Source organism: Chlorocebus sabaeus, chromosome 26, assembly GCF_047675955.1.
Source record: "Chlorocebus sabaeus isolate Y175 chromosome 26, mChlSab1.0.hap1, whole genome shotgun sequence".
Classification (NCBI taxonomy): domain Eukaryota; kingdom Metazoa; phylum Chordata; class Mammalia; order Primates; family Cercopithecidae; genus Chlorocebus; species Chlorocebus sabaeus.
The window spans coordinates 3,205,873-3,277,961 of NC_132929.1; the positions used below are offsets into that span (position 1 = coordinate 3,205,873).

Consider the following 72,089-nt stretch of genomic DNA (forward strand, 5'->3'; position numbering starts at 1 on the left):
TGGGGTCGGTGGAGGGACAGTGATGGTGAAGGGACAGTGATGGTGGAGGGACAGTGATGGAGGAGGGACAGTGCAGGTGGAGTCGCTGGAGGGACAGTGATGGAGGAGGGACAGTGCAGGTGGAGGGGGTGGAGTCGGTGGAGGGACAGTGATGGTGGAGGGACAGTGATGGTGGAGGTGGTGGAGTCGGTGGAGAGACAGTGATGGTGGAGGGACAGTGATGGTGGAGGGACAGTGATGGTGGAGGGGGTGGAGTCGGTGGAGGGACAGTGATGGAGGAGGGACAGTGATGGTGGAGGGGTGGGGTCGGTGGAGGGACAGTGATGGAGGAGGGACAGTGATGGTGGAGGGACAGTGATGGTGGAGGGACAGTGATGGTGGAGGTGGTAGAGTCGGTGGAGGGACAGTGATGGTGTATGGACAGTGATGGTGGAGGGACGGTGATGGTGGAGGGGGTGGAGTCGGTGGAGGGACAGTGATGGTGGAGGGACAGTGCAGGTGGAGGTGGTGGAGTCGGTGGAGGGACAGTGATGGTGGAGGGGGTGGGGTCGGTGGAGGGACAGCGATGGTGGAGGGACAGTGATGGTGGAGGGACAGTGATGGTGGAGGGGGTGGAGTCGGTGGAGGGACAGTGATGGAGGAGGGACAGTGATGGTGAAGGAGGTGGGGTCGGTGGAGGGACAGTGATGGTGGAGGGACAGTGATGGAGGAGGGACAGTGATGGAGGAGGGACAGTGCAGGTGGAGGTGGTGGAGTCGGTGGAGGGACAGTGATGGTGGAGGGACAGTGATGGTGGAGGGACAGTGATGGTGGAGGGGGTGGGGTCGGTGGAGGGACAGTGATGGTGGAGGGACAGTGATGGAGGAGGGACAATGATGGTGGAGGGGGTGGGGTCGGTGGAGGGACAGTGATGGTGGAGGGACAGTGATGGTGGAGGGACAGTGATGGAGGAGGGGCAGTGCAGGTGGAGTCGCTGGAGGGACAGTGATGGAGGAGGGACAGTGCAAGTGGAGGGGGTGGAGTCGGTGGAGGGACAGTGATGGTGGAGGGACAGTGATGGTGGAGGTGGTGGAGTCGGTGGAGGGACAGTGATGGTGGAGGGACAGTGATGGTGGAGGGACAGTGATGGTGGAGGGGGTGGGGTCGGTGGAGGGACAGTGATGGTGGAGGGACAGTGATGGAGGAGGGACAATGATGGTGGAGGGGGTGGGGTCGGTGGAGGGACAGTGATGGTGGAGGGACAGTGATGGTGGAGGGACAGTGATGGAGGAGGGGCAGTGCAGGTGGAGTCGCTGGAGGGACAGTGATGGAGGAGGGACAGTGCAGGTGGAGGGGGTGGAGTCGGTGGAGGGACAGTGATGGTGGAGGGACAGTGATGGTGGAGGTGGTGGAGTCGGTGGAGGGACAGTGATGGTGGAGGGACAGTGATGGTGGAGGGACAGTGATGGTGGAGGGGGTGGAGTCGGTGGAGGGACAGTGATGGAGGAGGGACAATGATGGTGGAGGGGTGGGGTCGGTGGAGGGACAGTGATGGAGGAGGGACAGTGATGGTGGAGGGACAGTGATGGTGGAGGGACAGTGATGGTGGAGGTGGTGGAGTCGGTGGAGGGACAGTGATGGTGTATGGACAGTGATGGTGGAGGGACGGTGATGGTGGAGGGGGTGGAGTCGGTGGAGGGACAGTGATGGTGGAGGGACAGTGATGGAGGAGGAGGGGTTGGAGTCGGTGGAGGGACAGTGATGGAGGAGGTGGTGGGGTCGGTGGAGGGACACTGATGGTGGAGGGACAGTGATGGAGGAGGAGGGGTTGGAGTTGGTGGAGGGACAGTGATGGAGGAGGGACAGTGATAGTGGAGGGGTTAGAGTCGGTGGAGGGACAGTGATGGTGGAGGGACGGTGATGGAGGAGGTGGTGGGGTCGGTGGAGGGACAGTGATGGTGGAGGGGGTGGGGTCGGTGGAGGGACAGTGATGGTGGAGGGACAGTGATGGTGGAGGGGGTGGGGTCGGTGGAGGGACAGTGATGGTGGAGGGACAGTGATGGTGGAGGGACAGTGATGGTGGAGGGGGTGGGGTCGGTGGAGGGACAGTGATGGTGGAGGGACAGTGATTGTGGAGGGACAGTGATGGTGGAGGGACAGTGATGGAGGAGGTGGTGGGGTCGGTGGAGGAACAGTGATGGTGGAGGGACAGTGATGGTGGTGGGACAGTGATGGTGGAGGGACAGTGATGGTGGAGGGGGTGGGGTCGTTGGAGGGACAGTGATTGTGGAGGGACAGTGATGGTGGAGGGGGTGGGGTCGGTGGAGGGACAGTGATGGTGGAGGGACAGTGATGGTGCAGGGACAGTTATGGTGGAAGGACAGTGATGGTGGAGGGGGTGGGGTCGGTGGTGGGACAGTGATGGTGGAGGGACAGTGATGGTGGAGGGACAGTGATGGTGGAAGGTGTGGGGTCAGTGGAGGGACAGTGATGGTGGAGGGACAGTGATGGTGGAGGGACAGTGATGGTGGAGTCGTTGGAGGGACAGTGATGGTGGAGGGACAGTGATGGTGGAGGGACAGTGATGGTAGAGGGGGTGGGGTCGGTGGAGGGACAGTGATGGTGGAGGGACAGTGATGGTGGAGGGACAGTGATGGGTGGAGTCGTTGGAGGGACAGTGATGGTGGAGGGACAGTGATTGTGGAGGGACAGTGATGGTGGAGGGACAGTGATGGTGGAGGGGGTGGGGTCGGTGGAGGGACAGTGATGGTGGAGGGACAGTGATGGTGGAGGGACAGTGATGGTGGAGTCGTTGGAGGGACAGTGATGGTGGAGGGACAGTGATGGTGGAGGGACTGTGATGGTGGAGTCGTTGGAGGGACAGTGATGGTGGAGGGACAGTGATGGTGGAGGGACAGTGATGGTGGAGAGGGTGGGGTCGGTGGTGGGACAGTGATGGTGGAGGGACAGTGATGGTGGAGGGGGTGGAGTCGGTGGAGGGACAGTGATGGTGGAGGGACAGTGATGGTGGAGGGACAGTGATGGTGGAGAGGGTGGGGTCGGTGGTGGGACAGTGATGGTGGAGGGACAGTGATGGTGGAGGGGGTGGAGTCGGTGGAGGGACAGTGATGGTGGAGGGTCAGTGATGGTGGAGCGACAGTGATGGTGGAGGGGGTGGGGTCGGTGGAGGGTCAGTGATGGTGGAGGGACAGTTATGGTGGAGGGACAGTGATGGTGGAGGGGGTGGAGTCGGTGGAGGGACAGTGATGGTGGAGGGACAGTGATGGAGGAGGGACAGTGATGGTGGAGGGGGTGGGGTCCGTGGAGGGACAGTGATGGTGGAAGGACGGTGATGGAGGAGGTGGTGGGGTCGGTGGAGGGACAGTGATGGTGGAGGGACAGTGATGGAGGAGGTGGTGGAGTCGGTGGAGGGACAGTGATGGAGGAGGGGGTGGAGTCAGTGGAGGGACAGCGATGGTGGATTCGGTGCGTGGCCAGCAGGGGTAGCAGTGTGGTTGGTGGAGGTGAAACCTGTGAACCTGTGACAGAGCAGACCCAAGGCCCTCCTCTGCATTCCCTGCGCTCCAGAGTGTGGATGTTCACAGAACACAGCCTCCACTGAAGACGAGCTCCCAGGGAAAACAACTGTGAGCAGAAAACACAAAAGGGAGTTTGCATCCAAAGGCCCAGACTGAAGATCTGAAAGAGACCTTGGACAGAGAGGAGAGAGATCATCTAGAGAAACATCCCAAAAATAATGCATACCATCCCTCTGATGGTTGAAACACACTTAGTTCTGTCCCTCCACTGACCCCACCCCCTCCTCCATCACTGTCCCTCCACCGACCCCACCCCCTCCTCCATCACTGTCCCTCCACCGACCCCACCCCCTCCTCCATCACTGTCCCTCCACCGACCCTACCCCCTCCACCATCACTGTCCCTCCACCGACTCCACCACCTCCACCTCCACAATGTCCACCTCCACAACCCCTACCACCACCACCACCTCCAATACCAGCACTTTCACCAACCTCTCGACCACCAGTACTATCACCTCCACTGTCACCACCATTCAAATATTTCCACTTGTGCAATTGCAAAGAAAACCTGAAATTCGGCAAGTTGTGTGATGCAGGAAACCTCTTCATACCTGTTGGGAAGGGGTGTCACCACCAAGGTGGTACGAGGTTAGAAGCAGATGGAAATCAGATGACAACAGGGGGAAGGCCACAGTCCGAAGCAGTGACAACACAAACATCAGCGAGGCCAGGGGCAAAGCAGGGTGCCCTCTAGGGGCTTTTGTTTCAGGGGTGAGGCTCGGGGGTGCAAGGCCAGCAATACTTGATATACTCTCGATTGCACAAAAAGAAAAATGGATGAAGATACATGTTTCCACAAGGTTTTGAAATAGGGCGTTCAAGGGTTATGCTGTTGTCATAGTTTCAGCTAAAGAAAATGGAATAGATGCCAAACGCCCCTGTAAGCTACAGTGAAATGTAAAGCACCAAGGCTAGGTTTACTGAGTGATTTTGAAACCAGTTCTGCCAGCAGGAATCCTCTACCCTTCTCTAAGCCATGAATCATGGCAACAGAAATGTGTAGGCAGTGAAATGTTCAGGCCTAATCAGCATCAGACTCGAGAATCGTGAGCCCAGTAGTCGGTCACCACAGGCAACAGTCAAAACAAAATGTCTGTCTCTTAGAAACACACTCGGTGAGGATCACAAACCAGGTGGGCTGCTTTTTCCTTTTTGATGAGAATTGCACAAACTAGTATTGATCAGAATTCTTAGATGTGTAGGCTTCTTCCAATCAATACTGCAAATGGGGGTACATGTCTATGTAGAGTTGCATGTTTTATGCATCCCAACTATCAATAATAAATAAAAATGTAAATCAATCAGAAGAAAGACAGGAGGATCTTCCGAACCTCTCTATGCAAATGGCCTGCAACATTGATCAACGAGTACACGGTCAAAAATTACAAGAAGCGAGTATGATGAAATGTGACAGGGAGTTAATAAAAACAGGATGTCGCTTTCCTGGATTTTGGTTTTGTTTTTTTTTCAGCTTCTAAACATTTGTAATTTGTTGAGATTTGTTTTCTCATTCTAAAAAATATTCTCCAGTGTACTTAATTTTGTATTTGTAGCCTTCTATTCTTTTGTTAATGAGGATCACAAAAACTGTGGGAGCTTCACGCTTCCCAAAACTTGGATCCGCCCTACATAAAACACTATAGCGACATGTGGTATTAAATTATACATTTTCAAATAAAGGAAGGAAGTTACCGCTCAAAGGAGGATTATGCTGAGTGAGACCTCGGCCAAAACACTGCCAGCCTTCTGGGCCGATAGGTAGACACTGGCCTTTAGCCTGCAGCAGAAAAAACCTGCGTCCCAGGTATTGCTGTGTGGTAGGATACATCTTTCATATTACACAGCCATCAGGGCAGTTGCATATGGGATACGTTATTGTTATATTAATTCTTCGCACCCAGCCATGCACACACCAAGCTATGGTACAGTTCTACTGAATGTTTTAATTAGAAATGGACAGTTAGCTTATTTTCCTGGAAAATCAGCACTTTTTAAAAAGGAAGACTTTTTAAAAAGGAAGTTACATTTAAATGGATAAAATGATTTAACATATAAAAGGTGGGGGGTACACAGACATTTTTCAATTTCTCTTCATTTATTAATTTCTCTTAACAAACATTCTTTTCCATATTGCCGCCAGAGCTAGAACCACTTAACAATCTCCTGTATCAATTTTCCATGTACGCAATGGTGAGCAGACCTGTGACAGTCCTACTTAAAAAGGACAAAAGCGATGATGAGTTAGCCCCAACCTAATCAACGTAGGATCAAAACTGGAACTCCAAGGAACCACAGGAGCCCCCACAGTGAACGCACTTCCTTTTCCATAAAGACACTCCAGTGCCTTTCCCACATCTAATTCCACAAAGGAAGTACTTTTTGAGCCCTTACTCAGTGCCAGGCACTGAGCTGTCAGTAGGTAATCAGGAGTGAGCAAGGAGTCCAGCCTCAGGAAGAGCTGGGTCCAGGCGGAAGCAATGTTGCCCCTGAGTCATGCAGAAGCAGCTTCCGACAGCACTGCTTGGCCGAGATGGCGCAGCCCTCACACACATCATATGAAAAAGGACTGAATTAAACCAGATTATCTTTAAGGATCCTGTTAAGAGCCAATGGTCTATTACTTTTTCCTAACATAAGTTTTGGCTGTATGTTGTCTGTTTAAATAGCTGTATATGTATATCACAATTTGTTGGAAAAATATAGCTAGCACATCAAACCAATGAATTCAAAGGTAGTATATACTCCTTTTTGAAAGAAATTCAACGATTTAAATGAAAGACTTCAGTAATAATGGGTGGACATTGTGTGGCACACAGGTCCGGCAGTCACACAGGTGGGATAGGAATGGCTGAGTCATGGGAAATAAAACTGAAGTTGGCCTGGGTCTACTGGGGTGATTTTTTTTTTTAATCTTTTAAGTTTACACACAAGAAAATCCATGTTTGGGGGTTCCAGTTCAATGAGTTTCTGAAAGTGCATAGATAATTGTAGCTACCACTGAAGATATTTTTTTAATTCTTTTTTTTTTTTTTTTTTTTGAGATAGAGTTTTGCTCTATTGCCCAAGTTGTGGGCTCACTGCAACCTCTGCCTCCCGGGTTCAAGTGATTCTCCTGCCTCAGCCTCCTGAGTAGCTGGGATTACAGGCACTTACCACCACACCCAGCTAATTTTTGTGAGAAGAGATGGGGTTTCACCATGTTGGCCAGGCTGGTCTCAAATTCCTGACCTCAAGTGATCTGCCCTCCTCTGCCTCCCAAAATGCTGGGATTACAGGTGTGAGCCACCGTGCCTGACAAGATACAGAAAAATTCTCATACCTCAAAGATTCTCCTCAATATGTAAACTGACCCTCATGTTTAAACTGACCAAATATTGCACTGACCCTCAATATTTAAACCCTCATCTTACCTCTAACTCCTGAAACCACTAATCTGTTCTCTATTTCTGTATTTTTCCCTTTCTCAACATCATATAAATAAAATAGTATAGTTTGTAGCATTTTGAAACTGCCTTTTTAGTTAGCATAATGCATTTTAAGACTCATCTGTGTTATTCAAAGTATCAGGAGTTCACTCCTTTTTTATTGGTGAATAATATTCCATTGTCTGGATGTACCACAGTTTGTTCAGTCAGCAACACATTGAAAGACATTTAAATTGCTTCCACTTAGGGGTGATTATGGATAAGATAGCTACAAATATCCACAAACAAGTTTTTCTATAAACACAACTTTTTATTTCTCTAGGATAAATATCTAGAGGTAGGATTTCTGGAGTCATTAAGTGTATGTTTAACTTAAAACACTTATTGGACTTTATTTTTCAGAGCAGTTTCAGGTTCACAGCAAAATTGAGCAGAAGGTACAGAGATCCCATAGAGCCCCTGCCTGAACACACACACACAGCCTCCCCCATCATCAACATCCCCTACCAGACCAGCACATTTGTTACAATTGATGAACCTACATTGACATATCACAGTCACCCAAAGTCCATAGTTCACATAAGGGTATATTCTTGATGTTGCATGTGTTTAAATGTTTAAGAAAATTCCAAAATCTTTTCCAGACTATACCATTTTGCATTCTCACCAGCAGGTTACTGTGGTACCATATCCTCACCAGCACTTGGTGTTGTCAGTATTTTTAATCCAGTCTAACAGGTACTTGATACCTTATTGCAGTTTCATCTGCAACTCCTAATGACCAATGATTTTGAGCATTTTTCATGTGTTTAAAAATTTTTTGACTTTGTCTTTTTGTTCCAGAATTCTATCCAGGATCCCACATTGTATTGATTTGTTATTTCATCTGTTCTATTATAGTCTGTAGCAGTTCCTCAGTTCTTTCTGGTTTACCTTAATCATTTGGTTAAGTTGGTGCCTGCTATTTTTTTCCACTGTAAAGTTACTATCTTTCCTTTTATAACTGGTAAGTGTATTGAGGGAGATACTTTGAGACTATACAGATCTTCAAAGTTTCTTCTCAATGTATGTGACTAATTTTAGCATTTATTGGTGGATCTTGCATACATTTAATTTTATGGTGTTTGCCTAACAGTGATTCTCTATTTCCCTTCTTCTGTCTACATTAATTATTTGCAAATTCTACTGTGAGGAAGAGCTACCTCTTCTCTCTGATTTATTTATTTGACTATATATAACGGCATGGACTCATGAATATTTATCTTATTCTATGGCTCAGTTCACAAAAAAGAATATTAGTAATTTTTATGAATAAATATTTTATTTTTTCACTATTATAATCAATAGTTTTTGGGGTACAGGTGGTTTTTGGTTACATGGATGAGTTCTTTAGTGGTGAATTCTGAAATTTTAGTGCACCTGTCACCTGAGCAGTGTACACTGTACCCAATATGTTGTCTTTTATGCCTCACCGTCTTCCCTACCTCTTCCCACCTCGGAATTCCCAGAGTCCATTATATCGCTTTGTATGTTTCTGCATCCTCATAGCTTAGCTCCCACTTATAAGTAAGAACATAACGGTATTTGGTTTTCCATTCCTGAGTTACTTCATTTAGAACAATGGCCTCCAGCTCCATCCAAGTTGCTGCAAAAGACATTATTTTGTTCCTTTTTATGGCTGAGTTGTGTTCCATGGTGTATATATACCACATTTTCTTTATCCATTCTTTGATCAATGGGCACTTAAATTGGTCCTATATCCTTGCACTTGTGAATTGTTCTGCTATAAGGATACGGTCCCATATCTGCAATTGTCAATTGTTCTGCTTTTTTGACTTTTTAATTGTGGCCATTCTTGAAGGAGTAAGGTGGTTTCTCATTGTGGTTTTAATTTGCATTTCTCTAATGATTAGTGCTGTTGAGTATTTCTTCATATGTTCGTTGGCTGTTTGTATATCTTCTTTTGAGAAACGTCTGTTCATGTCCTTTGCCCACTTTTTGATGCAATTATTTGTTTTTTCCTGCTGATTTGCTTCAGTTCCTCCTAGATTCTGGACACTAGTTCTTTGTCAGATGCATAATCTGAATATTTTCTTGGATGACAACACTATACTATATAATACAACAATAATACTACACTGCATAATACAATAATTACAATACAATGCAATACATCTACACATCACAATATAATAAAAGGAAAATTTAGTAAAAACAAACAAATAATAGAAAGAATTTTCTACTTGGAAATTTAAAAAGCCAGGAGTCAACTTGAAGGAGTCTCCAGTTGTCCATACTGGAACAATCTACACAATTACATAAATAATGGTAACACTGGATTTTAACTCATAGAATAAAATAAATAGTCATGAGCATATACTGATGTAAATAAGTAATCAAAGAAGTAGATGGGGAAGAAGAGACCATTCTTCTTCATAATTGTATTCTAATTAATAAATGTAGACATAAGGAGGGAAATGAAGAATCCTGAACCTTTTTTCACTAAGTTTTTAAGAAATATTGCTCCATTATTGCCTTGCCTTGTGCACTGGTTTTGCTGCTGGTCTAACTCTTTCATTTTATAGAATTATTTGTACTTTCACCCTGTAGATTATAAGAAAAAAAAAAAAGAATTTCATCTTCATCTTTGAAATCTAATAGTTTTATTAGGAACTGCCTCAGAGTTGATCATTCTTGGTTAATTTTCCCAGGTAGCCAGTCAGTCCTTTCAATATGTAGATTTGGGTCTTTTTCTAATTTGGGAAACATTTCTTGGATTATAATTTTAAATATTAGTTCTGCTGTGTTGACATGTTTTTCTTCTTCAGGGACTTCAGTAATAGAAATATTATTCCTTCTTAGCCTATCTTACATTTCCCCTACTTTTTCTCCCACTCTTTCCTTCCTTCCTTCCTTCTTTCCCTTTCTTTCTTCTTTCTCTCTTTCTCTTTTCTTTCTTTCTTTTTCTTCCTTCCTTCCTTCCCTCCCTCCCTTTCTTTCTCTCTTTCTTTCTTTCTTCCTTCCTTCCATTCTTTTTCCCTTCCTTCCTTCCTTCCTTCCTTCCTTTCTTCTTTCCCTTTCTTTCTTCTTTCTCTCTTTCTCTTTTCTTTCTTTCTTTTTCTTTCCTCCTTCCTTCCTTCCCTCCCTCCCTTTCTTTCTTTCTCTCTCTTTCTTTCTTCCTTCCTTCCTTCCATTCTTTTTCCTTCCTTCCTTCCTTCCTTTCTTTCTTTCTTTCTTTCTTTCTTTCTTTCTTTCTTTCTTTCTTTCTTTCTTTCTTTCTTTCTTTCTTTCTTTCTTTCTTTCTCTTTCCTTCCTTCCTTCCCTCCTTCCTTCCTTCCTTCCTTCCTTCCTTCCTTCCTTCCTTCCTTCCTTCCTTCCTTCTTTCTTTCTTTTCTTTCTTCCTCTAGCTCTGTCACCCAGGGTGGAGTGCAGCGGCACAATCTCAGCTCACTGCAACCTCCACCTCCTGGGTTCAAGTGATTCTCCCACCTCAGCCTCCTGAGTAGCTGGGATTACATGCTCCTGCCACCATGCTCGGCTAATTTTTGTATTTTCAGTAGAGACAGTGTTTCGCAATGTTGGCCAGGCTGGTCTTGAACTCGTGACCTCAAATGATCCACCCACCTCAGCCTCCCAAAGTGCTGGGATTACAGGTGTGAGCCACTGTGGCTGGCCCTCTTTATACCATTTTCATTCTGCTAGCTGCCTTCCTGCCTTTCTCTGATGCCCCTTTTTAAAATCTGCATTTGATTCTATTCTCCTTTAGGCATTCTGTAATTTAATTTTTATTTATGAGACAATTTTGTCTTTTTCTTCCATTTCCTTCTGAATTCAATCAACTTTTATAAACTTTCTCCTTGTTTATTATCCATTTCTGTTTCTAGTTTTTGAGTTTCTATTCCAAAGTGTTTTATCATATCCTAAAATACTTGAGTACACACAATTCTGTTTGAAATGTAGATTTACAGTTTTCTTCTTCTTTATGATTATTTTTTGAGGACAGATTTGTGTAAAAGTTCATTTCATGACTTTCTGCAAATCAAGTTCTCTGTGGATTTAATTTTTTTCTTGTTCATTTCAACGATCTTGAGGTGTTTTAAATGATTCCTGGTTTAATGGTACTTTTTCTGTCTAGCAAAGGTCAGATGATTTATAATAGGGTTTTGTTTTTGTTTCTTTGTTTCAGTGATGGTGGAGGGTTTGTGGTGCTTCTGTCTGGAAGAACCTAACTCTTCCCCTTTACTTCTTTTCCTCATCACTGCCCAACTGATGGAAGATGCTTTTTCCTTCTCTTTTTCCTTTACTCTCCCTCCAGATGTTGTGCTTTTGGAAGGCTGTCTCCTAAATCATGCATGCTCCATTAAATGGAGTCTATCCCTTTTAATCAAGAGTCTGGTCCATTAAATGGTGGATACGTTGGAACTTCTTTCCTGCAGTCGGCTCTGATCTGTCCAGTTTCTTTTTTATGTATTTTTGGATTTAGAGTGATTTTAATTCCCCTGGTATCTCTCCACCTCTGGAGCACCCCCTGCTTGCAACCCTCCTTTGTCTCCCTAGCTTACTTTGTCCATCTGACCAAATTCCACATGGTTCCTGATACTAAAATGTAGAGACTGTGGCTGTTTGTTTCTCCTCCAGCAGCTCATGCAGTTTTATGCCGAAAGTTCAGTAGAGGGCTTTTAAAAAGTCTCTTTTTAATGGAGGTGGCCTCTAAAATTTCTTGGTTCCAAAACAATAGGCATTCCTTCCATATCTCTACTAGTTCTATCATAAGAAAATTATAAACAGCTGAAAACATTGTCCCTTTAGAGCTTACAGAAACATGCGGTGTCATGCGTCTGGTGACTCTAAAGGAACAATGTTTTCTAAAGGGAAAAAGTAAATGAGAAACTACGTTGGGTTCTGGAGAGTTCTGTCTCAATAGAAAGTGAAGAAGATTATTTCACCTTCTGTTTGGCCTAGACCTTAAGTTGGAAGAGTCACTAAGAATATCAGAGACCATTCATTTGCACAGAAATTTAAAAAATCTTCACTAGACTTTTCTAAGAACTGAGATCCTGGTAGTTTCCTGTCCAATGTCCTAAGTCTCGGCTTATGCAGAGTTGAAAAGACTGAAGTGGGAGAAAAATATTTGTTATGACTGAAAGTTTTTAGTAACATCCTCCAGTCCTTCCTTTGGGGTCCCCTGGCCATAATACAACACTGAAATGCGATAGAATGAAAGGTAAGTTTTTGCTTCAAACTCATTTCCTACCAAACCTTCTACTTTGAATTGTCATGAACAAGTCCCACCTCTTTATTCATTCCATTTTTTAAAAACACTTAAATCTATACTTCTAAAATAAGATTTAGGACAAAAATAAACTAGGAAGCAACTCAGGAATAGAGAGTTTTAAAAGCTATTACTGGCCCAAGTAGATGGAATTGAATCTTTCACAGTCTGAAAAGCTGTTAGAATCACAGATAATTTCATCAACTTTATCCTGGGAGATGAAGCTGGCAGCTTCCTACCATCCTCTGTAGCTATTTTCTGGAACTTCTTGATTTCTTGAAGAACAAGGAGACAAAGAAAGGAAACGTGGTTAAAGACACTGGCATTTTAGACGTAGGCCAGAACTCATTGAAATTTGATGGAAAGTGTAGGTGGAAAGATACATGACATGACCAGCGACTAGAAGAGCTGTCTGTGATTGTAAAATTTTTTTGAAAGATGGAAACTAAATTTTATTCAGGAGTCACCATGTTCCAGGCACTGTGTAAGCCTTTACCTGTGAAGCCTTGACTCTTTCCTCCCCCTGAAGAAACAAACTCACAGAAATATCTTGACATATGGAATGGCTGGTGGACCATTTCCCACGTGTCTATTGAATTTTGGCATTGTTTTCAAGCAGAGGGACCAACTTTCTTTGTTGGGAACAATCCATCCTTTCAAGGGAAGTTTAGCCTTGTAAGGCAGAGATAGGGCAATTGGGTTTATTGTCCAATATAATAAAAATACCTCCAGGCGAAGGTCATGCAAGCTTACTGCCTGATATCAATGTTTTGAGTTCCCTAAGCTACTCTACTGTAACTTGAACACTGAAGGTAGAGTCACTGCCTTGCCCTCCTGCGGTTCCCGGGGGGAAGGGGGGCTTAGAGAACTGAGTGACTCCTGCTCCTGTGGGTCCTGCTGTGTTCTGGCCCAGGAATCATGGGTCTTCTTCCTAGCATTCGTGAAACTGCAGCAGACTAATCTGTTAGTTTGCAACTATGGTAAATTGTTAGACCCCTTAACAATCCTTTACACTAGTATCATTCCCATTTTATTGATAAGAAAACAGAGGCCAACAAAGCTAAACCATGGTGAGGTTAAAAAATGACACCAAAGATTTTTACCTCCAAAGCCACCAAATGCTGCCTCCTCTTAGTAGTGGGATTAAGGGTGATTTTTATTTTCATTTTTACAATTTTCATTACTGTCTAATTTTGGCAATAAGCATATCGCTTTTTTATTAATTTCTGATTTTGAGATCATTGTAAACTCACATTAACTTGTTAAGAAGTAATACAGAGAGATCCTATGTACCACTACCCCAATGCCCCACAATGGTAGTAGCATTTTGCAAAGCTACACTACAACCACTTCATACCCATTAGGATGCCAATTATCAAAAAAAACAAAGGCAGATGTTGGTGAGGATGCGGAGATATTGGGACATTTGTGCACTGCTAGTGAGAGTGAAAAATAGTGCTGCTGCTGTGAAGCAAAGCATGACAGTTCCTCAAAACTACAGTGCAATATCATGACCAGAATACTGGCATCAATACGGCCAAGATACAGAATATTTCTGTCACCACAAGGTTCCTTCATGGTGACTTTTACCTGCAACCAACACTTTCCCCTCACCTATACCTCTCCTTAACTCCTGGCAAACACTCATGTCGTCTCAATTTCTGTACTTTTTCAAGAATATTATACATATATAACATATGATATGTATTCTTTTGGGATTGGCCTTTCTTGCTCTGCATACTTTTCTAGAGATTCAGCTAGGCTTTTCAGCAGAGCAACAGTCTATTCCTTCTTACTGCAGAGTAGCATTCCATGGCAGGGATGTACCAGTTTGTTGAACCGTTCACCTGTTGAAGGACATCTGAGCTGTTTCATTTTATTTGACTGCTACAAAGAAAGCTGCTGTAAACATTGGGGCACAGGTTTTTATATAGAACATGTTTTCATTCCACATGCGTAAATGCTCAGGAGTGTAATTGCTGAGTGTCATGGTAGCTACAGGTTTGGTTTTTGAAGAAACTGCCCAAATGTTTTCTTTAGAGGCTGTGCTATTTCACGTCACCATCAGCTAAATGTAAGAGATCGGGTTGCTGCATCCTGACATCCTTACCAGCATTCGGCACTTTCCTTCTTTCTAACAGCCCTTCTGTTAAGTGTGTGGCAATATTTCACTGTGGTTTTAGTTTGCATTTTCCTAATGGCTAACGATGCTGAACACCTTTCATAGGCTGTTTGCCATTTGAATATACTCCCCGATGAAATGTTTGTCTCTTCCCTATTTTCATATTTAATTCTTGTTGTTTTCTGTTGAGTTCAGAGTTCTTTATATATTTTACATAGGAGTCCTTTGTCAGATATGTGGTTTGAAAATGTTTTCTTTAGGTCTGTAGCTTGTTTTTCCATTTTCTTCACAAAGTGTGTTGTAGAAAAGAAAAAGTTTTCAAATTTAATAAAGCCCAGTTTACAAACTTTTTAAAAAATAGATCTTGCTTTTGGTGTCTAGTCTAAGAACTCTTGCCTAGTCTTAGATCACAAACATTTTCCCCTGTTCTAAAAAAGTTGTGTAGATTTATGTCTATGCTCCATTTTGAATTTGTTTTTAGATAATGTACAAGACTTAGGCTAAGGTTCATTTTTGCCTATGAATGTTAAATTTAGCCTTTATAATTGTTTTATAATTGTCTTGTCAAGAATTGATTCAAAGGAGTCTGAAAAATTAAGAACAACGCTATAAGCAAAAGGTCAAGAATTGGGAGCAAAGAGACTGAGATCATATAAAAATGCATAGAGGTGGCCGGACATGGTGGCTCACGCCTGTAATCCCAGCAGTGTAGGGAGGCCGAGGTGGGTGGATCACCTGAGGTCGGGAGTTTGAGACCAGGCTAACCAACGTGCAGAAACCCAGTCTCTACCAAAAATACAAAATTAGCCGGGCGTGGTGGCGCATGCCTGTAATCCCAGCTACTCGGGAGACTGAGGCAGGAGAATCACTTGAACCTCGGAGGCAGAGGTTGTGGTGAGCTGAGATCGTGCCATTGCACTCCAGCCTGGGCAACGAGAGTGAAACTCCATCTCAAAAACAAACAAAAACAAAAATGTATAGAGGGTAGACCTGTAGCATTACTAGAGATAGTTCTGAGTTTCCCATAAACTCAATGTAAAAACAGAACTGTGATCTTTGTCTCCAACATAATGACAAAATTGTTAATAAGAAGTGGCACAAACATCCTTGGTCTTGAGGATTAAGAAAATGAGAAAAGTCCTCATGAAAAGAACTCTGTACAATGAAGTAAACCACATCTTCATCAACATGCTACAACTAGGGTAACCCTATGATCTAAAAATCAGCCAAAACTGAGTACCTTTGAGGGTGAACAAGGCACTATCAATAAAAATGCTGGGACAAAGGTATAAACTCAAACTGTCCCCAGAAAGCTAGGGCTGGATTCACTTTTTAACAGTAACAGTAACTCCAACATAGGGCTGTTACACATCCTAAACCTCAGAGTAGGCCTCCCTCAAAACCTAAACGCAGCTGGGCGTGAGCGTTCAGTGGCAGGGGAATGCTGTATGCACTGCATGCCATTCTCATGCTGGAAATCAATTTCAGAATAGAAAATTAGAGAATATTTTTCTTTTGTGCATGATATTCCTACCTCTGACTTGAAGTTCAGCCACTACCTTATAAAACACATACTTGGGACAAAGTTCTTGTCTGTGCTGAATGACCCATTGTCCATTAGCAGGTACCGTGGGTGAAGCCCATTAATTACAATCCCTGAGAGTCAACTCATCCATTTGGGGTATGACATGAGTCCTTATAAGTCAAAGTGATGTGTTCTCAATTTCTAATCCAATAACTCACTATGTCTTACAATGTATAGGGTCTTAATACATTAAATGTGAAGGGTGGACTCAGACAGTGTTGGTGAATTTCAATGAAAAAATATCAAGAGTGACACATCTGAGCTAGTTTCTGAATGCCAGGTCCTCATTCAGAAGGTTGGCGGGCAACAACATCACCTAACCATCTACTCTATTTTAATTATTTCAAGAGATCGCACAGAACTCTTGATATTGAAGAGTCAACCATGTTCAAGGAAGAAGAGATCACCCCATGAAAACCTTCCAGCTTGTGTTACAATCGGATGCCTCTAAGATGGAAAAAAAAGGCACACAGAGATCTTCCCTACTCAGGCTCTGGTCAAATCTTTCTCCACTTAATGGAGCATGGCTTCCAACTGCACCTGGAGGTGAGCAAGGGTAGGGGGCAGAGGGGAAACGGATAAATGTGGTTGAAGGGAGCATGGAATTACATCAATGGGGCTTCTAGAGTGTTAGGCGCTAGGCCATGTGAAAGAGAAGTTATTCTGACACTCGTTAAAATAGCGAGGAAGACTTCATTTAAGTCTATTGTCAATGGGAGAGAGCTTGAACTCATCGACTCTGCGTACAGCAGGGGCAGGTAGGGACAATGAGCAGAGGGAAGGAGCAGATGGAAAATTCATACCAGAAACTTAGTTAGGCATCAAGGGTACAGGGATTCTCGTTAAACTGACAACAGGATTTCTGGTCAGCACTGGGCTAGGCAGATCAAAGATAGGACCAAGGATAAGGTTCATTCAAAAAAATAAATAAATAAAAGTGGGGGTGCAGCGTGCTCAGAGGAGCCTCGCCAAAGTTTGGTTAAGGTTAAGGTCCTTGCTCGCCTTAAGCAAGTATTCAAACAATTCAAAAGTACTACCGAGACAGTATATTTTCCCATTGACTGGCATGTCGTGGATGGCTCTCCACCCTCCTGCATGACCTCACAGGCAGAACGTGTAACCTGTAGCAAACCAGTGACTTCCATCACCCTCCCCACTCACAGGCAAACTGCCCTATCCAGGCCATCCTCAGGCACAACTCCCTCCCCGTGCTGAGCGCCATCTCCCAGGCTCTGCTGCTGAAGTTTCCCCATGTCACAGTGCACACATGTGCTGTCCCTGGCCAGCCGGACATCACAGCTCCCTTATGTCACCCCAAGGCAGCTTCTGGCCAGGTCTCCCTGCTTTTTCAGCAGATTCACCTCCCCTGAGGGATTTTTTGTTATTGTTTTTTGAGTTTTTTGTTTTTTAGAAAGTCTTTCTCTGTGGAGAGAGGCAAAACTAAGAAATGTCTAGTTAAGTCCTATGCCCATGTTTTAACCAGATGATTTGTTTTCTTGCTATTGAGTCTTAGGAGTTGCTTAGATATTTTGGAAATTAACTGCTTGTCAGGTATATGGTTTGCAAATATTTTCTTCTATGCTGCAGGTTGCCTTTACACTCTGTTGTCTCCCTTGCTGTGCAGAAGATTTTCAGTTTGATATACCTAATTACAAGGAGCCATGTCCTGGTCCTGTGTCTCCTAGGTCGGGTCTCCCACACGTGTTTCACTCTCTGGCTTCCTTTCTCCATTGCTACCAAACACGAGGCTAGGCCAGTTACTCATCCTTCCAGGGTCCCAGGCATGGAGGGAGAGCAACGATACTGTGAGGATGACGGCAAGCTTGGAGTATGAGGAAGAAGGTGGGACAGGGCATACTGGTTTCTCCTTATAAATCTTTTCCTCATATAAAGTCCTTAAGGAAAACTACCATTTGTACTCAAAAGAAAGAACCACTCACCCCCTAAGCACTCTTCACTTTCCCATCCTATAAGATGTATCAGAGCTAATGCATCACATGAAGAAAAGAAATCTAATGAGCTTCGTAGGCATTTACTGAGCCAAAGTCACTATCATGACTGTCACCTGCCAGAGCAGGGCAGAGCCGTCCACAAGAGGCAGAAAAGCATGTGCAGGCCCTGAGCTCGAGCACCATGATGGCACGTGGGGACAGCCTCAGTGAGGGAGGGGAGCAGAGCCCTTGGTCCCCTCGGATCACACAGGAGACAAATGGCATGCATGGGGGGAGCGCACAGGGAGGACACTGGCTAGAGTACCCAGTCGATCTGGATTCCACACTTTCCAAGACAGGTTTCATCCACTCTTACAGGAACAAAGATGCATTTTGACAACATGCTAGCATTAATAAGGTGGGAATCTGAAGGTGGACTGCAAGTCAACTTCCTCTATTGTCATCTAAGGCTCTGAATAAAATATGTACTGCAGACATCTGATTCCAATTTAATTATCTTTTCCAACAAAGGCAGCTTGGGTTTGACAGGCAACAGGAAAGGCAAGTTAATCGCAGGCATCTGCTGATTAGCATACTCTTCCCACAATTACCTCGCGGCTGCCATTCGCAGCTGTGCCCGCCTCACAGGCGCGGCAACAAGGGCTCAGGAGGGGGCTCAGCTCCAGGGTGGGAGCAGTGAGAATGGCCCACTCCACTGTCATCTTGAGGTCCATGGCAATGCGTAGGTGCCCACATACCTCTGTCTGGCAACAGTCCTCCAAGAGAAGGCTGTTCCCACGTGCCAGTGTAGCCAGAGGGTGAGAACTTGTCTTCATCTCCACCCTATTTGCAGTACCCTAGGAACAAAGAAAGCCAGTAGCACCAGCCACCTCTGCACTACGTACGATCTTTCACTTAGAAATAGATCACCCCACAGCTCTTCAACCCTCTTCTTGCTAGATCTTTTGGTGAAAACACACACACACACACACACACACACACACCACCCTCCCACCTTGGGCCTTTGCTTACACTGTGCTCCTGAAGCTACTTTCTTCTCACATGCAAATGTCTGCTTCTACCTACCCACCAATGCCAATTCAAGCAGGTCCTCTGTGATCTCTGGCTTTCATCCTGCAAGCTGGAAGTAATCTGTCAGTCTTACAAACTCCATCCCCTTGGCGACTCTTCTTTCTTCTCCTACAATCGCTTTCTAATGTGCATGTTTAATTGTCGGTTGTGGAGTGTGTTTCCAAAGATTTCCACAATGATATCTCCCATCCCCCAGGCTCTTTCGCAAGGGCCTTGACCCTCCCTCCACAAGAGGCAGAGGTGTTTGTTTCCTCTCCCCTTGAATCAGACCTGACCTTGTGATTGCTTTCACCGATCAAGGCAGCAGAAGTGATGTCCTTAAATTTCCAGGTTTGGAAAGTAAGAAAGAATGCAGCTTCTGCTTGTATGCTCCTGGAGAAGTCAGCTGCTATGTAAGAAGGCCAATACCTAAGACCACCATACTGTAAGAAAGCCCATGTTGGTCTCACGGGGAGGCCACATGGAGACTGAAATGCCGGATCAGACCCTGTGTACCAGCCACCCAGCAGAAGCACCAGGTTCATGAGTAAAATGATCCTTCTTGGACATTCCAGTGCAGGCAGATACTACTTGGAATGAAGATGAGTGGTTTTCACCAAGCACTGCCCAAATGGCAGAATCATGAGCAAATAAATGATTGCTGTTGTATTAAGCTGCTGAGTTTGGGAGTGGCTTGCAATGCAGCCATGGATAGCCAAAGTATTTGCCTTGATTAGCTAAGAGTGTGGGCGGTCTTGGGTGTCAGCTGGCCAGGGTCAATGTCCTGGATCAGCCACTTACTAGCACTGAGACCTCGAGTAAGGGCCCAAATAAACACAATGGCAGTGTGTTGTTTGATTTCTTCGTTCAGCCAGCGTGTTTCAGAGCCTTCTCTGGTCCTGGGCTGTGCGCAATGGTTTGCATTTGACACAGATGAATATGACCACTCAGAAGATCCCAGACTTCTCCCACAATCTTAGGGTTCCTGGGCAGAACCCAAACCTCTTCATGAATCACACTGCCTTTTAAGAGCAATGACAGTAGTTTGCCGTGACTTAGGGAAATAAAAGTATTTTATCATCTTATAAGTGCAGTTTAAAGGCATAGTGTCCTTGTCAAAGGAAAAGCATATCTCATTTTCCTTAATAAGTAATCAGTTTAGACTGATTAAATTATGATATATCCATACAATTGTTGAAAAATAATGAGGAATTACCTATATACAAATACAGAAAGATCTCCCAAAATATACTTTTAAGTGAACAAAACATGAACTGTGTGGTATGAATAAATGATTCAGTTTGTATAAAAATAAGGAGCAGTAAGTATATTTGTATTCATCATAGTTGAAAGAAGAGTACACAGAAACAGAGGACTGACCTTTGGGACTCAGGAGTGGAGGGTGCACTGAATTTTAGACTTTGCCATATACTCTTTGGCTTCTTTGTTCTGCCATGACTGTGTTTTACTTTCATAATTTTTTTTTTTTGCTTTTTGAGACGGAGTCTCGCTCTGTCGCCCAGGCTGGAGTGCAGTGGCCGGATCTCAGCTCACTGCAAGCTCCACCTCCCGGGTTCCCACCATTCTCCTGGCTCAGCCTCCCGAGTAGCTGGGACTACAGGTGCCCGCCACCTCGCCTGGCTAATTTTTTGTATTTTTTAGTAAGATGGGGTTTCACCGTGTTAGCCAGGATGGTCTCGTACTTTCATAATTTTAAAAACTATTTTAAAAAATTCCCACCACCTTCATAACATCGCCCCGGTAATACCTGTGTGGGACAAAAACATCTCCTGCTCCTTATTCTGAAATTTGAATTTGGTTACTTCAAAGTGGAATTTGGTTATTTGGACTTTGGTTCAGGAGGAGATGGTTGTTTTCTGTATTTGTTTCCTGTGGTTGCTCAACAAACTACCACACATCGGTGCCTTACAACACCAAAATCTATTCTTCAAAGTTCTGGAGGCCAGAAGTACACAATCAACTTCGCTGGGCTGAAACCAAGGTGTCCACAGGCCATACTCCCTCCAGAGGGGAGAATCCAGGCCTTGGCTCTTCCAGCGGCTGGCAGCTTTGGCAATTGTGGCTCTTGGCTGCACCACGATTTGCAAAGGCTGAACCTTTGCAAATCTCTGTGTCTTAGTGCGTTTGGGCTGCTGTAAGAAAATACTATAGACTGAGTAGCTAATAAACAGCAGAAATTTATTTCTCACAGTTCTGGAGGCTGGGAAATCTTAGATCAAAAACGCCAGTAGATTCAGTCTCTGCTGAGGGCCTGTTTCCTGGTTCATAGATGGTCATCCTCACACGGTGGAAGGGGCAAGGGAGCTCTCTGGGGCCTCTTGAAAAAGGCACTCGTCCCATTCATGAGGACCCTGCCCTCATAACCTAATCACTTCCCACTTCCCAAAAGCCCCACCTCCTAAAACCATCACATTAGGGTTAGGTTTCAACATATGAACTTGTGTGTGTTGGTGGGGGGGTAGGGGGGCACAAACATTCAGTCTGTAGGACTCTGCCTCTACCTTTACATCACCTTCTCCTCTTCTGTAGGTAGTTAAATATCTGTTTCTTTCTTGTAGGGATACATGCGATTGTCTTTAGGGTCTACCAGATAATGCAGCATGATCTCCCCATCTCAAGACCCTTGACTTAATCACATCTGTGAAGACTCTTTTTCCAAATCAAGTAGTATGCACAGGTTCCAGGGATTGGGACAGAAACGTCTTTGTGGGGGGAGGTGGTATTTGTCTACCTACCGTAGGAGGTGGTATTTGTCTACCTGCCGTAGGAGGTGGTATTTGTCTACCTGCCGTAGGAGGTGGTATTTGTCTACCTGCCGTAGGAGGTGGTATTTGTCTACCTGCCGTAGGAGGTGGTATTTGTCTACCTGCCGTAGGAGGTGGTATTTGTCTACCTGCCGTAGGAGGTGGTATTTGTCTACCTGCCGTAGGAGGTGGTATTTGTCTACCTGCCGTAGGAGGTGGTATTTGTCTACCTACCGTATCTTCTATTTGGACCAGAATACAGGACCAAATGCATGCATGAAGTTGTTCATGAGTTCCACAGATATTTAAGTGCCTGTTCTATGCAGAAACTGCAAAAGCCCAACCCCTGAGCTTTGAAAAGAGCTTGATCATCCTAGCAGGGACTGAGCACAAGCGAACCTTTGCAAATTGGCCCCCTCCCACACACTTCCTAAAAGGAGGTAGCATCCATCTCTAGAGGGGCCAGGGAAGGGATGTCTGACTGCCACAGACAGGCTCCCCAGCCCTTCCTAGCACAACAGAAGGTGGGGAAGCTAAGGAAGGCACAATAGCTCATCTGGGCTTTCCCGGGGCTGCTCACTCACTTCCAGTCTAGTGAGAGTCTATGCACTCAGTCTGCTTTTAAAGAGCTCCAGTAATACCCTAGCCTCCCTTCACAGGGTTGCTGAACCTCACCTGCTCCATCCTGCAATGCTGGCTGATGCCAAGGACTTTGGTCTAAAAGTCACAAGTACTCAGGGCTGACATCCTCATCCTGCTTTCATTTCATCTGAAAAATCATTGCACAAGCCTGCACTTTTCTGTGGTGGAAAAAAAAAAAAAGAAATATATATATATAAATGCAAGCTCTGAAAGGGGTCTTTATTATCTGCGTAGCGACAGTTTGCTATAAATAAAATCACCCTGTTTTGCTATTTTATGATTAATAGCTCAACATTCTCACAACAACATTGGCCTTGTTGGCATCCTGGTTCCTTGTTTGCAATGAGCCTGAATGATTCCACAACCTTTCTCTGAATGTGAATTAAGTGCACAGGGTTTTAAACAAAAGAAATGTTGCCTCTTACCACACATTCATATGCAAAGTAATCAGAGCTGCAGCATTCATGCCCATGAATTTCTCATCTCTGGTCGAATATCTGATCTTCATTTTCATCAATTATGCCAAATTAGTAGGATTTATTCTGGGATTGTGTTGTTTGCAGTCTGGTCCTATGACCCCAGGCCTCTCCTGACACCTGCCCAATGTGAAAAGCACATAATTGGTGCTAACATGTCTCATTACTAAGGGTGTGCCCCCACTGGGCTTGACATGCATCAGACAGACACACAATCTGAATATAGAATGGGTCATTTTTTTCCATTCTATAGTTGAGCAAACTAAGGCACAGCTCTAGTTAGGAGTTTGTCAAGATCTGACAGTGAGTCCGTGGAACATGAAGGAGAATGTGTTTTGGAAATGGCTGTGGCTGCTTTGAACTTCCAGCCACGTTTCCCTCCCTCCCTCATAGAATTCGAAAAGTGAACCTATCAAGAACAAGACCTTCCACGTTGGATAACAAGTTGCTTTCCCAGAGACTGGAAGGGGTGAGCAAGTATGATGGGCAGCTGATTGATTGATGGACAGATGTTTGAGAGTCCCGAGTAACGATGATGAAACCCTAGGATAGGTGGAGGCGTGCAGGCTGAAGGGTCCGGTCACGAATTCCCACGTTGTGAAGGCAGAGAGGGTGCAAAGTCAGCGGAAACTTGCATGCTTAAGAGTACACCACACCAGGGAGAGGTTTCCAGTTCTCTTCTTTCCTGGATGTTACTGACTGATGTATGCAATTTAATAAAATGAGCTGGCTTCTTAAGACACAAACCGTGACGGCTACACCCTGGCCCTTCTCTCTCCCCTCCCTATCGTCGTTTCCACTTCTAGGTCAGTGGCTCCTGAATAGCTTCCTGCCTTGCCAATCATGCCGTGGCCCACATCAGTTTCAACAACATGGATCAGACTAGAAACATCTTTCTGTGCAAGCCAACCTTCCTGCCCAGGTTTTCCATTTCCCTCAGTGGCAGCACCATTGTTACCCCACACGTTCATGAGATTCAAGTCACTGTCTCCTCTGCATATACGCAGCATCCATATGTCCTGGAGTTTCTGCAAACAGCCCTGCTTTCAAACCTTCTGTTTTAGTGTCTGACCGTGTGTCAATGCTTGTATCTTGATTTTGGACTGAGAAGACAAAAAGACGTAGTGACTATACCTGTCAATAAGCTGGCATGGCGGTCTTGTCTTCCTTCCTTATGCCTCCCAATCTGAATTTATTTCTAGTTACCAGTGCAGGAGTTCCTGTTCTCATAGCTGGATTTTGTAATAACATCAGCCCCCTCCATTTTGCTTTTCATGAGTCCATCAAATAGATCCTCCAAACATAATTGCCCTTTATTCTCTCAGCAAAAGAACCCCAAAACACGAAAAGCAAAACAAAAAAAACCCAAAAACCCACAGTACCTTTCCCCTCCCAACCAGATGAATTCACCCTCGTTATCTCGGGGCTTCCTTCTCTAAAGCCTTCCATCTGCTCCAGCCCCCACAGACCTTTATCTCCCTGAAACAATATGACACTCATTTTTAGTTTTAGAACTTAACTTCCAACATTCTAAGCTGCTTTATTATTTGTCATCTCTCAAAAGAGGTTTTAAGACCCCTAAAGAAGCACAGCTCTTTAGCTGTTTTTGGACACCTTTCGTCATGGGAAGCTGGTTTCCGGCAAATTGTAAATATTCAACAATTATCTTTTAAGTGAGATGTGATTGGATAGCTTAGTATGTGAAATGAGTGTCTCTCATAAACCAGTTCCCTTTACATGTACAGCTATTTAAAGAGATAAACAATATCATTATTTCCCAGAACAAAAATGATCACATGATAAATAAGGCTTTATGAAAAAACATGGACAAGCTTGTCTTGCTTTAGAATAAAGGTGGGGGGAAAAAAACAACTTTGGGGGCTGTTTGCATTTTATATGTAAACAGTGACATCTGCTGGTGAACACGCACAGCACTGACACGGCACCTTGAAGTGGATTCAGGGTTCAGAAGCACGAATTTCATTGAGTCTTTCATCAGGGTCCTCTCAGAGACACCCAAAGGCCCCTTGTGAGACCCCAGAATCGGGTCATGTCCGCATACTCGATGATGATAGATATGTTATTCTGGGAAATCATGCAATTTAATTAAGACAGTGCATCGATAATTAAAAAGATTCTCCCTGTATCGGTTTCATTAGCCCAGTTTTAACTTTTAATAGTCTTCCCTTATGATACATTTTCCCCTTGGAAGATTCCTGCCTGGTTTCCCTAGGGGAAGTGCTTAAAAGCGTCAATCTCATCACAGTTCAGCAATCAGGAGATAATTTTGTTCCCTAATTCTGTTTTTCCAGCATGTTTGTAAACAATGCCATCAGGGATAAAAGTGTTCGAAGCTGAAGCTGGGGCTGCCGTCCAAACGTGGACAGCGTGCCAGGGGACTGTCTTTCCCGGCCTCGCTCCACCTGCACGCCACAGAGACGAAGCTCAGCTCCAGGATAAGGTAAATATCAAGAGCCACGCAGCAGCATGCCTTCCATTCAAAGCAGAACAACGGGTGGTTTTGTTGGCCAACCTGGCTGCACGGGAGAAAGCCAAGCAACACCATTGATTTAAGCCCCAGGAAAAGCCAAAAATCTTTGGCCACCTCAGGTTGTAAATCTGGCATCAGATGTCAGAACCTTGTATGAAAACAGAGACTACTAGGTTCTGCTGTCGCTTGAAAGGAATAGCCCAAAGAAAAGCCTGACTCCAAAGAAGGGCTGTTCCAGGCTCAGGACCCCACAGCGACTACATGCCTGGGCCGGGAACTGCGGGGAAGGCAGCCCAGAATGGTCACATCTCACTCTGCAGCCCCCTCACTGGACAAGGACACCTCCTGTCAGGTTCCGAGTTCTAGTCATTCTTCCTTGTCTCTGAGAGCTATCCCTCTTTTCATACCATTTCTACGGCCACCCCTGGTTCAGCCTCAGGTGGTTCGGAGGACTCCCTGGCCAGGCCCCATGGGCACACTCTACACACATGATTGAACAAGACCTCTAAACGAGACCGCAAAGCAGGCCCGTTTCCTTCAGGTGACTGACATGGGAACTCAGGCTGAGAGCAACAGATCAAGCAGACACAGCTGAAAAGCTGGAGCCAGGACTCCAGCCAGGATCTGCCTGACTTTAAGTAACATGCGTTTCCCACCAAACCCATGTCATAGCTTTCCCCAGCTCTCAAAGCTTCAGTGACCCCACTGCCTACTGAACTCAGTCCCAGCTGCCAAGCCAGGGACTGAGCCCTCCGTGCCCTGCCCCGCCCTATTCTTCAGGCTTGCCCAGCTCTTCCCCTCTATGAACATCCCTAAGTGCCCCCCACATTCGAGACTCCCCAGGAGTGTCCCTTTGCTCATCTGCAGTGTCCCTTCTACCAGTCCATCTGCCCTTTCCAAGTCCTGCTCAGTCATCAATACTTCTGTGACCGCCCCGCAGTGAGAGCACATTCTCTGCTAAACCCTTACGCTTCCACCGCACTTACGTCAGAGTTCTTTACACAGAGGGTCTCCCCCTGCTAGACTGAGCCACCTTGCAGGAAGAGCCTGTGCCTGGATTTTCACATCTTTGTATGTCCTTCCATCCTTAGCAAAGGCACCTGGAATTTAATCAAAATCACCAAATATATGTTGGACGGATGAATAGGTGGACAGATTATAAATAAATAAAGTATTTATCTAGGCTGCTACCTCTCAGGATGCAGGAAAATGTATTTGATTTATAGACATACAGAAAAAGCGACTACATAGTGTATAATAAAGCCATGTTGTGTTTGGAGTAACAGTAACTGATGAGTAAGTATCTGTTATGTTACACTGATGTCGTATCTCTACCATTAGACTAACAAGTCTTTTTTTTTTTTTTGAGACGGAGTCTCGCTCTGTCGCCCAGGCTGGAGTGCAGTGGCGGGATCTCAGCTCACTGCAAGCTCCGCCTCCCGAGTTGACACCATTCTCCTGCCTCAGCCTCCCGAGTAGCTGGGACTACAGGCGCCCGCCTTCTCGCCCGGCTAGTTTTCTGTATTTTTCAGTAGAGACGGGGTTTCACCGTGTTAGCCAGGATGGTCTCGATCTCCTGACCTTGTGATCCGCCCGTCTCGGCCTCCCAAAGTGCTGGGATTACAGGCTTGAGCCACCGCGCCCGGCAGACTAACAAGTCTTTATGTTTCACAAGGGCAGGGATAATGTCTACAGCTGCGACTGTCAGATCACGCTGGAGTCCCTCCCTGATTTGACGCCATAAAGTAGGAGCTCTCAGTCGCCATAGGCGGAAATCACACCCCAGGCTGCTCACTAGAACCTCTGGGAAGAAGCAGAGCTTCCCACCATAAGTCACGGCTTTGGGGTCAGAGTCTCTGGACCCAAGCCTGGTTCTGCTACCTGAGCCTCTCTTGAGTCTCAATTTCCTCCCTAAATATAAGGATGATAATCCCTGTCCCATGAGTTGCACTGGGGAATAAATGTGATCATCTACACAGTGCACTCAACAGAGGGCATGACTTGTGGGAAGGGTCCCATTAGTGCCAGCATTGCCAGTTATGCAGTGAATATCACTCATGTCTCAGCTTCTGTATCAATCAACAGCAATGCAGAGTTATCCCACCTGTAGTTAGTTGAAAGTAGCCGGTGCTGACTGTACTTCTAAGTTCTTACCAGTTGTCACTAGACCTTGTCAAAATGGGAAAAGACGGACTTCTGATAAACTCACAGTCAACTTATAGGCAATTTTAATAGAAAAAACCATAATGAACTGCAGTTTTTAAAAAATCTACAATGAGGTATGAGCTAAAACAGGATTCCATAGACTTGAAGTCAAAGTTCATAGTGAATCTCTTAAAACCTTACCTCACTTTGCCTTTTTAATGTTATTAGTATGTTACATTATAATTCATCCCCTGATAGTGTTTTCAAGGCATTGGGGTTCCTGAATGCTTCAGATTGTCTCCTATGTCCTTCAAAGATACCCCATAATAGTGTAGCTCTGTGAGAATGAAGTGGTGGCTCTGCACCCCCAAGGTGCCAGGAGAGTCAGGTCCACCCAGTCATGGTGTGCTGCCAGGCGCCAGACCTCCGTCTCTTCCTACCCACCATGCAACTTTACAGACCAGGAAGCCACTCAAGGGCAGCACAGCCCTGGGGACACCTCCCTGTGCCTTATGCTCTGGTGTTCAAGACTGCCTCAGCATCCACTTACTGTGCAGGAGCTAAGGGAGGCGATCACCTCCACGGACCTGTCCTCAACAACAGCTCCTCTGTACTAGAAGATACTAGAAACAAAAGAGCTGTGCTCCTCTGGGCTGAGTCAGGAACTGGAGCTGTCCATCGCAGTGGAAGGAACTGGGTCAGCATTTGCGCTAGCAATAACCTCTCTGGCCTGTGGACGATGAGCCACGGGGATCCTTCAGCACCAGCGAAGGCGAAGTGACTTGGAGTGCATGGACTCCATTCTTAGCAGGTTCACTTTTTATTCTGTCAGACCCGTAAACAAATGTTCACCCCTTCCTGAAGCAAAGCAGGAGAGGACATTGTTGGTCTATCAGGGCATCCTGATAACATTCTGCCTCCACAACCAGCCAGTGTTTAGAGACACACGCTAGCTCTACTCAGCCGGGAATATGAACACTGCTCATTGCTGATTAGGTACTTTAAATCATGAATGCTCAGAACAATCACAAGATATAAATACACTTACGCATATACATACACCGCCTGTACACTCAACCAGAGGACATACATTGGTGGCTGCAGAACTCCATTATGACAGCATGGAACTTCATTTAGATCATTTCTTTTTTCATATGACACCTCCAATTTACATTTCAGTGTTGCTGGTGGTGGCTATTGACTGAATGTTTGCATTCCCACAAAATTCATATGTTCAAATCCTAATCCGCCACGTGATGGTTTTAGAAGGTAGGCCTTTGGGGAGGTGATTAAGTCACCAGGGTGCAGATCTAATGAATGGGATGAGTGCCCTTGTGACAGAGACTCAGAGAGCTCTCTGGCCGTCTTTCCGCCTCGTGAGGATGCAATGAGAAGGCAACCACCTGCAGCCGGAAGAGGGTCCTCACCGGAACCCAAGCCAGCTGGCCCCCGTCGTGGCCTTCCAGCCTCCAGAACTGTGGGAAGTGGATGTCTGCTGTTTGTGAGCCCCCCAGTCTACAGTGTTCTGTTACAGCAGCCCGAGCTGCCTGCCACAGTGATATTACCAATGATGGCAAAACACCAAACAGTACATGGTGATCACTCAGAGTTCCTTCGTTGCCAGATATAGAAACGACTTTTCAAATTCCAGCTATAATCCTCCCAAACCTCAACTGAGGAAATGAATCATTATCACCAACTGCAAAACTCGCTGTTACCCTGCAGCAATGACAAAGAGGGCCTTTCTCCTGTAGACCTCCCGCTAGGTGGGCCTGGGCACACTTCCTTTCCTCCCAGCCTCCTGGGGCCTTCTCAACTGCCTCTCCACTGACAGAACTAGCAGCAGACGAGCCTGGGAGGCTCCCCTAACCTCTTGTAAGGAGAAGTTATTTTTCATTTCCTTGAAGGTTTGAGCCCAGGCAGGCTGGCCGTACTCCCTCCCCACACAGCAATCCCGGCACACCTCACCTAGGAGACAGGGTGGGGCAGAGAGAGATGGGGGCTGCTGGGGCAGGAGGGCTGGCCCAGCCCCAGCAGGATAACTGCCCTGGAGAACACACACACCGCAGAGCCCCAGCCCCACTCCCAGGATCCATCCTGACCATGTCCACTGAAGACTCAACCAAGACTTCATCCTCAGAGAAGAAATCATAAAGGAATTCCTTGACATGCTCCCTTTCTCTAATCTGGTATTAACAAATGGCATGATGGACTACATGAAGAAAGGAGGAAAGGGAGAAGTAAATAAACTCCAGGTTTTGTGGACATCAAATTTTAAGAAAGCAAATGAGAACTGAGTTCAATAATGACCCCGGTCATTCTTTAGCAAGGCAAGAGGAAGGAGTGAAATAACCTGGATCTTTAAACATCCCCAATTCAAGGGACAAAATTCCATCGTGCACCCGCTAACCAGTGAATTCAGCTATAGGCATTGTAGTGGTATCAGTCACAGCGTTGAAGGCTCTTGCTGTCAGAAGGGCTTGGGGGTGTGTGTGTGTGTGTGTGTGTGTGTTTCTCCTGGACCAATACGAAGTGTGTTCTGCCTGGTTCAGCTTCTTCACCTGTTTCCTATCTCAGAGAACAGGTAGTTTCTCCAAGACTGGTTCTTGGAATTTTGTGATGCAGAATCAGCCAAAGGGCAGAGAAAGCTGAGACTGAGGGCTACAGGAGGAGGGGAGGACTAAGAAAAAAGCTGAACAGGAGTGGAGAGAGAAAACAGTCCCTCTGCAGAGAAAGAGTAGGAGGGGTGAGGAGGGAGGATGCTGACAATCACAGCCCAAGAAAAGTAGAAAAATAAGAACCAAGCAGTGGGGGAAAAGGGAGTGAGGTCAAATGGGTTTCCCGTGATCTGTAGATTGGTTCTTCTCTGTGCTTTTCAGTTAAATCAGACTGGCGTTTCTTCTTAAATTCGTATTTGCTGTTAGGTCTGCTGTTCTTCGAATATGACTCCTTAGAGAGACGGAGCCGCGTGGGTCTTGAGCTCATAAGATTTTCTCAGTCCTAGTCCTGTCCTCTTGTCTTACAGCTGAGGAAATGCCAGCTCAGAGACATAAAATCACTGGCCTCAATATGCACCACAATTTACAGCTGAACTTTGATTTCTCTGCCTATTAGTCCAATGTAGATTCGATACCCTATGCTAAAAATATGCTTGTTCCTAAACATGCTCCCAGCCACATCCGTCCCCACCTCGACATGCCTCCTTACGCTGTGAGTCTTATTGGAAAGCTAAACAACCTCACACTCTTCAGTAAAAAGCATTTACATGTCTGAAGAGAAAGTGCCTCAGCACCACAGAAAACATTCCCAAAATGAACTCAGTTCTGGGGCTGGAAGCTGGGATGCATGCAGGTAGATCAAAGGCAGAACCTTACCTTGAGGAGACATGTGGTGAAGTTAGAAGGGACAGACACTGGGCGTTTAAAGGGCCACGTGTCTGAGCAGGACTCACATTCCATCCAACAGATGGCAGTAGCCACATAGTTTTTTAAATAAGCACATAGAAGTCCAATGTTGAGAAGAAAACAGAATCAGTGAAATGAGATGTAAAATCTTTCTGTCCTCACCAAAAACCAAGTTACCACCCCTATTGAATTAACATGAAACTCAAACAACAACAACAGAACCCATCTACGCAAGCACTGGTAGATACAATCAATTAACAGCCCGCTAACGACATGCTACTGATTACAAATTATAACTAACAATTGCTTTGTGTCTTGTTATTAGAAAGATGAAAGAGGATTAATAATTGCTCTAGTATGTTGGGTTTAACTAACTTAAGTGAGTGATTTAATATGCTTTCCGTTTTCCACATACCAACATGCTTGAAGGAAAAAATAATGGAACCTCTTGGTTGCTAACAATCGTTTAACCCCCACCTCATTCTTAGAATTCTTTACACTTCTGAACATGACTTCCATTCTAGTTTTCAAATTGAGAAAGCACCTATATTAAAAAGCAGTGGTTCTCTCCCCATTTGGGATTACACTTAAATGTATAAGGTAGAGAAAAGTCTAATAGAGAACATAATTGATGTCAGTTGTAATTGTATTCTGCTGTCAAATACATAGTAAAATATGAGCTTATTTTTGGGGTAGTGCATTAAAAATACATTTCTTGAGCTCCTTTTTTTGTTCATTCTATTTTTATTCCCCCTTTTTTCCTTGGCTCTTCCTATCCATGATTTTCTGCATATCTAATATCATCACGCAGAGGAAAAAGCACTGCCTGAACCTGTCCACCAGCAAGGGGACACTACTCTGCATAAACAGACAGAGGGGCAGGCACCTCAAGGGACTCGCAGAAGTGCCTGGATATTTTTAAGTACTTGAGGAAAACACAATGATGCCTGTCAAACACCTCAGGAACTGCTAGCTCCAGGTAAATCGGTTTTAACATTAGGTTGCTAAATTTCCTTCCATGATGTCATATCTTTGCAAAGCTTGGTTTTTGGTGACTGCTGTGATAGCTGTGGGGGAAAAAGTGATATGTCCTATCTGATTCCAAGGTTTTATATATTGCTAGGGCCCAACTGATGCACCTACATACCATTAGTAAGTATTGTGGTTATTTAATAATACAATAAAATATGATTTATTTTCTTTCAATTTGTACATATTATTTTTTACCCAGCTACTAAGTTGTTAGGACATAAATACTTATTAAGGTAGTTGGACCCATCAAGGTCATAAACAGAATTATGAGGTATTTCTTGTGGCCTCAGGGCCCTGTGAATAAGATTACTAAGACATTAGGGTGCCGTGAACTGAAAATGTTTAGGAACCGCTGAACTAAACCATTCACAGGGGTGAGTTGGTTTATTCCTCTCAAACATCTTACAATCATTTCAAGGCTGGGCATGATCACTCACAACTGTAATCCCAGCACTTAGGGAAACTGAGGTGAGAGGATCGCTTGAGGCCACGAGTTCGAGACCGGCCTGAGAAACGTTGTGAGACCACAGTCTCCACACAAAAAGTAAAAATCAGTTTGGTGTGATGGTGCATACCCATAGTCCTAGCTACTTGGGGAGCTGAGGCAGGAAGATTGCTTGAGCCAAGGAGGTTGAGGCTGCAATAAGCCATGAGATTGCACCACTGTACTCTAGCCTGGGCCACAGAGTGAGATCCTACCTCAAAAAGTTAATTAATTAATTAATTAAAAATCATTTCAAAGTATGAACCATGAATGTAAATAACTGACATAAAAATCTGGAAAGAATGAATCAGAAATAAAAGAAAAGAGCTTGGGTTTGAATCTTGCCTGCCCCACCAACTGGGTGAGTTCAGGTGACCTGTCTGAAACTCGGTTTTCCTCTCCTTTGTGTGGGTTAGAGGAGATAAGGTCTTAGCACCTAAGATCCTTCCTGGTACTTGCAAATGCACAGTAACTGGTAGCAATTATGATTTCTAAATCGGACATGACCTATACAAGCATTTCCTTCCTGGAGAGGAGGGGTCTTAATCTGGGGAGTCCAGTGCAAAATAAAAATATGAGGATCTTTGTTCCAAAACTAGTAAGAATTTCAAGATGGTGTCAGCAGAGCTGACCAGCTGTGGGAGCCCACGTGAAGCTGCTCCCGCTCTTGCCAATTTTCTCAGGGTTTTCCAGCTCAAATGAGTCTTTCCTCCTGCACTGAATCTTCATACTCTTAACACCTGTGCCAAATAATCAGCTCACCAACTATTATCCTGGTCCCCAGTCAACTGTAGCAACATGTAGTATCATCATATTCACCCCTAGCGCAGGGTGACATTCTCTTTCCCAAGTGGATTGTGTCAGTCTGTGTGTGTTCCTACAGACCAATGCCTAATGGCTGGGTCATTTACAAAGAGAAGAGGTTTAAATGGCTCACAGTTCTGCAGGATGTACAGGAAGAGGGATGCCAGCATCTGATTCTGATGAGGGCCTCAGGAAGCTTCCATTTGTGGCAGAAGGGAAAAGGGAGCAGGCGCATCACATGGCAAGAGCGGGAGCAAGAGAGAGAGAAGGGGCAGGTCCCCTCAGACTCTTTTAAACAACCAGATTGTGCATGAACTAACTGAGCAATAACTCACTTATCACCAGAAGGATGGCATTAAACCGTTCATGAGGGATTTGCCCCCATGATGCCATCACTTCCCACCTGGCCCCACCTACTACATTGGGAATCACATTTCAATATGCAATTGCAAAGAACATCCAAACCATATTAGAGATGATCGCATCCTTGTGGGCAAGGGACTGTAAAGAGTGCTGACTCCTTTTCTACCCCACAGCCTCCAGGCACTGCTGGCACATATTAGATGCTCAACAAATACCTGTTGACTAAATAATTGATGGGAGGGTGATATGGCTATGTAGTTGTTAGCACCTTACTACCATATTCTCCAGGTTGTAAAGGCTGTGAGTGGCAGACTGAAAGCATGCTAGGTAATCTCTGTTGAGGGCATGCTAAAGAAACTAAGAGGACATCACACAAGTGGTGTGTTCACCCTCTGTGTGTGTGTGCATTTCATTTTCCTTTATTTATGGTTTCTCATATTAATACACTTTATTTTTGGAACAGTTTTAGGTTCACAGTAAAGTGAAGCAGAAAGTACAGAGAGTTCCTATATACCCTCTGTCCCCACACATGCACAGACTCCCCAACTACCAACATTCCCCACCAGGATGGTACATTTGTTACTACTGTTGAAGTGGTATTGACACATCATCACCCAAAGTCCATAGTTTATATTAAGATTCACTCTTGGTGTTTAATATGGGTTTTGATAGGTGTATAATGACACATATCTACCATTATAATATCAGATAGAATAGTTTCATTGCCCTGAAAATCCTCTGTGCTCTACCTGTTCATCTCTCTCTCCCCCAAATCCCTAGCATTAACTGATCTTTTCACCATCTCCATAGTTTATCCTTTTCCAGAATGTCACATACTTGGAATCATATATATAAAGGCTTTTGAATTGGCTTCTTTCACTTAGCAATATGCGTTTAAGTTTCCCGCATATCTTTTCATAGGTTGAGAGCTCATTTATTTTTAGTGCTAAATAATATCCCACTGTACGAATGTCCCACGGTTCATTTATCCATTCACCTGTTGAAGGACATCTTGGTTGCTTCCAAGTGTTGGCAATTATGAATGAAGCTGCAGGTTTTTGTGTGGACGTAAGTTTTCATCTCCTTTGGATGAACGTCAAAAAGTACAACTGCTGGTAAGGGTATGTTTAGTTTTTAAAGGAATGGCCAAACTGTCTTCCAAAGTGGCTGTACCATTTTGCATTGTCACCAGTCATGAATGAGAGTCCCTGTTGTTCCTCATCCTCACTAGCATTTGATGTTGTCAGAGCTGTGGAATTCGGCCATTCTAATGTATGTAGTGATATCTCATTGTTTTTTAATCTGCATTTCCCTGATGGCATCTTATGGAGCGTCTTTTCATATGCTTAATTGACATCTGTATATCTTCTTTGGTAAAGTATCTGTTAAGGTCTTTGGCCCATTGGTTAATCCAGTAGTTTGTTTATTTTTTCTTAGCCTAGCTACAGAGGCTTATCAATTTTATTGATCTTTTCAAAGAACCAGCTTATAATTTTGTCGATTTTCTCTACTGATTTTGTTTCCAATTTTATTGATTTCTACTGTAATTTTGTTATTTCTTATCTTCTGCTTACTTTGGATTTAATTTGTTTTTCTTTTGCTAGTTTCCTAAAGTGGACTGTGAACTTCATAGGAGCTTCTCAGTTGCCCCCAATCCCTTAGGTAGGACAGGATGGTTACAGGTAACTGGAGTTAGGTATTTCCCCTCCCCCTGGGTAGGTTAGGTTCTGATAAAAACCCAGCATTTAGGCTCGATAAAATAGTTTCTCCTGAGGGCAGGCCTTGTAATAAGAAGGATGCTCCGGCATGTTTCAAAGTAGTTGCTTTTCTCCTCCCCCTGAGGGAAGCATAAGGGAATTTTTCTCTGATCTTTGCTTTGAGAATCTGGGAGAGTGCCTGTAGTTATACCTCATAGAAGTGTAAGAGCCCTTCTATACCTGGGTCTTCCTGGAATTTTTAACTCCATCTTTTCCACACTCAACCTCTGGCAATTTGTCAGTTACAGTTCAGCTTTTCCCACGCTGGCACTGGTGCCCATGGAGGTTTCTGCTCTAGAGTTTCTGCTGTTTAGAGCAGATTTCATTGTATCCACATGTCTGTCTCACCAGTTGTGGGGACAGCAGCTTACCCTGTGTCCTCACTTTTCTGATAGCTCTAAGAAGAACTGTTGATTTTTCAGTTTGTCAGTTTTTTGAATTGTTATTAGGATACAGTGACAGCTTCAAAGCTCCTTTTGTACTGAAGTGAAAACTGGAAGTCCTGTGTTCTCTTTTAAACACTGGTACACTCTAATAAAAACAATTTAATGAGAGTTGACCCCGTTCACAAATTTCCACTGCCTCAAATTGCCCTACATGAGCGGGAGTAGTCTTCAGACAGCCCAGTCCACACACAGGATGGGCACTGACCAAACTTCAGCAACTCAGAAAATCTACCCTAAGAATTGGGTCGGAGAGAGTCCCTTTTCCCCAGTAAATCATCTTCCACCTCCTTGTGAAGATCAAAAAACAGACATTAATCTCCAGATAAAAAAAAAAGAATGAATCAGAAAGAAAAGAGATGCAAGACAGACAGCAAGGATGATTTTTTTGTTCCTGGGTAGAGTCACAAGCCTGGTCTCTAGCCGAGCATCCTTTTAATAGACTCCTCTTTTCCACTCAGCTTCCCCAAGAAAATGTCTCTTTCTGTTTGCCATCAATAAGTCACTCAGTGAGAGTGAATCTGTCCATAAACTCTAGTGGGGATGAACACCACATTTCCATATCTCCTGAGCTCCTGGAAAGTAATTTGTCACCAGGGTGGCGCGAAGGTCCAGAATTTTACCTAGAGCCCAGTCAACAAGGAAGAGCCAGTTGCCAAGGCCAGGGAAGCCAGAGTAGCCACATCTCAGCACTCCAGAGAGCATGAATTGCGGTAAAGTCAATGAGAGTGGTATCCTCAGATTTTGCCAACTAAGAATTCAGCATGAAATAAACCACGCCCAGGAACAAGCAAAAAGACTGTTTCCTGGAAGAGAAAACCAGATCTGGAAGGAAACAAGAAAGCACCACCCAGCTGGGAGATGATACCCATCAAAAACAGCCCTGAGGGTAAGGGACTACATATGCCTTTCTTTTGGCTGTGTCTGCAAAGAGGACAGATGTGTCATAGGAGACTACAGCCAAGAAGAGAACTGCAAGGATTAACAGGGAGTCTAAGGAAACTTGGGATTCAAGAGAGGTCCAGGAAACTACAAAAAGACTATAGAATGGAATCTCTTAGTCTCACAAAAGTCTAGGCTCTGTCTGCTCTGTTTCTCCTCCCAGATCAGACCACTTCAGCCAAGAAAGTGATAGAGGAGGAGGTCAGAACAACATCCTAGTGATGCCACCATGCAGCCTGTTGGATTTGTTCACCTTCAACTCAACCGCAAAGCGGCAGGACATTTAATCTAAATATTCATTTGCGCTTCGTCACCTTAAGGTGTTCCCTTTCTGTTTCAGGAGGCAGAGGGGCTCTTAATCATCAAAAATTTTCCTGGTTGGCAGACAGAAACTACTGAAAGATTCTTCCAGTTTTCATGACCCACATAGTCACTGAAGGGGTCATTCTTGTTATCTGGGTGGAGGCAGAGGCAGACAGGAAAGATCATGTATTAGTACTTCATTCCTTTTTAAATACCAAATAATATTCCACTGTATGACTGTACCTCATTTTGTTTATCCATTCATCACTTGATAGATATTTGAGCTGTTTCCATTTTTGACTCTCATAAATCATGTTGCTTTTTACATTGATATGCAAGTTTTGTGTGGACATTTTTATTTTTCATTTTTCTAGTGTACATACATGAGAGTAGAATTGATGGATCATATGAAAACTCTATAATTAACATCTGAGCTACTGCCAAACTGTTCTCTCCACCATTTAAAATCATGCCAGCAATATATGAGGATTCCAATTCCTCCACATCCTTGCCAATACTTGTTATTGTTTACTTTCTAAATTTCAGCCAACCTAGTGGGCAGTTTTCTCATTGAAAATTTGATTTGCATTTCTCTAATGAAAAATGAATAATAATGTTGAAAATCATTTAATATGTTTATTGGTAATCATATATTTTCTTTGGAAAAAATGTATAGACAAATCTTTTCCGCATTAAAAAATATGGGTTGTCTATTAGTTGAGCTGTAAGAGTTCTTTATATATTCTTGACACAAGCCCTTTATCAGACATATCATTTCAAATATTTTCTCCTATTCTGCAGGCAGTCTTTTCACTTTCTTGATGGTATCCCTGGAAGCACAAAATATGATATTTTGAGAAAGTCCAATTTAGTTTCTTTGGTTGCTTGTGCTTTTTGGTGTCATACCTAAAAAATCACTGCCTAACTTAAGGTCATAAATATTTACTTCTCTATTTCTTCTCAGTTTTATAATTTTAGCTCTTACATTTATGTCTATGATCAATTTTGAATTAGATTTTGTATATGGCATGTTGTACAGGTTAAACTTTTATTTTTTGCCGTGGACATCCAGTTTTCCCAACACCATTTGTTGAAAAGACTTTTATTTTACCCACTAAATTTTCTTGGCATCATGATTAAAAATCATTTGATCATAAAAATGAAGATTTACTTTTAGATGATCAATTCTGTCCCATTGATTTGTATGTCTGTCTTTATGAGAATGCCATGCTGTCTTGATTACCACAGCTTTGTAGAACATTTTGAAACTAGAAAGTGTAAGTCCTCCAAATTTGTCCTTCTTTTTAAAGATTATTTTGGGTCTTCTGGCTCTCTTGTATTTCCTTATGACTTTAGGATAAGCTTGTCAATTTCTGTCCAAAAGAGGTAGCTAGGATTTTGATGGAGACTACATTGAACCTACAAATCAATTTGGGAAATACTGCTGTCTTAGCAATGTTAAGTCTTTCAATCTGTGAACATGGAGTGCTTCTTCATCTATTTAAGTTTGTCTTAATTCCTTTCAATGACAATTTTTAGTTTTCAGTGTACAAGTCTTGAACTTGTATACTTCTTTGATTAAATTTATCCTAAATTATTTCATCTTTTTAATTCTATTAGAATAGAATTATTTTTCTTAATTTCATTTTCATATTGGTCATAAAATGCCTAGAAATACAATTGATTGTTGTGTATTGACCTGGTATCCTGCAAAGTAGGAGAACTTGTTTACTAGTTCTAATAGTTTTTAAAAAATATTATTTCTAGCATTTTCATATTATCTAGAATAGAAATAGTTTTACTTCCTTTTGTCTACTCTGAAAGCATTTTATTTCTCTTTCTTGCTTGATTGCCCAGGCTAGAATTTCCAGTACAATGTTAAATAGAAATGGTGAGAGTAAACATCCTTGTTTTGTTCATGATCTTATATGAAAAGTATTCTGTCTTTCACCATTAAGTATGATATTACTTGTGAGTTTTTCATAGGCTTCTTTATTTGGAAGAGGAATTTGTGTCCTCTTTGTTGAGTGTTTTTTTAAGAAAGGCTGTTGGATTTTGTCCAATATTTTTTCTGTGTCTATTCAAATTATCATGCGATTTTTGTTCTTTATTTTATTAACATGGTATATTAAGTTGATTGATTTTTTTAATGTTAAGCCAACGTTTATCCTGAGGAAATTCCCATGTGGTCATGGTCATTCTTATCTTTTTATATATTCTGGATGTGAATTGCTAGTATTTTATTCAGAATTTTTGTGTCAATATTCACAATGGATATCAGTCTGTAGTTTTCTTATGCTGTCTTTGTCTGGTTTTAGTACTGGGGGTAATATTGTCCTTATAGGCTAAGTGGGTAAGTTCCTTCCCACTTTGAAAGAGTTGGGGGGATGGGTATTCTATTTTTTGAAAGAGTATGTAGGAGATGAGTATTCTTTTTTGCATAATTGGTAGAATTTGCTGGTGAAGCCACATGGGCCTAGAATTTCCTTTGTGAGAAGTTTTCAAATTATTAACTCAATGTCTGTACTTTTTAATAGATCTATTTACAGTTTCTATTTCTTCCTGAGTCAATTTTAGCACTTGGCATCCTTATAGGACTTCGTCCATTTTATCCAGGTTATCTAATTTGTCGGCACACAGTTTTTTTGTTTTGTTTTGTTTTGTTTTCGAGATGGAGTTCTGCTCTTGTGGCCCAGGCTGGAGTGCAACGGCATGATCTCAGCTCACCACAACCTCTGCCTCCCAGGTTCAAGTAATTCTCCTGCCTCAGTGTCCTGAGTAGCTGGAATTACAGGCATGTGCCACCAAACTCAACTAATTTTGTATTTTTAGTAGAGACAGGGTTTCTCCATGTTGGTCAGGCTGGTCTCAAACTCCCAACCTCAGATGATCCGCCCACCTCAGCCTCCCAAAGTGCTGGGATTACAGGCATGAGCCACCGTGCCAGGCCTGGTTTTTATAGTTTCCCTTATAATCTTTTTATTTCTGTGAGGTTGGTTTTGATTTTAAGACTTGAGTCTTCTCTTTATTTTTCCTGCATAGTCTACCTAATGCTTTATATACTTAATGGTCAATTAGGTCTATTTGTATCACAGTGTTGTTAAAATGTTCTATTTTCTTAATATTCAGCCTATTTGTTCTATCCACTATTGAAAGTGAGATAGATATTGAAGTTTCCAATCATTGCTGAATTGTCTTTCTCCCTTCTGTCAGTTTGCTTCATGTATTTTAATATTTGTGTTGTTAGGTACAGATATGTTTATTATTATTGTGTTTCCCAGTGGGATCACTACCACTTTGTCACTACCCTTTGTGATTAGTAACAAATTTTGTCTTAAAAACTATTTTTCTTGATATTGGTTTAGACACTTCAGCTCTATTTTGACTACTACTTGCATCGTATTCCTTTGTCTATCATTTTACTTTTAATGTATTAGGTTTTCAAATCTAAACTGCATCTCTTCTAGACAGAATAGAATTGTATAATATTATTTATTCTGCCAGTCTCTGTCTTTTGCCTGAAGTATTAATTAATCATTTATATTTGATGTAGTTACTGATAAGGTAAGATTTATGTCTGCCATCTTCCTACTTGTTTTCCACATGCTTTATGGTTTCTGTCCCTGTACACGCCCATTAATATCTTATTACAGTAATACCTATTTCTAGTGTACAACTTTAATTTCTTTGTTGTTCGTTTTACTATGTATTTTTTGAGTTATTTTTGAGTGATTAATAACATAATAACAATATCATTCATATTAAACTAACTTAATTTTAATGGTGTTCAAAAGCTTCATTTAAATATAGCTCCTTTCTCCTTTAATTGTGCATCATGGAAACTATATACATTATAAGCTTATCAACAAAGTTTTATAATTATTGCTATATGGAGTTGTCTTTTAAATCAGAAAGTAAAGTGTTACAAATTCATGTTGATTCAAGTTACTAATAAATACCACTTAATTTCAGCCTGCAACACTTCCTTTAGTGTTTCTTGGGGGGCAGGTCCACTACCACAGAACTTTCTCAGTTTCGATTTTTGGGGTTTTTTTTTGAGACAGAGTCTTGCTCTGTTGCCCAGGTGGGAGTGCAGTGGTGTGATCTCAGGTCACCGCGACTTCTGCCCTGCAGGTTCAAGTGATTCTCCTGCCTCAGCCTCCCTAGTAGCTGGGACTACAGGTGTTTGCCACCACACCCAGATAACTTTTAGTAGAGATGGGGTTTCACCATGTCGGCCAGGCTGGTCTCAAACTCCTGACCTCAAGTGATCCTCCCACCTCAGCCACCTGAAGTGCTAGGATTACAGGCATGAGGCACCACACCCACCTGGCCTCAGTTTTTTAAAATCTACAGCTGCTTTAATTTATCCTTCATATATAAAGGATAGTTTTGCTGGATATAGAATTCTTGATTGACATTCTTTTTCTTTTGGCACTTTGAATAAGTCATGAGAATCATGGCATTCTCATCTCTATGATTTTTTTATGGAAAGCTAGCTATTAATCTTATTATAGACCACTTGCATGTAATGAGTCATTTTTCTCTGTCTTCAGGATTCTTTATTTGTCTTTTAATAGTTTTGCCTATTATATATGTAAGTGTAGATTTCTTTCAGTTTATCTAATTTGATATTCTTGGATATGAACATAAATGCTTCCATCAAAATTGGGATGTTTTGGGCATTGTTTTCCTTAAGCATTCCTTCTCCTCCTTTTTCTCACCTCTCTCATGCCTGGACTGCCTTTATGGGTATGTTAGTATGCTTGATGGTGTCTCCTAGGTATTTATGACTCTTAATTTTTCTTCATTATTTTATATTTCTGTTTCCCAGGCTGGATAATCTGAATTGACCTATTTTCAAATTCATTGATTCTTTCTTCTGGAAGCTTAAATTTTCTGTTGAAATCCTCTAAGAAATTTTACATTTCATTATGATAGTTTTATTTATTTATTTTTAATTTAATTTTTTTTTTTTTTTTTTTTTTTTTTTTTTTTTTTTTTTTTTTTGAGACGGAGTCTTGCTCTGTCATCCAGGCTGGAGTGCAATGGTGTGATCTCAGCTCACGGCAACCTCTGCCTCCCAGCTTCAAGCAATTCTCCTGCCTCAGCCTGCCGAGTAGGTGGGATTATAGACACCCACCACCATGCCTGGCTAATTTTTTGTATTTTTAGTAGAGATGGGGTTTCACCATGTTGGTCAGGCTGGTCTCGAACTCCTAATCTCAGGTAATCCACCGGCCTTGGCCTCCTAAAGTTCTGGGATTATAGGCATCAGCCCCTGCACCTGGCCTCCTTATGATAGTTTTAGCTCTACAGTTGCCATTTGATTCTTTTATTATTCTCCAGACGGAAATTAAGAGAAATAAACTGAAAAATGGAAAATTTGGGGCAAAGTTTAATGTGGAAGGACTCTCACAATGACCTTACAGTTTTTATTCTCTGCCTTGGCCAAAATGTAAATGGAAGTGGATGTGTCAGCCTCTTTATTCCATTCTCTGGCCAACTGTCCCTTTTTCAGTCCTGAAGAGGAAGACTCATTTCCTTCCTCAGCTTACTTCTTCCTGTCTATGAGTCTATTTCCTTTGAAAATGGTAAACTTTTTGTTAGCAAATGCTAAATGTTAGCAAAAGTGTTTCTTTCCCACACTTGAATCTTCAGTGCCTAGGCCACTGCCCAGTAAATACTAGCTGCTTAACAAATTTTTATTAAATAAAATGCATTATCTTTGTGGGTACATTCCCTTATAATTTAACTTATTAAAATTTTACCACCAGAATAGTAGGTTGACAATCCCTATAAATCTACCTTTCCATCAGAGCAATAAACACAGTAGCCAAAATTGTCAAAATCAGTTATTTAGGAGATCTTGAAATTAACCAAATGTTTACAGTAATCTGAGGAGAGTTTGCTCCAGATAAACTGCTGAGAGTGGGAAAGAACAGAGGGTTCATGGCATTGTAACATAATTTAGCCCCATATTCCTCTGTCTAGCTATACAAGAGGCTTGAAAACTATCTGGAGAATAATACAATTCTTAAAATAAAAAGTTTACAGTATGCCTTGATTAGAACAGCAGAAAAAGACCAATATGTACAGATGAAAAAACTATTCTGTCGCTAGATTTAGGGGCACTGAGACGTGAAGAATAAAAACAGGTGATAGGAGGCAGAAAATCAAGCTACAAAGAGAAAAAAGACAGCAGGCTGGATGCTACAGGTGTTTCCTTAATAGAAAAGGGTGCTTAGGGACAGCCATGGATGGATAATTGGTTTCAGGGGTTTAACTAGCCACAGGTCTCTGTATTTACATGATTCAGGGGGTGTATGAGTCATTCTAATTTCATTTTAAAGGGATTTCACTTTCACCAATTCAATATTGTAAAAATACACAGATTCCTTCCTCGCGATTTGACAGAAAGTATTTCTGCATCTTTATTAAATGACCAGAAGATCTTTTCCTCAGTAATAAATTGTATTAAGAGCATTGGAGAAAGTGTCAAGGCCAGCTTAATCTAAGAAACATCATCCGGCAATAACGCAAGTGCTGTGATGTTACCTAAACGTCCTCAGCAGAAACTCAATTTCCTTCCTCTAGGATGTATTCAGTTTCCTTGCTTGTGGCCTTGTTCACACCCAGAGGCTGTATTATGGTCTGGTTCAAGTTAAGCTGATTCCATTACTAGCCTATGGAGATCTCAATACAAGGCTATAAGATGGAGACAGAAATTTACAGAAGAATGACAAATAAATGCAAAATCTATGAACAAATAATTTGGAGTTAAGCACAAAGCCACCAAGTCAATAATCCTTAGTGTTAGAATCCATCCTGGAGGTGCAGACAGAAAGGAACCTTTTCTCTAGCAATTGAAAATGTCCAGATCCCCACGATTCTCTTAACAGTAAACACTCTATATTGCAAATGTCCTCACAGACCATCCAGGTATTCTGGGTGACTTTGACAGACGCTGTCAAACTAAACTGTGGTTTCTCATTTTCCTAAAGCCCCAGTTGTTAACGTGTAACAAGAGGATACAAGCTGAATTACTAAAATGTTTAATGAATGTAATTTTTAAGATATGTGGTTTTATACGTTTCTAGTACTCTCCAGAGCCAACAAAATTTGCCTCTTCATTTTCTCCGTTAAGCAAAATTCACTGCAGGATAGGCTAGGTGATGCTATGGTGACAAACAACTTCCCAAATCTCTGCAATTCACATACAAAGTTTCCTGCTGACTCACATAATATGCCCTCCAAGATCTGCAGGGATTCTGCTTCGAGCTGTCTCCATTCTTACTCTGGGACTCTGAGATGCAGGTTGATGGAACAGCTACCGTCTGAAACATTGTCAGTGATGATGACACAGGAAAGAGTGTGGAACGAAGGTTCTCCTGGCTCTCAAAGCTTTCACCTGTAAGTGATACTCTTTCCTGCTTGCATTTCACTACCCATATGAGATATATGGATAAGCCAAATTGCAAAGAGGCCTTGGGTGTTAGAGAACAATAGCACAGACAGCCCAGCACACACACCCTGTTACACATTATATTCTGTGCTTCACACTGGAGCTACAGCTGCGCAACTACAGGCAGACTTGATCTTACCTCCATAGGTCTACAGTCTAGGGAAAATACAAACAAGGGATCCCTCTGTGCCGAGATTCCCCGCCTGCCTGGTGGGTGGGCAGAGCCAGCAGAAGGATGCCACTATGACAAGTAGCCCAGCCCAGGAAACCTCTTCGTACCCACTGGCCTGAGATTCCCATCCTATTCCAAGAGACACTTGATAGCCCAGCCTGGGAGAACCTGTTCCATTCCTCAAGCAGCACCAGCAGGGAGTGGGATTCCCAGCCCTCATAGATAAACAAACACCAAAGTCTCTGAAATATAACTGATTTAGAACCACAGCCCACAAAAGTAATCCAGGACCTGAGTGCTGGACCTAAACAGAGTGACTGCCTGCTAAAATTAAAAAAAAAAAATTAATAGAATCCAGAGTTTCTTAATATAATAGACAAAATGTTCCAGATACAATAAAGTATCACCCATTTTGCCAAAAACTAAGAAAATCACAATTTGGATAAGAAAAGACAGTCAACAGTCAGTGACATCAACACTGAGATGAATAAGATTTGGAATTATCTGATGAAGATTTTAAAACAGTGGCAACAAAAATGCTTCAACAATCAATTATAAATTCGGCTAAACAAATAGAAACAATTTTAAAAATCTCAGCAAAGAAACAGAAGTTACACAAAAGGACCAAATGGAAATTAGAGAACTAAGAAATATAATATCAGAAACTTAAAAAGACAACTTCTTAGATGGGTTTAATTGTGGAATGGAGATGGCAGAGGATAGAATCACTGAACTTGAGGATATAATTTGCCTAATTTGAGTAACCAATCTAAACAATGAGAAAATATCCTTAATAAATATTAAGGATATTCTTAGGCACCTATGGCACTGTAAAACAGATCTAACATTTCTGTCATCAGAGTCTCAGATGAAGAGAAGAAAAGAGAGTGGGGCTGAAAGAAAGAAGGAGTAGACTGAAAACTTCCCAAGTTTGGCAACACACACAAACCTATGGATTTGAGAATCTGAGTGAATCCCAAATATGATAAGCCAAGGAAATCCATACCAAAGACAAAGAAAAAACATTTTGAGAGAAACTAGAGAAAAATTACAAATCACCCATAGGGGAAGAATGATTGAAATGACAGTAGATTTCTCATCTGAAACAGTGGAACCCAGAAGAAAATGGCACAACATTTTTCAAGTATTTGAAGTGAAAAGAAAATTCAACCACAAATTGTATGTCTGGGAACACGATCCTTCAGGAATGGAGAGAAAATAAAGACATTCCCAAATGAAAGAAAAATTTGTGCCTAGCAGACCTATCCTTAAAGATTGGATAATTTATCAAACAGCAAGGAACTGATAAGAGGGAATCCGGAAGCATCAGAACAGAAGAAGAAACAACCGAAATGAAAATATGGAAGCCGGGCACGGTGGCACATGCCTGTGGTCTCAGCTACTCATGAAGCTGAGGCAGGTCAAGGCTGCGGTGAGCTATGATTGCACCACTGGACTCCAGCCTGGGTGACAGAACAAGACTGTCTCTAAAAAAAAATTTTTTTAAGAAATAAAAATATGAGTACATGCAAAAGACTATCCTTCTTACGGTTTTTCTAAATCACATTTGATGATTGAAACACCACAAAATACTCAAGCCGGCCCGGCATGGTGGCTCATGCCTGTAATCCCAGCATTTTGGGAGGCCAAGGCGGGAGGATCACTTGAGCCCATGAGTTCCAGACCAATGGGGACAACATGGCAAGATCTTTGTTCCCACTAAAAACAAGCTATACAAAGAAATATATTCAAAACACAAAAACACTAACAATACATCAAGGTAGAATCCAAAACAATTATTCAAATAACCTAAGGAAGGTAAGAAAATAAACAGAGGAACAAGAACCAGAGAAATCAAACAGAAAACAAATAATTAAAAAGGTAAACTTAAGCATCAACATGTAAATACTTATCAATATCAGTAATTTAAACACAGCAATAAAAAGACAGAGGTTGGCAGATATAGGCAGACTGAAAGGATGAATGATTAAACAAAGTGGTTCATCCATACCATGAAATACTACTCAGGAATGCAAAGGAACAAATTATTGATATACACAATGACTTAATGGATCCCAGGACAATTAGGCTAAGTGAAAAAAAAAAATCCCAAATATTTCATACTGTATGTTCCCATTTCCATTTCATTTTTCGAAATAAAACTTTAGAACTGGAGAACAGTGGTTGCCAGAGGTTGAAGGCTGGCGTGGCAATGGGGAATGGTATGGGGGAGGTGGATGTGGGTGTAATAGGGTAACACAAGCAATTCTAGTGGTGATGAAAATTTCAATATTTTGATTGCGGTGGTGGAAACACAACCCTACATGTGATAAAATTGTGTGGAACTAAACACCGTATGCACTCACACACATGCTCACATGAGTAATAAACAAAACTGGGGAAATCTGAAATTGATGGGGAGTTGTATCAATGTCAATATCTTGGTTGTGATATTACACTATAAATTTGCAAAATATTACCATTACAGAAAACTGGGAAAGGGAATATGGGATCTCTCTATGTTATTTCTTCTTTATTTTATTTTGTTTTGAGACAGGGCCTCACTCTACCCAGGATGGAGTGCAGTTGCATGACCACAGCTCACTGCAGGCTCAGTCTCCTGGGCTCAAGTGATTCTCCTGCCTCAGCCTCCTGAGTAGCTGGGATTATGCACACATGCCACTAATTCAGCTAATTTTTTTTTTTTTTTTTTTTTTTTTTTTACTTTTTATGGAGCTGGGGTCTTGCTATGTTGCCCAGGATGGTCTTGAACTCCTGGGATCCTTTTGCCTTGGCCTCCCAAAATGCTGAGATTACGGGCATGAGCTATTGTGGCCTGCCTGTATTATTTCTTATAATTGCACATGAATCTGGAATTAGATCGATACAAATTTCAATTAAAAATAATTTGCTTCCTGACTTTTTAATGATCGCCATTCTAACCGGTGTGAGATGGTGTCCCATTGTGGTTTTGATTTGTATTTCTCTAATGACCAGTAATGATGAGCTTTTTCTCATATGTTTGTTGGCCGCATAAATGTCTTCTTTTGAGAAGTGTCAGTTCATGTCCTTCACCCACTTTTTGATGGGGTTGATTTGTTCTTGTAAATTTAAGTTCCTTGTAGATTCTGGATATTAGCCTTTTGTCAGATGGATAGATTGCAAACATTTTCTCCCATTCTGTAGATTGCCTGTTCACTCTGATACTTTCTTTTGCTGTGCAGAAGCTCTTTAGTTTAATTAGATCCCATTTGTCAATTTTGGCTTTTGTTGCCATTGCTTTTGGTGTTTCAGTCTTTTAGTCATGAAGTCTTTGCCCATGCCTATGTCCTGAATGGTATTGCCTAGGTTTTCTTCTAGGGTTTTTATGGTTTTAGGTCTTACATTTAAGTCTTTCTTTTTTTTTCCTTTTGTTTTTGAGACAGAGTTTCACTCTTGTTGCCCATACTAGAGTGAAATGGTGCGATATCGGCTCACCGCAACCTCTGCCTCCCAGATTCAAGCAATTCTCCTGCCTCAGCCTCTCGAGTAGTTGGGATTACAGGCATGTGCCACCATGCCCAGCTAAGTTTTTATTTTTAGTAGAAACGGGGTTTCTCCATGTTGGTCAGGCTGGTCTCGAACTCCCAACCTCAGGTGATCTGCCCGCCTCGGCCTCCCAAAGCGCTGGGATTACAGCTGTGAGCCACCATGCCTGGCCACATTTAAGTCTTAAATTCATCTTGAGTTAATTTTTATATAAGGCGTAAGGAAGGATGAAGCTGGAAACTATCATTCTCAGCAAACTAACACAGGAACAGAAAACCAAACACTGCATGTTCTCACTCATAAGTGGGAGCTGAACAATAAGAACACATGGACACCGCGAGGGGAACATCACACACCAGGGCCTGTCACGGGGGGGTGGCTAGGGGAGGGATAACATTAGGAGAAATACCTCATGTAGATGTGAGGCTGATGGGTGCAGCAAACCACCATGGCACATGTATATCTATGTAACAAACCTGCACGTTCTGCACACGTATCCCAGAACTTAAAGTATAATTTAAAAAATAGTAATTTGCATGTTTAGAGTTTTAAAACATGAGCACACACTCATCTACACATACAGAGTGCAGCCTGCAATCTTGTTTCTTTATTGAAACAGTAATTTCCTTAGGGAATTCACTGCCTCTCGCATTGTCCCTGCCCTCTCCCCTCTGGCATGTGTGAAATGTGTGGACAAAGAGGCACTGCAGAAAGCACACCTGGACGTGTGCCTCCGCCCCTGCTTTTGTCTTCAGCTCTGATTACTGCTGCTCAGGCTCTGGCTCTGAGTCGGCGGCGGCGTGAGCTGGCTTATCAGGAGCGTGAACACCGCAGCCCTGACTAAGCCCAAATTTGGCAAGCCAAGAGAAAAAGAAAGAACAGAAAAAGGAAAGCCAAAACTGCAGGGAGGCAGGATTGAGGAAGAAGGATCTGAAGCCAATGCTGCACGCGGCACACGGAGCTGCTCTCACGGGTCGCTTAGAGGCCACTGGCTCTTCCCCTGGCAGCAGGAAGCAGCAGAAGGAAGAACACAGCGCGTTCAGCCACATCTTTGTGATTAATTATAATCTTCCATCTTAACCCGCAGGCTGCAGGGGCGTACGTGCCTTTCAGGACACACAAAAGGCACAGCTCTTCCCCTGCTGCCACTTAAATTCTCCAGGAGACTCAACAGATTAGACTAGTGACTCGGGGTGTGTGTGTGTGTGTGTGTGTGTGTGTAAATATATATATACATACATATATATACACACACATACATATATATACATACATATATACACACACATACATATATATACACACACATACATATATATACATATATATACACACACATACATATATATACACACACATACATATATCTATACATATATATATATATAAAAACACTGGTGCAAGCTCGTATCATCATTAGAGGAGTACTGTTATTAATCACCTGTATCCATTTGGTAGTTTATCAGCATTGACAGACATTGAGGGTATGGTTTAGTCCATCTGTACTCCATAGTTAGGGGAGCAGCCTCTCTGTGGGGTAGACATTGGTGTAAGACAACAGAGGCCTTGGCATGGGTAAGGGGAACCACCACCAGGAGTATGAGCATCTCTGTGACGACTTGGGCAACCTCTCCTGCTCACCCGCCAGCAAGCAAACATGAAGGAGAGGAGGCTCACTGCCCCTTGAAGCGGTGCATCTCCCTCTAAGGGAAGAGAGGTTTTCAGCTCGGTTCAGAGTCTGCTGTCCCCAAACTCTTCCCTGATCTCCTGGCTTTTCCTCCCCTTCCGCCCTCCCTTTCCCCTCTGCCCAGGCTGGACCCCATGGTCTTGACTAAACCACTAGACTCTCTGGGGGCCTCAGAATTGTTGCTTTCCAACCCCATTGTTTTCTGCATTTTCTCGCCCAAGGATTTCTGAAGAAAGTCACAAATCTGTGTTATTTGGATTCCCAAAATTCATGCTAACTATAATTTGGCCCCGAGTGACTGCACAGTGCTCAACTTTGTTCATCTTTTCTTGACTTTCCTGTGTATTGTCTAATGGGAGCGTCCCTTCAAGCCCACAGAGACATTTCCGCCCCCTCCATTTTTATCAAATTACCATCCTCTCAGTTTTGTAAAACAATCGAGAACAGCCAAGGAAAGCCTTCTCCACTTTCTCTTCTCTCCATCTTATCTCGGGCCTTCGTATCTTCCCCCTTCTCCTCTCTTGCCGCTTTCCTTTGCAGTCCAACCTGCACTTGGCGGACTTGGCGGATCATCCACTGTCCCCCAGCATTATCAGCCTGTCCCTTTCTCCCACATTTCCCTTTCCATCTACCACCCCACCCCCCACCCCTGGATGGCCTCCGCCCCTCCTACCCCCTGACTCCCCAGCCCTGGGTGGACAGTTTTCACCTCCATTGCTCTACTGAGCAACTCGCCCCAGCGTCTCTCAGCACCAGGTCAAAGCCATTTTCTGGCTTGGCTGCCTTACCTTCTACCGCACTTGTCACTGTGCCCATCTGCTTCGAAGAACTCCCTCTGGCCTTGTTTCTTGGGCACTTGCCTGGCTTGCAAACTTTTCTGATGATTTCAGCTCCATCTCCTCTATTATTTTATTTCTTCCTGCAGACTGTAATTCATGAGATCTCTGGAAGCTTCTAATCTCACTAATTTCTCCTTTTCTGTTTGAATGTCCTTAGCAAGCTCATCCACTTACAAGACTTCAGGGACTACTCTGGGCCTGGCTCCTGAGTCCCCTTCTCAGACTCTGGCCCCCGCTTCTGCTCTGGTCTTTTATTTGGGGGGTTTGCCAGTCATTATCATGTGGAAATGAAAGTCCTTAGTGCCCATGTGTGAACTCACCATCTTTCACCCAAACCTGCTCTTCTCTGTGAATCTCGTTTACATGCCCATTACCAAACCCGGGTGCTTCAGCACACCCTTCCCTGTGTGTCCTCAGAGGTAGCCCTGGGTCTTCATCCGTCCAACCCTGGCGCCTGGGACAAGGCCTGATACAGATTAGTAGATGCTCAGTACATTTACGAACAGCCCCTTTGTCCTCCCCCTCCTCATTTGATCAGCTACGAAGTCCTAGCACGGAGAGCTACCCATTACCAATAATGCACGTGAACTGTACGAAGGACCCAGATAAGTTGGCAGTGGTGCTGGAAATTGCACAGAGTAGCAAAGACGTACTCACGAGCTGACCTGTGTGAACCTGGAGCCCCTCTATCTGCTCAGCATTGCAGAATGATGTGTGTAAAGCACATCCCAGGAAGTACATAGGAAGCAGTATTATAGTGATGTTTCATATTTATTTTGTATCCATCTCTACTAAACTAATTCTGGACAAGTGACCCTCATGGGTTTACTAGCCTTGCCATTTAGCAATAGTGGTCATTTACTTTCTTTCTTTGGCATAGTTATATTTCTTATGTCTATTTCATTTCTGTTACATTCTAAGACATTCTTAAATAATAAAAGAAACAACCAAATGTCCAGACTGTCACTCAGAGTGTCTCATCTGCTGAGAAAGCTTCTTAAAGGGACTAAGAGCTTGTTGACGTTTCCACTGTGGGGTTGTGCATGTTTTTTAGGTATCTGGGCAGGCACCAGCTTTAGTGGGGGGGGGGGGGGGGCGGGAAAAAGGCTTTGTAAGGGCTCTGTTCAAAATGCTGATTAACTCCCATCACCAGTTAACAGCAATTAGAAACACTAACAGTGTACCCTGCATACATTATTACCCAGTTAGATATTTTTATTGCTAGCAGATTCATGTCCCCAAAGAAAGAAAGGAAATGAGGCTTTGATGGGAACATGACGGGCCCTGTGCTCGGGAACCAGGCTGTGTGCACGGCGATGCTGAGAGGCAAAGCTCCTGAAATCTTCTTTCCTAAGGGGCACCCGAATGCCTCAGTGCCACACAGGAAGTGGAGGATTTAGCTCTCTCTGTGTTTCATTTACTCTGCAAGGACAGAAAACAAAAAGGCTCTAGCAATTTATTGAAATTATCCTGTAATCACACGGTTAACACCAGCAGTACCATTTTTCTGTACAAAGGAAGAAACTAGGCTTTTGGTTTTATTTTCAGTGAAATCATTAAAACACAAAATTTCCCAAGGCCTTTCTACCAATGGGATCAGCCACGGTGATGTGAAGTGCCGGGTGTCTGGCTTTGTTCGTCAGAGAGCTGAGAACACTCAGGGCAAATATTGAGTCACAGATTTTCTGCAGAGTCATCGCTTGCCGTGGTCTCTCACCCAGGCAGCTCTGCATTCAGGTGCAGAAGCTGGAAATTAGGGAGTCATTAGTTGGCCTCCGCCAAAACAGCATCACTGGTTCCCTTTTTCTCCAAGTAAAGCATCTACTGTGTTTCAGGAACTGGGTTTGATACAGTGATGAACTACACGAGTAAGGCCACTAGCCTTTCAAACTCAGAATCTAGTGAGGGGAAGTATCAATAAATATGTTAAAACATATATAAATTAGGAAATGCACTCTGAAGGAAAATAACAGGAGCTATAAGAGAGAGAATGATAGCTGCTTTAAATCACGTGTGCAGGCAAGGCCTCTTTCTGATACGGATGCTGTGACACCAGGAACATGACATAGTCCCTTGTGAGGAGGAAGCCTGTGGTGGGGGGCATAGGCTCCAGACAGCTGTAGTGCAAAGGCCTGAGGCAGGAAAGAGCTCTGCACATCAGGAAGCGATAAGGAAACTGGGAGTTTAAGGCAGCAGACAGCGAGGAGCGGGACAGGGCTGCCCGTGACCGGGGACAGGAATGGGGCTCTGCAGGCTTTGTTGAAGGGTCTGGATTGGAGCTGACTGGTGAGTTTTGTTTGCTTGGAGGATAATAAGAGAACATGTGGAGTAGTGGGGACAAACACTGGACTGCAGAGAACTGAGGAGTAACGTGGGGAAATAGGCAACAAGTATGGGTTTATTTCTTCGGGAGAAATCAGCTATAAAAGAATGCAGAGAAGAGGTGTTGAGAGAGGATTCTGTTTTCAGTGGGGAAGGGAGCATGCTGACAGAGTCAGGAATGACTCAATAAAAATAAATGAATGTGGAGAGGATGGTTACTCTCCATGGAGCAGGGAGTATTTCTCGAGGAAGGCCCACCAAATCCTGTGGGAAGTTCTCCTGGGGGGCTAAAGACAAAAATCCCTGGGCAACACCCAGCATCAGAACAGACAGGAGAAAAGGCCCAGAAATTCTCATTTTTCACAATGTCCTTCGTGTAAAAGCTGGGTGCCACTGTGGTAGTCTGAGTAGGCCAGCTTCCAACAAGGGAAGGACACTCAATCCCTTGAGACTGGAAGACAATGAGGGCCGAAGAAGTACAAGAAATGGCAAATCTGTCCATGTAGATGAGAGCAGAGAAAAGCCCACCCCAGAGGGTAAAGAGCCCACTCTCCCAGGCCTGGAGGAGCAGCACAAAAACACCCCCGCCTCTTAGCACCTTCTGGCCGTTGTGCTGAGTGCCAGACACACCTGATTCTCCAGGGCCCTTCTAAGTGTGTCAGTTTGATTGACGGCTGACCATCCACTCAAGTGGGTTACAGTAGCCCTTCCCCCTAGGTCAGTGGCACCTGAAATGGATGCCAGAAACACTGGAACAGAAGAAAACTGAAATTGGGCAGGTGCATGGACTCTCTTCCCTTGTCTGGGCCCTGCTTGGGATATACACAACAGACTCTTGGCCACAGACTGATTCCAATTTAACCAACTGGCGAAGAGCCTATTGATACGGGCTTAGGATTGGTTAGGATTTTCTTAGGACTTGGACAGGCTTGAGTGAAAATGAATGCGCTTAGTTTCAGAAGCTGAAAGGAGCTATGGAAAGAAAGAATGAATATTTTCTGATTATTTCTTTAAACATTTTCTCCTAGTTTTTGGGTATCATGAATGATTTTCTGTTGAATAGCAAAATATGGAAAAATTATATCTGACTTCGTGCTGTCATGATACATTATATTTATTATTTAAATTTTTCAGAAATATTTTATAAAGAACCAAAACCAAAATAATTTTATTATAGCCCTTTTTCTTGATGAGCTTATGATAAAGCACTCCTTTTCCTATTTTTTCTTCCCAACACTAAAATTTAGCATTTAAAAATAATCAGAGATTATAATCAGGGATTACAGGCCATGGGCCATCACACCCAGCTAATTTTTGCATTTTTAGTAGAGACAGGGTTTCACCATGTTAGCCAGGCTGGTCTTGAACTCCTGACCTCAGGTGATCCACCTGCCTTGGCCTCCCAAAGTGCTGGGATTACAGGCATGAGGCACTGTGCTCAGCCCCGAGTAAGTTTTAAAAGCCAGAGATAACAGACATGTATTTGAAAGAAAATGTAAGTTTACTTCTTTCTACTTCTTTAGCAGGATCATTTACAAACATTTTCCAAGGTGCAATTTTGTAATCATAGAGGCACGCTGAAGTCTCACTTCTCCACAGAGAAGAAACAATATCAATTCATGTGTTTTGCTGACACATAAAAAAGAACACATTTTTAACTGAGAGTACTTCCACTTAAAATCATTTATCATTGGAAGTTCGGGTGAAAATGTGTTTCTTTTTTTGGTAAAATAAGACAGAAAAATTACATGGATCTAGTGCTGCCTACAGTAGTCACTAGCCACATGCAGCTATTTAAATTTAAATTACTTAAAATAAAGATTAAATTAAAAATTCAGTTCCTCAGTCTCACTCCCCACATTTTAAGTGCCCAATACACAGACACAAAACACTTCTACCCGCTCAGACAGCTCTACCGGACAGTGCTGCTCTAGACACAGGGGATGTGACCTCATGGCTTCACCCAGGTCTGTTACCCGGGACACTTGAATTGGATCACATTGTACAGCCTCTATCCAGTAGTCCTCAATCCTGGATGCACAATAGAGCCACCTAGGGAGATTTTAAAGGGCAGATTCTTAGGACACATCCCTAGGGATTCTGACTTAAATTGGTCTGGGATGTGGTTCAGGCATATGCGTCTCTTAAAGCTCACAGATAATTCTAATATGCTGCTCTAGACTCAGGCAAAATTTGTATATAGTGAAATCAAGTTCAGTAGAATATTCAGAGCAGCTGTAAGGAGGAAAGATTATCAAAAGGTTATACCAAAATTGAGAATAAAACTACTAGACAGAAAATCGTCAAAGACATAGAAGAACCAAACGACACAGGACCTATGAGAACCTAATAGATGCCTAAGAACATTCCAATCAATAAAATAGCAGAATACTTTTTTTTTTTTCCAAGCACACCTATGAAACATTCGCCAAGTGCCTCCTATGAGACTTGCAAACACTCCTTGATCCAAGGACTTCTCAGGGCTCTTAAATGACCAGCTCTGCGTTACTAATAGTCTAAGGTGGCATTGGGTGCTACCAATCGCACGGTCCTCTGTCAACAGCACTCTTTGTCCCTGGAGCCATCCAAGACAGCACCCTGGGAGAACACTACAGATCCTTCCAGAGGCCCCACAACAGGCACCTTACAGCACCAAGGCTGTCCTCATAGCCAGTACAGGGGCGACACCCTCTGAGGAAGCGACAGGGTGGTGCCAGGCCCACGAGAAACTATGTTCATTGATTAAATGTTAAATCACTTTTTAAACAGCAGCTACATTTCATCTACGTATCATAACAATAAACACTGAAATGAGATAGATAGGTTTTTTAAAATGTACTCCCTTTATTCCTCTCTTCATTCCAGAAATAGTGTAATGGCAAATTTACGCTAGTCACATTTGTCTGAAAATAGCACTCTCTCAGTACACAGGAACTTTGTCAGCAGGGGGTCCTCATGCTGATTTTGACATTGACGTTAGCATCTGTCCTGAAGGAAGTAGAAGAGAAACCTCATCAGTCGGTGGCCATACAAGGAGGACGCAGGCCCCCTCAGAGTGCTCACCAAATCCGTGGGTATCACATTAACTTTTGGTGGGTCTGCATTCAAGTTGGGTTTCACCAGTCACGTTTGGAAATTTTTATTCATGAGATCCAATGTTTACATCGATCAATTTTCACTTCACTTTTTGCAGGAGCTACAGCAGATGACTGTGGTCATGTCTCTCACAGGGAGGTGTGGCTCCCTAATGCTCATGGCCATCAAAGTCCCATGGGGGCCGGCAGGCGTATGTCAGTCAGCACATCCACCACCTTCCTCCATGGGGACCCTAGCAGTCTCCAGCTGCTTTGCATACTCTGGTGCTTATCAGAACCATAAAACCAACCAAAAACTGTGCCAAGCTTTGGGCTGCATTCCAATGGTTGCAGAAGTTCTTTCTTGCTTATAAATGCATCTTCTTTCTGTTTCCTAGCAACATAACCTCACACTGAGCCTCCATCAGCCTGTGATCACAAAATGAGGCCACCCTTCCTGGTTTGACATCAAGCCATCCCTTACCTGGGTCACAGGTTCAACTTCCACCATCCAGACAAACCGATCACATACCTGCCTGCCCAAAAGAAGCCCTACTCCTCTCATTCCACCCCTGCCCATTATGTGACAACACCAACCATGCCCAGTGTACAGTCTTAGGATTCTCCTGGGTGCTTGGTGCTGCCAGAGGCGAGGACAGTGGGCTGCTCCTACTTAATGCTACCTTCAGTCTCATGGCTCCCACGAGATGACTCTGCACTGCAGTCATCTAGTCTTTCTTTGATAGTTTTGTCAACTTCTGACCTCTCTTCTCTAACAAGTCTTCCATAAAAAGTAGCTCTGCTCATTTCCTGCCTCCTTCTAACTGTGTCTCTGCCCCCTTGACTCAAAAAAATTAACCCCAATGACAGAATAAAAATTTTTATGCATAGCAACAGATGCAAACACACACTCGGAGCTCAATGGCTTGGGGGCATGTTAGAGAAACATGGGGATTATTTTCCTTCACAACTTCCGGGCTCCAATTCACCAGATAAAATCACCCTTGTATTTAAAAAGAGAAGAAGAAGACATTATTTTCTTATAAAAATAGTTTGTGTTCATTCTAGAAGAAAGGTATAAAGAAGGAAATACACATTACTTGGCTTCCACTTCCCAGAGATAAATACAATTTATGCTTTTGTGTTCCTTTCATATACAGACAAAATTAGATTCACACTATGTCCCTGGCCATTTCACCTTGAGCATTTTCGTGCTGGTCTTCATCACTTTAAACGTTTTTCTCCCATTAAGAGGGTAAAATGTGCTCATACTTGCACTGAGCAGCTTATGCCATCTTTATTGGAGAGCTAGGATTGGGAAAGTGGTTGCTCTGGTATTGTATCTCATGAAAACTCAGCAAGCCCCTGGCACAGAGAACATGCTCAGTAGATATTAGCTACTGTATTAGCCCGTTTTCACACTGCTGATAGAGACATACCTGAGACTGGGTAATTTATAAAGAAAAAGAGGTTTAATGGACTCACAGTTCCACGTGGCTGGGGAGGCCTCACAATCATGGCAGAAGGCAAGAGAGAAAAATGAGAACCAAGTGAAAGGGGTTTCCCCTTATGAAACTATTAGCTTTCACGAGACTTATTCACTACCAGGTGAACAGTATGGGGGAAAACCACTCCCACGATTCATTTATCTCCCACCAGGTCCCTCGCACAACACGTGGGAATTATGGATGCTACAATTCAAGATGAGATTTGGGTGGGGACACAGCCAAACCATATCAGCTACTATTATTTAGCCAATCAATTGACCTTAGATCTATGAGACAGTTTAAAGAGTAGTTAAGCCTTAGTATGTGGGGAGTATCCATAAAAATCTCTGTCCCAGCACTAGTTAGTTATCATCTCATTTTTTTAACCCTCTGAGTCGCCTTCTCCTACCATATAAATGAGATCTCTCGAGATCATCACCTGCTTCTCTCCAGGCCAGCCAGGTGTGGGTTCCTCGAATGCTCAGCCAGGGTGCATTGTGCTTATCTGGCTTGTTTTCTGTGCTAAAGTTTCTTTTGGTGACAATGATACTCCCTCGAATGAGGATGGGTACGGTTTGTACAACAGAGGCTACCTAGGCTCGCAGGCTGCAATAAATACTAAGGTTAGTCAATGGAATGAGGAGGCAATCTTAGAATAAACCTATGCTCTCTGCCTCGGAGGATATGTAAATGGGCTAAGTTATACATCTGAAAGTCTTGTTCACATTTGAAATTAGATTCACTCTTGAGCACACAGATCCTTCACAAGCTGGCTTCCTGATTAACTTCTCCAGTTTCATCACCTGCTAGGAACCCACCTCCAGCCAATACCCTCTCACATCTCCACGCCTTTTCACATGCTGTTCCATCTGCCTGGAGCCTCCCCGCCCACCCACTTCCCCCAATCCCACCCCCAACAACCACTCCTGCTTTGGAACTGGCATCCAATTCTCACTGCCCCAGGAAGCCTTCCTACACCCTCTTGTTCCCCTGACTTCTGTCTCCTCTTTGCTCTCCCTGTGCACAGGCTCCCTTCACAGCATGCTGGATTTTTATTATATTTGAGCACATTTTTCTGTAGACTGCCTCCTCCTGAAAGATGAGAATGGTTCTCTTAAATTTTGTATTCCCAGCATCGAAAAGAGTGTCTAATACCTAGAAAAGGACCAATACTTGTTGAATGTGTGACTATGCACACACAGTATTTTCTCTATGTTGGTGGAATAGATCTTGAAGAATTGTGGCATGTATTACTTTTATCATCTGAAAACAAAATTTTAATTAAAATGTCTAATGTAACCATTTAAAATATTTATTTTTGTTTTAAATAAAATGACTATAATCTATAAACTATAATTATTTGTGACATGTGCAGAGTTCATCCCTAAGTTGGATGATTGCCTTAAGTTTTATGGCATTTTTTGCACTTAGAGTTCAAAAATCTATTTTTCTAGAAACAAGCATATAAAAAATAGTATAACTAACCATCACCACATGGCAATCCAAGCACATCCCCACATCAATCTACCCTTTCTAACCTCAAATTTTCCCAATAGTCCTCACTGAAGACAAAGAAGTTTGTTCCAAAGGCTTTTTTATTTTCTGGAAGCGTGTCTTTCCAACTTCCTGTTCTGACCACTATCACCTGTTCGAGTCATAGCCTGCATAGTTCTTTTCAGAAATATAAGAAGGTGTGTGTTGGTGAAGTTTTTGTGTACTCAGGTAGACATTAAACTTAGCTAACTGTTCTCTTCAAGTTTCTGGAAAAAAAAAAAATCTTTAATTAAATCAACACCTTCTTCAAACATGCTCTAATAGTCTCTTCTGCTGAGTCAAGGACAAAGACCAGGATGACTTTCAAATGGATTCTAGTGATAGAGAACCCCAATGGCTCTGCTCTACAGAGGCTGACATTGACAGGGGTGACTTTTTATGGTGAGGTTCTCAGGCAAGGCTGACTCTGCCAAGCTTGTCACTAGAATGTCCCTCTTGGGGCAGTGATGCATTCCACAGCAACCTGGCCTCGCTGGTTCTATTCTCTGGATCTATCAGTTCCAAGCATTATTTGACATAGCTGTGGATTTAGACGACAACGTATACTCTGTGCTGACCCAGACCTTTGCAAGTCACGTGACACTATCTCATTCAATCAACAGAAAACTAAAGAATGGTTTTCTGTTTCTCGCAGCTCCGTTACAGATTTAGTATGTTGTTCTTAATACATCTCTAACCTCTTGACCTCTTATTTTAAAATTCTTCGGCCGGGCGCGGTGGCTCACGCCTGTAATCCCAGCACTTTTGGAGGCCGAACCTGGCTAACACGGTGAAACCCCATCTCTATTAAAAATACCAAAAAATTAGCTGGGTGTGGTGGCGGGCACATGTAGTCCCGGATACTCAGGAGGCTGAGGCAGGAGAATGGCGTGAACCCAGGAGGCGGAGCTTGCAGTGAGCCGAGATCGCGCCACTGCACTCCAGCCTGGGTGGCAGAGCGACACTCCGTCTCCAAAAAAAAAATTATTAAGTGGCCCTGTTTGCTGTTGTTTCTTCCCCAACAGGAAAAAGTATAATCCACCAATAAAAGACACCACGGCCGGGCCAGAAGTAACAGCTCAGAGAATGTGCCCACAGACACACCTTCCTGCAGGCTGGTCCTGTCTGCTCCACACTGGGTCTAATGGAATTATTTGGGGATGATTTCTAAGGGTGGAAAGGACATTAGACACCCCGCATTCTCTCCTGGTCTCTGTGTCAGTGGTTGGCAGTGTTCCTTGGCAGAAGATCAAGGAAATGTGTCATGTTCTTAGTAAGCTAAGCTAACTGGTTGATGTCAGGGTTTATTCCCTGGGCACCACTTTCAGTAACATGCCAAATGCAATGACCTCATTACTACTCCCTAAAATATAGGCTGAGGATTCAGATTTGATTCTACACAATGGTCAAATCCAATCCAAGTGAAACACCACAGAATACGAAGTATCCCTGAGACTTAGCTGTCAATCTAAACTCTTTCAAGTAATATTTGATACAATAGAATTTGGGCACAAAAAAATAATTTGGACAATCCTTTGAGCTTTATGGATGTCTTCAAGGCCTTTTCAATTGGCACTGCCCTCAAATTTTACATTATAAAAATGACATGCTTGATTTCTTTTTTCTCCCTATTGGGGTATTCAGGATTGGATACAACATTTAGGCCAGATTATACTTGCCTTCTAGCACTAACACCCCAATCATTTTCTTCCTCCCAATTCTCCACCAGGAAGCATGTCCACACACATGCCAGGGCCACCTACACAGCACTCCTCTCCTGCCTGAGCTCACAACCTTATCACAGATGCTCCCACCTCCCTCAGGCAGTCCGAAAATAATAATTCACAGTTCATAATCACACAAGCTCCCTGGATGCCATCTTCACGAGGCTGCGCAAACACAGAGCGGGAGGAAACACAAAGCCCGAGGGCGTGATCTGTGTGCTGGCCGGCCAGGGCCCGCCAAGATGGCGGCCTCATGCTCTCAAGACTTTTGACATGATCTCTGAGTCTCTCCTTTTTGTCCAGCTGTCCCGTCAGTCACCCATAGGGGCAGTTCTGTCCAAATGCTCTCTGCATGTCTTCTCTCCAACTGCATAGCTCCTTACCTGATTCAGAACCACATCGCTTTGCTCCAGTAACATTCCCTGTGTGGTTTTGACTCCAGACTCTCCTTTGAACCTGCAATGAGTGCTTCTGCTTTCCTCATACACTGCTCTGTCAAAAATTAGGGCTTTTTCTTTCTTTCTTTTCTTTTTTCTTTTTTTTTTTTTAAGACAGAGTCTCATTCTCTAGGCAGGCTGGAGTGCAGTGGCGTGATCTCTGCTCACTGCAACCTCCACCTCCTGGGTTCAAGCAACTCTCTTGCCTCAGCCTCCCGAGTAGCTGGGACTACAGGCGCGTGCCACCATGCACAGCTAATTTTTGTATTTTTAGTACAGACGGGGTTTCACTATGTTGGCCAGGATAGTCTCTATCTCTTGACCTCAGGTGATATGCCTGCCTTGGCCTCCCAAAGTGGTGGATTACAAGCGTGAGCCACTGCCCCCGGCCAAGTCAGGGCTTCTTAATTCCACTGTTTAACTGTACATTCCTCTGCTTAGACCAAGCCCACCCCAATCTGATCCAATGACTGAACCTTGCATCTTTCCTGCTTTGCAGGATGCACCTCTGTTCCATCAGCCCAGCCACCTCACCACTGATCAGCCATCATTTCACTTTGTACTCAGTATCTGATGTGGACTGCATAGCCCTCATCCTTCCTTGAACCATACGTGTATGAAACTCTCCATTCAGCTCTGGGAACAACTGTGTCTCTGAGAAAAAGAGTCCTCAGCGACCACTCAGCAGTTTGCCCTTAAGTCAGCCTTGCTGTTCATCCAAGTCTTATCTTTCATTCCTGCCCTGTCCTTGCTCAGCTCTTCCCTGCTTTCAATACTGAGGCTCTGCTTTCTGCTTCAATTTGGATAGCTGTATCCTTCTCCAGCCCTCCCCTAGCATTTTGGTTTCATGTTTTCCCCATGCTAGTCCCACTTCTAGCCCTTCAAGTATTTGGAGAGCTGCCATTTGAGGCAACCAGCAAGGCAGGACCAAGTTGTGCTCCGTGCCAGCTCCTTGAGCCATGAATCTCTACCCTCAGCATGTTGACAGCACCCTTGGATCACCTGCCCAGCTCCTTGAGCTTCTCTGTCCTCTAAATCCTGACCATGCCCTGTTCTGGCACTTGCAGGGGCTACACCCTTTACCTAGGATGTGTTGTCCTTTCTTCATCCATATCCCAAGTGCAACTAGACTTCAATGATGAGTCAGATCTTCTCCCAAATGCTACCTTCCTACAATCTCTACTCAAGCTCCCAGAGAGCTCCTTCTTCTCATAACTGTGGCACCTGTAGTCTGTACAGACTTATTTAACACTTCGCTTATTTATTCTAAAAGGCAGTATTTGTTATGCACGTATTTGACATGAGTCACTGTGTAAGGCACCAAGCGGGAACAAAAGGCCAATATCACCCTCCACCATGAGAAAGCATCATCCTATGGGTGAGAATGTGGTCCAGGATAACAGATGAATGACGAGCTGAGGGAAGTGTGCCTCAGGTCAGCCTTCCTGAGCTGAGCCTGCATCTGCACCAAAAGAAGAACTTGGGCCAGCAGAGTCCGCCCCACGTGCCACACCACTGCTATAGCCACTGTGCTAAAAACTTTCTCAAAACTCCATCTGGGCACTCCAAAGTCTAACTTCTTTATTTTTAAGGCCTTTTCCTGTTGGCCCCAGCCTACACTCCAGCCTCATGCCCACACTTTGCCCTCATACATCCTGCATCTCTGACCTGTGGAACCCCAGGACTCCCCAGACACACTCAGCACTGTGTGATTCTGGACCTTTGCACATGCTTTGCATACGGCAGAATTTCTGGATCATCCTTCAAGATCTAAATTCAATAGCCCTTTCTTGTGAAAACTCACCAAATACTCCCGCAGAACTATTTACTCCTTACCGTCCCAACAAGACCTTTATCCACTCTCAGTCAAGTAAGTACTACCACTTACCTGTGAATATATTCCTCTGCCATTGAACTGTGAGCTCTTTGGGGACCAAGCATGTGTGCTTATCTGTGGTGCCTGCCACAGTCCTCATCACAGTCGATGGTGCTTAACGGACTAGGCCTCACCAGAGAGGAATTGGCCCTGGAAATTTCATATGCCCACTCTACCTGTGGCCAGTGTTTCTGGTATCCCTAGAGCTGTTCAGTGAAAAACATGGTCTCATTTTGAAATAAGCATGGGAACAGCACTTAACTACAGTTCCAAACTTGGAGAACTATAACACATAAGAACACGTTAAAAGCTCTAGAAATTCTCATCTAAAGAAAACTACCTATATATAACTAAATGTCACCTACATTTATTTAATCATCCCACACCCAGTGCCTAGCACCCTGCAGACCACACTTTGGGAACCCCTGGGACAGAGACTGTGAAGTGGCCTGGCTTTGGATGATTGAGGACAAGGTTCCAGGTCTGGAGGGTCACACATGAAGCAGGGGCCACAGTCCTAGCAGTTGTCCACATGTGGAGGTCAAGATCAGTCCTCCAAGGCAGACAAACAGGGTCATGGTGAAGCTTGGAGCAGGCATTTATGCAGCTGCTCAGGCAGGTGCACAAGGTAGCAGTCTTAGCTGCTAACCTGTGGTGCTGGCAGAGAATTTCAGGCTCTGAGAGAACTGCCAAGAGTAGCTGTGCCCCAGTTCCTGAAGTGGGTTAGAAGATGAGAATTAGTCACCAGAACATGGCAAGAACCCAGGTACTGAACCTGGGGCACAAAGTCAAAGGAAAACTGCAACAAGGTCCTATCGAGGCATACAAGGCGTTGGAGGAGTCTGGGCTCTGAGCCAGAGAGAATTTTGGCTAGGCACCCAGGAGGCCAAGCAGGTTGTTACCATCTGAGCACAAGCACACGTCCTCAGGTGGGTCAGTGAAGAATCCCTCCTGAGCAAGTGGTCATTTGGCTACAGCCCAAGACGGGTCGAAAAAAGCCGAAACAAAGAGCGAAAGAGTAGGCTGGGGTCATTTCGTGGATGCTTGGATTTTCTTCTGTCCACATGACTTGAGGGGAGAGGAGCTGTATTTGCAGAGGGTGCAAAAAGGCTTGGGACACAAGAGACAGTGACCCTGCACACAACAAACTGACAGTGGGTTGTCTTTGATTAGGCAATAAGAAGGGGGAAATGGGAAGTCTGGGAGAGAGAACTGACAGAATCTGGCAACTGATTCAACGTAGAATCGAGATTTTTAAACTAGGAGGATGTCAGAAGTGTTATTGTGGAAAGGGAGACCGTTTAACTTAGGCATCAGAGGACCAGTCTCAGCCAGTGAAAACTGTGTGACATTGGAAAAATCAGGCCTCGCTTCTTTAGATCTCAGTTTCTTCATCTGTAAAAATGGGGCTAATAATGCTGTGCATCTGACAGAGATGCTGTGAGGGTCCAAAATGTAAAGCTCTTGGCACTGTCCCTGGCACATGATAAACCCCTGCTGCTGAGAGTTTAAAACAATTTGTTGACCAAAACATCTCCATCAAAAGAAGAACCTGATTAGGGACTTTATAAAGCGATACATCTGAGTTTAGATATTTTTAGTAGAGGTAGTGGCTCTATGGAGCACACATCTGGAAATACAGACCTGGCACGTCGGGGAGAGACTAGAGGAAAGCTACAGGCTGGGAAATGATCTTCATCAATGTAATTGCCACAGCCTTGAAAAAAAATGCAATCTCCATAGCAGAGACAACTGACAAAAGAAGAAAGAAAGAAATCCAACAGCAAACCACAGTGAATGTCTAAATTTCAGAGTGACAAAAGACACTAGTGACCAGGGAGGATCTCTGTGGTTAACACAGGATCAGCACAGGATCAAAGCACTTGAAGAGTTGAGACGCTGCCTGAAAAATGAGAAGCTTTTAAGAATATTACAGGATGGACTGAGTTCTAAGAAGATCAAGACTGAGAGAGTGTAATTAGGGCTTGCCTATTAAGATGTTACTAGCAAGTTTTGGAAAAGCATTCTCAGAAAAGTGGCAGAAAACTAAAAGATTAAGAACAGGTATTTGGCAGAGAACCAAAGGCTTTGGCTAGTGTCTAATCTTGAGAAGAGTCTAATACTGAAGGACAGGAATAAAGAAGATGGAATAGTAACTCAAGTAGGTAAAAGATCAAATTCCACCCAGCAACTTCCACTTATATCTTATTGGTTGAAACCATGTCATGTGGCTACCCCTAGTTGCAAGGGAGGCTGGGAAATATTTTTTTAAAATTTGGCACGACATGGCCGTAATTAATGTTGGAGTTCTGATGGTAAGAAAGACAGTGAAAATGACTGGGGAATTAGTATGTAAGTATGTTTCATTTTAGAAATAAGTATGTGCTATAATTACATTTCAATCTTTGAAGGGACAATGTCATGAATCTTGTGCCTCTCAAAGCAGAGAACTATTCGAACACTAGGAAAATAGATACAAATGTCTTGCATTCTATCAGTTGCCCCAGGTATGCTCCATTTTAGATGAATTCATAATTGTAGTATGGTCTTCTACAGTATTTATGTTCCTGAAATTTTTCATTGTCTTCTTTTTTTTCTTGTTGAGAAAAGACTTCTAATAATTTCTAACATTTTCCTCATTCCGTTTATTGCTTAGTCGATCCATTTTTTCTTGACAATATTCTTCCTAGAGCTCACTAACATCCTAACGGGACCTCATAATTTCTTCCTTCCTCCTTCCCTCCCTCCCTTTCTTTCTCCTTTCCTTCCTTTGTTATTCTCTCTCTCTCTCCCCCTCTCATTCTCTTTTCTCCTATTCTGAAGGACCTGAGGCCACAGAGCTGAGTTAATGACAAAATTTACATATATTGATTTATTAGTTGGCTATTTTTAATAACACTCACCTACAAACTCATCACCTGAACAAAAGCCAGAACCTTTACAAAGATCATACATATATCCATCGGAACCCCTTTCATCCAACTCTGTCATCCAACACCCCATGGAAGGTAACCAGCAATCCGAATTCCCTGTGCATCATTCCCAACTATTCCATTTAATATATTTTCATCACATCTCAACATATTCTTATGCAAAAAATGCGCTGTCTTTATTTGGGCTGAGGAAACCTGAGACAAGGATTTAAATGAAAGTAGCCCATTTGGGAAGTAATAATGCCAATAGAGAAGTGGACAGGGGATACAGCACAGGAACCACAGCTAATAAAGGGTATTCAATTATTCCAGCTATCCCAGTGGATGAATGAGGGCTCAAGATCCCATGGAAAGCGCTGAGAAATGGTGTAAACACCTTGTCTCAGAATTATTCTATCCAGAGAGACGGGCAGCGGAGTTATTTTTGCACTAACTCCAAGAAATCCCAGGTTGCGGGATGTTCCTGGAGAGTGTTAATTCTTTAGTATTCCTGGCCTGCTTTTGGGTAAAATGGTATTTCAGTGAGACCTCGTTTTGCATTTTCTCACTAATAATATTCACGTATTCAACGTCACATATTTATTGCTCCCATGTGCTTTTCTTCTTAAAAGTATTTTCATGTTGTCTACATTTCCCCTTGAGTTGTGCTTTCCTCATTGATATGTAGGAGCTATTTAATACCAATTATTTGTTGATTATGTACATGGCAAATATCTCCCAGTTTATTTCTTAACTTTCAGGTCCTTTAGGGGTATTTTGATGAACAAAGTTCTTTCTTTTCCTTTAGCCTACATTATCAATACTTCATTTTACAGTCAACGATTCTGTGTCTTGTGTAAGTTACTTCTCCAAGTTATAAAATACTGACCTATATTTTTTCATATGGGTTTCAAAGTTTTGTTTTTCAAAGTCTTTAATTTAAATGAAGTTTATTTTGTAATTAGGTGAGGTAGAGATACACCTTCAACTTCTTCCACTTGGAGAAGCATTGTTTTCAGTTCCATCTTTCAGCTCCTTTCTCCACTGATAATATGCCACCTTTTTCTTATTCCCAGTGCCAACCATGTGGGAATCTATTTCTGGGCTCCCTATGTATTTCCATTGATCGGTGAGGTGAACTAATACCACTACTGTCTTAATTACTCTAGGTTCATGGTAAATCCCAATAACTAGCAAGGGAAGTGTCCTTCCCTGAAGAAATGTTTTAACTATTTCAGCCCTTAATTCTTCTATCTAGGATTATCGCATGCTGTGAAAAACACTGTTGAGGTTTTAATTGGAATTATTTTCAATTTATAGATCAATTTGGAAAGAATTGAGATATTATTCTATTAAAATTCCTATTCAAGGCCAGATGAGCTATTTACTTGAGCCTTCTCTAATATCTCATAATACAGCTTTAACATTTTCCTTGTAGAGCTAATCAGATTTGCTGTATAACAACCTCAGTGACTTACAAAATAAGTATTTATTACTAGATACTTAAAATTCTCTGATACTATTATAAAGAGTATTTTCTCTTTACATTTTCTAGTTGTTTGCTGCTGGTGTATAGAAATGCAGCTAACATTTGTATATTCATCATATTATTTCAAATAATGTCTGTAGATTATTTTAGACTGATTATGTAAATGACCACACCATCTCCAAATATCAAATGGGGTTGCTTTCTGAGAAATGCATTGTTAGGTGATTTTTGTCGTTGTGTGAACATCATAGAGTGTGCTTACACAAACCTGCGTGGTGGAGTCTACTACACACCCAGGCTGTATGGTGTAGCCTGTTGCTGCTAGGCTACAAACATGTACAGCGTGTTACTGCACTGAATACTGTAAGCAACTGTAACACAATAGTAATTGTGTATGTAAATACATCTAAACATAGAAAAGGCACAGTAAAAATACAGTAGAAAAGATTTAAAAACTGCCACACCTGTATAGAGCACTCACCATGAATGGAGCTTCTAGGACTGGAAGTTGCTCTTGGGTGACCGAGTGGTGAGTGAATGTGAAGGTGTAGGACATTACTGTATACTATTGTAAACTTTATAAACACTGTATACTTTGGCTACACTCAATTGATCTTCAAGATATTTTTCTTTCTTCAATGATAAATCTTAGCTTCCTGTAACTTTTTTACTTTATAAACTTCCAACTTATTAAACACGTTTTACTCTTGTAATAATACTGAGTTTAAAACACAAACACATTGTACAACTGTACAAAAATATTTTACTTATTGCCTTGTTCGATAAGCTTTTTTCTGTCTTTAATTTGTTTAAAATGTTTTTACCTTTTAAAATTATTTGTTAAAAACGAAGACATAAATACACACATTGCCTTGGCCCACACAGGATCAGGATCATCAATATCACTCTCTTCTACCTCCGCATCTTGTCTCACTGGCAGGTTTTCGGGGGCAATAACATGCATGGGGCTGTCATCTCCTAGGCTAACAATGCCTTCTTCTGAATACTTCCTGAAGGACCTGCCTGAAGCTGTTTTACAGTTAACATGTTTTTATAAGGAGAAAGAGTATAGTCTAAAGTAGTAATTAAAAGTACAGTATAGAAAGTACATAACCCAGTAACACAGTAATTTATTATCAAGTATTATGATCTGTACACCTCTGTATATGCTATATTTTTAAAAGGTTGGCAACACAGTAGGTTTGTTTACACCAGCATCACCACAAATGCATGAGAAATATGTTGTGCTACAACTTTACCATGGCTGTGCCATAATTAGATGATAGAGATTTTTCAGCTTCATTATAATCTTATGGGACTACAGTTTTATACGCAGTCTATCATCGGCCAAAAAGTCATTATGTGATTATGTGGTGCATGACTTTAATGACAATCTTCTTCCTCCTCTTAGTCCTTATTCTTGTAATTACTTTTTCTTGTCTTGTTGCACTGGTAAGGCTGCCAATGCAATGTTGACTAGAAGTGGTTATAATGAGTATCCTTATTTCTTTTGTGATTATAAAGATATGCTTTTAATATCCCTATTCAGAATATTGCCTTTTAGATTTCTAAATAAACACATTCTACCAAGTTAAGAAATTTGCTACTTTTAAATAAAAAACCAAATACATATATACGTTAAATTTAATCTAATACTTTTTCTGGTATAGATTAAGATGATTATATGGCTTCCTCCTCCCCTCTTTTTATTTTTTTAGGAGATGGAGTTTTGCCCCATCACCCAGACTGAAGTGTGGTGGTGCGATTATAGCTCACTCCAGCCTCGAACTCCTGGGCTCAAGTGATCTTCCCGCCTCAGCCTCCTGAGTAGTTGGGACCACAAGTACACACTATCGTGCCCAGCTTTTTCCCCCTTTCATGTTAGTGCAGTGAACTATGTTTATAGATTTAATATTAAATCATCCTTACATATCTGACATAAACTCAAATTGGTCATAGCATATTACCTTTTGTATACTTTGTTAGATTTGAACTGCTTGTATTTATTTAGGATTATTGCATCTATATCAGTGAGTAAAGTGAGCTGATAATTTTTTTATAATGTCTTTGCCACCTGTAAAACTAAGCCGTAAAACCATTTGATCCTAATTTTTTTGTGTGAATATTGTTAACCATTGCTTCAATCTCTTTAATCACGATAGTCTATTTTTTAAAACATTTCTGTTATAATTTTTATATTTTTTTCAGAAGTTTTGTATTGTTTTATTATTGTCTACAATTTAGTCAACATTTTGTGTTTTTAATTTACATGCATATTCTAACTATATTTACAAAAATGAGGCCTTGTAGTTTTTAAGTTTTATACAAAATGAGTTTTGTGGGTTTTATCAGTTGTTTTTAAAGCTTTCCATATATTATGAATAGCTTCCCTGGTCTTCTTCAACACTGCAAATAATTTCACATTATGAAGAAATAAATTTAACATCCATTCATTTGAGAGCTAGACATTCCACCTCTTTACAAGGGATTTTAATACCTTGAGTACCAGGAGAAGCCCCAGCGATAAACACATTGTATCTGTTCTTTTACAGTTTCATATGTATTATGCTTTTGAAATTTTTCTTTCAACTTAACTGTTTAACTTGTTATTCTGCATTATTGAATCACCAGTTTAAAATATTTTGAAGCTATTTTGTTAAGTATATACATGTTTAAAACAGAGATATCAACTTGGTGTGTTGAATGACCTTTTCTCTCTAATAATATGAAAAAGAATAGGACTTAAGACCGTAAGCACTAATAGGGTTGGCAGGGATCACTACATAATGAGAAAAGGTTGGTGTTTGACATATCTTTTTCCATCCTTATAGTTTCAACTTTTGCATGTTCATATTTTTTGGCTGTAGGTTTCCTTCATTTACATATATTGACAGTACTAATGTATTTGAACCTGGTTAGTGGATAATGGATCTGCCCAGATTCTTGTGGATCTTTTTCAGCCATTTTTGCTCAGCCCCTGAGCAAAACACACTGTCAGTGTGTTTTTTATTTCTAACAGCAATCACTTGCCACTGTTTAAAATAACCGTCTCAGTCTCCTAGTCCCCCAGACCCTCTGGAGGTACCCAGGAAGCCTTAATCAGTGAACGATGGGGGTGAGAACACGGAAGCCATACACACACACTCCAGAGTTGCTCTTCCAGGTCACCCGGAAGCCACCACTGCATGTTCATGAGGTGCCTTGCTTCGCCTCATTCCTGTCCATGTTCTGTTTCACCCACTCCACTACCAGTTTCCCCTGGGAGCATTTCTTTAGTAAAACATGTATACAAGTATTCTCATCTTACAGTGTGCTTTTGGGGAATCTCAAGACCCATTTTTACAATCTTAGTTTACTATTTTAGTTCTCTTCCATTTTTTCCATCATTTAATTTGTCTTGCTTTTTTGCAGGGTGGGGACGGGGGATATTGACATCTACATCTCTTTCACTCCCAAGAAATAAAGAATCTTAGTACACTTTCAAACAACTCCAACTCCTCACTCTTTATGTTGATAATGTTGGTTTAAAATTCAGAGTTATGTAAATACATTTTTATCTTTTTCTTTAATCTTGCTTTTTAGAGAAAGCAATAAATTTTACCAAAGAAGGAAAAAGCCAGTTCCTTTCTCTATGTCCTGCAGTGTCTCCGGGATTTTTTCTCTCCACTTAGATAAATATTTCACCCCTAAATATTCCCAAGTCAGATCTCCGTGTGGCAAACTTCCTGAGGTCGTCTATACCTGAGAATATCTCATCATGTCTCTGAATTTGAATGACAATTTGTCTGGATATAAAATTCCAGATTCTAAGTTACCAATGTGTTGAAAATCCTACTTTGTTGTCTTTTGCATCGAGTTGATAGCAAAAGAGATCTGATATCGATGCGATTCTTGGGCTTGTGATTCGTTTTGTCTCTGAAGCCTTCACATTTTTCTTTGCCTTTGTTATTAAGTCATTACAAAGAGTCTGGTTGTGTTTTCCTTCTCTCGTCTCTTGGACACTCTCTATGAGTTCTTTGAAACAGAAGTCTTTCATTTTTATTTAATCTGGGAAAACTTATCTCCATTATTTCTTCAACTACTTCTTTATCTCCATTTATATTTTCTTTTTGAGACACCTATTATCTGAGTACTACCACCTCTATTCCACTCCATATCTTTTTGGTTTTGTATACAATATTTTTTCTGTCTTTTCCCTTTGCAGAGATTTTTTCAATTTGTCTTCTAATTAATTAATTCAGTCCTCTAACACATCCATTCTGCCACCCATCCAATGACAATATTCTTTAAGTATTATTTTTGATACCTCATATTCTGCTTAGTTCATTTTAGTAGTTTACTTGTTCTTGTTTAAAGTTACTAATTTTGTCCCTTATCTCATTTAGTGTATTTATTGGCCTAATTTAACTTCTTTGTCCTCTTAACATTTTTGTGTTGGACAGAATCTAAAGTCGAGCATGTTACCTTCAGTTTGGAAACAGCCCCTCAAATGATTTATTTCTGTGTA

General features: G+C 42.7%; 1 long non-coding RNA gene across 1 annotated transcript; it reads left to right on the forward strand.

Annotated features, from left to right (window-relative positions):
- Nucleotides 1–16,328: 16,328 nt before the first annotated feature.
- On the forward strand, nucleotides 16,329–57,254 carry LOC140710417 (uncharacterized). The gene is made up of 6 exons (XR_012091382.1): nucleotides 16,329–16,530; nucleotides 25,182–25,330; nucleotides 31,721–31,888; nucleotides 52,748–53,014; nucleotides 55,916–56,120; nucleotides 56,244–57,254. It is a non-coding gene; the product is annotated as an uncharacterized lncRNA (long non-coding RNA).
- Nucleotides 57,255–72,089: the final 14,835 nt, after the last annotated feature.